Source organism: Scyliorhinus torazame, chromosome 17 (genome assembly GCF_047496885.1).
Source record: "Scyliorhinus torazame isolate Kashiwa2021f chromosome 17, sScyTor2.1, whole genome shotgun sequence".
NCBI lineage: Eukaryota > Metazoa > Chordata > Chondrichthyes > Carcharhiniformes > Scyliorhinidae > Scyliorhinus > Scyliorhinus torazame.
The window spans coordinates 83,570,436-83,640,422 of NC_092723.1; the positions used below are offsets into that span (position 1 = coordinate 83,570,436).

Below are 69,987 nucleotides of genomic sequence, written 5' to 3' on the forward strand. Positions count from 1 at the left end.
AGATTTGGCTGCAACAGGATAAACAGGGCCTCTTCCAGCATGCAGGTGGGGGAAGGGCAAGCTTAAAGCTGCAAACTGACCTGAGGGCCTTTATCAAAAGTGAATTCTAACAGCAGAGGGAACAACTGTGAAAAGATCTCACCAAGGCCACTGAAGAAGCGGGGACGAGGCTTCCGGTGGCGGCCATGGAGGAGTAGGTTGCCCATTCGGCAGCTCCCGTCTGGAACGAACTCTGAGACCTTTTTCAGGAGTTTCCACAGACATTTTGGGGCAGATTGGTGAAGCGAACACTGCCAAAAGGATTCCCTCTCGAGACTTTTGGGCTCTTTTCAGGGCCCCCAAGGGCGCTTTTTCGACGTTTCCCGGTGTGGGAAGGAGTTAATAATAGCTCCCCGTCAGTATATGGCTTTAACTAGGAGCGGGGTGACGAAAAAGGTGGTGGTGGACCAGAAGAAGGGAGGGAAGAAGGTCAAAATGGCGGTGGGCGGAGACCAGGCAGCGTCGAGGCAGTGGGCGGAGGAGCAACAAGAGGGTATCCAGCGCTGCCTCAGAGAGATTAAAACGGAACTGCTAGGGCCGATGAAGGCTTCTATTGATAAGCTGCTGGAGACACACAAAGCCCAGGGGGTGGCGATCCGAGAGGCTCAACAAAAGATCTCTGACAATGAGGACGAGATCTTAGTCCTGGCGGTAAAGGTGGAGGCGCACGAGGCGCTCCACAAGAAATGGCAGGAGCGGTTCGAGGAGATGGAGAATCGGTCGAGGCGGAAGAATCTGCGGATTCTGGGCCTCCCGAAGGGGCTAGAGGGGCCGGACGTGGGGGTCTATGTGGTCACCATGTTAAACTCGCTGATGGGAGCGGGGTCCTTCCAGGGGCCCCTGGAGCTGGAAGGGGCCCATAGAGTGTTGGCGAGGAGGCCCAAGGCTAACGAGCTTCCGCGGGCGGTGCTGGTGCGGTTCCATCGGTTCGTCGATCGGGAGTGTGTGCTCAGGTGGGCCAAGAAGGAGAGGAGCAGCAGGTGGGAGAACGCGGAGGTTCGGATATATCAGGACTAGAGTGCGGAGGTGGCGAAGAGGAGGGCCAGGTACAATCGAGCAAAGGTGGTGCTGCACAGGAAGGGGGTGAAGTTTGGCATGTTGCAGCCGGCGCGACTGTGGGTTACCTACAAGGACCAGCACCATTATTTTGAGTCTCCGGAGAAGGGGGGGGCCTTTGTTCAAGCCGAGAAGCTGGACACAGACTGAGGGTCGGGATGGGCGATTGGGGACTGCGGTGGATATGTTATGCCTATTTTTGGTTCGGCGGGGGGGCCTTTGCATTGTTTTGGGTTTCTTTTTCTCTGTGTTTTTCTCTTTCGGGTTGGGGAGGGTGGATGGGGCGGGTTGGGCACTGTTTTGGTTGGTGGCGGGGCCTGGTAGATGGAGAGCGTGGGATTTTGTCCCGCGCCGAAGACTGGGGGGGGGGGGGCGGGACCGGAGCGGGGAAGCGAGGATTGTTTCCCGCGCTTAGAACGGAATCGAGTTGCTGCTGCTAAGATCAAGGAGGAGCTGGAGCGAGTGGGGTGGGTCGAGACGGGGGTATACCGCTGTGGGGAACGGGCCGGGTGTGGGGCGTGGGCGGGTGGCTGGCCGAGGAGGGGTCATGGCTAGTCGGCGGGGAGGGGGGCGGGTAGCTCCCTAATCTGGCTGATAACCTGGAATGTAAGGGGACTGAATGGGCCGGTTAAGCGGGCCCACGTGTTCGCGCACCTGAAGGGGCTCAAGGCGGATGTGGTTATGCTCCAGGAGACACACCTGAAGGTGACAGACCAGGTAAGACTGAGCAAAGGGTGGGTAGGTCAGGTGTTTCACTCGGGGCTAGATGCCAAAAATCGAGGGGTGGCGATCTTGGTGGGAAAGAAGGTGTTATTCGAGGCGTCGAGCATTGTGGCAGATAATGGCAGTAGGTACATAATGGTAAGTGGTAAGTTGCAGGGAGAGAGGGTGGTACTGGTCAATGTGTATGCTCCGAACTGGGACGATGCGGGTTTTATGCGGCGTATGTTCGGTCGGATCCCAGACTTTGAAGTGGGGGGCCTGATAATGGGGGGAGACTTTTAACACGATGCTGGATCCTGCACTGGATCGCTCCAGGTCTAGGACGGGTAGGAAGCCGGCGGCGGCTAGAGTGTTGAAGGGATATATGGACCAAATGGGTGGGGTGGACCCTTGGAGATTTGCAAGGCCAGGGGCTAGGGAATTTTAATTCTTCTCACATGTCCATAAGGCTGATTCTCGAATCGACTTTTTCATTTTGAGAAGGGCGCTGATAGCGAGAGTAGAGGATACCGAGTATTCGGCAATAGACATTTCGGACCATGCCCCGCATTGGGTGGACTTGGAGATGGGGGAGGAGAGGGACCAGCGCCCGCTGTGGCGCTTGGAGGTGGGGCTGTTGGCGGACGAGGAGGTGAGCGAGCGGGTCCGAGGAAGTATAGAGAGGTACTTGGAGACCAACGACAACGGGGAGGTCCGAGTGGGGATGGTATGGGAGGCACTGAAGGCGGTGGTGAAGGGAGAGCTGATCTCCATCAGGGCCCACAAGGAGCGGAGGGAGCGGGGGGAGAGGGAGAGGCTGGTGGGGGAGATGCTGAGGGTAGACAGGAGGTATGCGGAAGAACCTGAGGAAGGATTGTTGAGGAAGAGGTGCAGCCTCCAGGCCGAATTCGACCTGGTCACCACCAGGAAGGCGGAGGTGCAGTGGAGGAAGGCCCAGGGGGCGGTCTACGAGTCTGGGGAAAAGGCAAGCTGGATGCTGGCGCATCAGCTTCGGAAGCGGGACGCAGCTAGGGAGATCGGGGGAGTTAAGGACAGGGGAGGGAGCGTGGTGCGGAGTGGGGTTGGCATCAATGGGGTCTTCAGGGACTTCTACGAGGAATTGTCCGGATCCGAGCCCCCACGGGAGGAGGGAGGGATGGGCCGTTTCCTGGACCAATTGAGGTTTCCAAAGGTGGAAGAGGGACTGGTGGCGGGACTGGGGGCCCCGATTGGGCTGGAGGAGCTGATCAAAGGGATAGGAAGCATGCAGGCGGGGAAGGCACTGGGGCCGGACGGTTTCCCGGTCGAGTTCTATAAAAAATATATGGACCTGTTGGGCCCGCTGTTAGTTAGGACCTTCAATGAGGCAAGGGAGGGGGGGGCTTTACCCCCGACGATGTCATGGGCACTGATCTCCTTGATCCTGAAGCGGGACAAGGATCCCCTGCAATGTGGGTCTTACAGACCGATTTCCTTGCTAAATGTAGATGCCAAGGTGCTGGCGAAGGTCTTAGCCACGAGGATTGAGGATTGTGTGCCGCAGATCATCCATGAAGACCAGACGGGGTTTGTGAAGGGGAGACAGTTGAACGCGAATGTGCGGAGTCTTTTGAACGTTATCATGATGCCAGCGAGGGAGGGGGAGGCGGAGATAGTGGTGGCGATGGACGCTGAGAAAGCCTTCGATAGGGTAGAGTGGGGGTACCTGTGGGAGGTGCTGAAGAGGTTCGGGTTTGGGGAGGGGTTTGTCAGGTGGGTTAGGCTGTTGTATGAGATCCCGTTGGCGAGTGTGGCCACAAATAGGAGGAGGTCCGAGTACTTTCGGTTGCACCGAGGGACGAGACAGGGGTGTCCCCTGTCCCCCCTGCTCTTCGCACTGGCGATTGAACCCCTGGCTATGGCACTGAGAGAGTCGAGGAACTGGAGGGGGTTGGTGCGTGGTGGGGGGGGGGAGCATAGGGTGTCGCTTTATGCGGACGACCTGCTGCTGTATGTGGCGGACCCGGTGGGAGGAATGCCAGAGGTAATGAGGACGCTTAGGGAGTTCAGGGACTTTTCGGGGTACAAGCTCAATATGGGGAAGAGCGAGCTGTTCGTAGTTCAGCGAGGGGACTAGGAGAGGGATTGGTGAGCTCCCACTAAAAAGGGCGGAGAGGAGTTTCAGATATTTGGGGGTCCAGGTGGCCAGGAGCTGGATAGGCTTAACATTACAAGGCTGGTGGAGCAAATGGAGGAGGAGTTCAAGAGGTGGGACGCGTTGCCGCTGTCCCTGGCGGGTAGGGTGCAGTCAATCAAAATGACGGTGCTCCCAAGGTTTTTGTTCCTGTTCCAGTGCCTCCCCGTGTTTATCCCGAAGGCTTGTTTCAGGCGGGTTAACAGGAGTATAATGGGGTTTGTGTGGGCGCGAGGGGCTCCGAGGGTGAGAAGGGTGTTCCTGGAGCGGAGTAGAGATAGGGGGGGGCTGGCGCTGCCCAACCTCTGTGGGTACTACTGGGCCGCCAATGCGACAATGGTGCGCAAGTGGGTGATGGAGGGGGAGGGGGCTGCATGGAAGAGGCTGGAGACGGCGTCCTGTGTGGGTACGAGTCTGGGGGCGCTGGCAACGGCGCCGCTGCCGCTCCCTCCAAGGAGGTATACTACGAGCCCGGTGGTGGTGGCGGCCCTCAAAATTTGGGGGGAAGTTAGGGCCTCGGCGTGGACCCCATTACGGGGGAAGCACCAGTTCGCCCCAGGAAGAACAGGTGGAGGTGGAAACCGTTCATTGATTTGAGGGCTTTGTTGTTGGTACCTGTACCGTTTTCGCCAGCCAGATACTCCATGTGCCCAGTGGTGGTGTCAGCTTTGAGGGTGCAGGGCAGTGGAGTCAGCATCTGGGGCTGGAGGGTGCCTCGGTGTGGGGACCGATCTGTAACACTCATAGGTTTGTGCTTTGGTGACTTGTTCGTGGGCAACACAACTTGGAGTGGTAAGGTTTTATCAGGAACAGTCAGCATCGCTTTGTCAGAGGGAGATCATGCATAACAAATTTGATTGAATTTTTTGAACATGTGACCAGGTGTGTAGAAGGGGTAGTGCAGCTAGAATCATAGAATTTACAGTGCAGAAGGAGGCCATTCAGCCGATCGAGTCTGTCTGACCCTTAGAAAGGGCACCCTACCTAAGCCCACACATTCACACTATCCCCTTAACCCCCACACCTCCACACTATCCCCGCAACCCCACCTAACCTTTTTTGGACACTAAGGGCAATTTAGCATAGTCAATCCACCCAACCTGCACATCTTCGGCCTGTGAGAAGAAACCCACATAGACACGGGAAGAACGTGCAGACTCCGCACAGGCAGTGACCCAAGCGGGAATCGAACCTGGAACCCAGAGCTAACCACTGTGCTACCTTGCCACCCGTTGATGTAGTTTATATGGATTTCAGCTAAACCTTTGACAAGGTCCCACATGTGAGGCTTATAAAGAAGGCAGATGCACATGGGCTACAGGGTAACTTGTTAAGGTGGATTCAAAATTGGCTTAGCTGTAGGAGACAGAGGGTGATGACAGATGGCTGCTTTAGTTTCTTCTTCCAAAAGGTACACAGAGAGACCTCTGTGATCAGCAACCTGAAGGAAGAAGATGGCTCAGTAAAATCATCACAGTCTGACATCCTGAGGATCAGCCAAACCTTTTATGCCGGTCTGCCTTCTCAACCTCGCCTGAGGTGTGGTGATCCTCAGGTTAAATCACCATCAGTCAGCTCTCGGTGTTGCTGTCTGTGGCGCTGGTCTGGGCCGCAGCAGTCACCCGAACCAAGATGCACCGTGTCTGAAGGGACACCGTGCACAAATCTCTGGATAAGGGAGAAACATACCCAACGCTGCCCTCACCCTGATGGCCACCTTTGTGTGCGGCTGCTTCAAGCTGTGCGTGGGCCCCGGGACACAAACACCTGCGGCTGAATTCTCCGATTTTGACGCCATTTCCAGAGGATCCGTGGTGTTTTTTGTGGGGAAAATCAGCACCACCCCAGCTCCGATCCTCCGACTGATGAGGGGCTAACAACCGCGGCATATAAACCGCCCAGCCTCCACGAATTAAACAGCCGGAGAATTGCCGGGTTCGTGGTCATGCATGCGCACGGTGCCGACCTTCAGCGGTCACGCCGTACAACATGGTGCCAGCCGTGAGTGGACCCGACCTGCCAGATAGTGCAGCCCTGGACACTCACTCCCCACCCCCTGGCCAGTCCCCCCAGCCATCGCCGAAGCGCCCCGGCCACAATCACGGCACCCGCTCGACTGTGGCGGCGCTGGACACAGACCGCAGGCGCCGCGCGGTGTTCCCGACCGCTGAGACCAGATGTCGGGAACATGGCCCATCGGGGGACGAGCATCGGGGGAGGGTCTTCAAGCTACGTCCTGAGACCGTCCCAAATGCGTGCGGTGCGCACCGCGATGATGCCGTTGTGGATGGAGCGGAGCTTCTGCAACTTGGGTAAAACAGGCACTGCCCCCGCTTCGGTCGTAAAAGTGAATTCTCCGGCGATCGCCAATTACGAAATCGGGTGTGGGGGGGGGGGGGGGCTCAGTCAGCAGGGCCTGGGTCTCACCCCATACAGGGGGCCGGGGGGGGGGGGGGGCTCAGTCACAATGGGCTGGGTCTCACCGCATACAGGGGGCCGGGGGGGAGCTCAGTCACCAGGGCCTGGGTCTCATCCCATACAGCGGGCCGGGGGAGCTCAGTCACCAGCGGCTGGGTCTCACCCCATACAGCGGGCCGGGGGAGCTCAGTCACCAGCGGCTGGGTCTCACCCCATACAGGGAGCCGGGGGGTTGGGGGGGGGGGGCGGCTCAGTTACCAGGGCCTGGGTCTCACCCCATACAGGGGTGAGGCTAGAAATAGGAAGATAGAGCAGACAAACACGTGGCTAAACAGCTGGTGTAGGAGGGAGGGTTTCGGTTATCTGGACCACTGGGAGCTCTTCCGGGGCAGGTGTGACCTGTATAAGATGGACGGGTTGCATCTAAACCGGAGAGGCATAAATATCCTGGCCGCGAGATTTGCTAGTGTCACACGGGAGGGTTTAAACTAGTATGGCAGGGGGGTGGGCACGGGAGCAATAGGTCAGAAGGTGAGAGCGTTGAGGGAGAACTAGGGAATATGGACAGTGTGGCTCTGAGGCAGAGCAGACGGGGAGAAGTTGCTGAACACAGCGGGTCTGGTGGCCTGAAGTGCATATGTTTTAATGCAAGGAGCATTACGGGTAAGGCAGATGAACTTAGAGCTTGGATTAGTACTTGGAACTATGATGTTGTTGCCATTACAGAGACCTGGTTGAGGGAAGGGCAGGATTGGCAGCTAAACGTTCCAGGATTTAGATGTTTCAGGCGGGATAGAGGGGGATGTAAAAGGGGAGGCGGAGTTGCGCTACTTGTTCAGGAGAGTATCACAGCTATACAGCGAGAGGACACCTCAGAGGGCAGTGAGGCTATATGGGTAGAGATCAGGAATAAGAAGGGTGCAGTCACAATGTTGGGGGTATACTACAGGCCTCCCAACAGCCAGCGGGAGATAGAGGAGCAGATAGGTAGACAGATTTTGGAAAAGAGTAAAAACAACAGGGTTGTGGTGATGGGAGACTTCAACTTCCCCAATATTGACTGGGACTCACTTAGTGCCAGGGGCTTAGACGGGGCAGAGTTTGTAAGGAGCATCCAGGAGGGCTTCTTAAAACAATATGTAAACAGTCCAACTAGGGAAGGGGCGGTACTGGACCTGGTATTGGGGAATGAGCCCGGCCAGGTGGTAGATGTTTCAGTAGGGGAGCATTTCGGTAACAGTGACCACAATTCAGTAAGTTTTAAAGTACTGGTGGACAAGGATAAGAGTGGTCCGAGGATGAATGTGCTAAATTGGGGGAAGGCTAATTATAACAATATTAGGCGGGACCTGAAGAACATAGATTGGGGGCGGATGTTTGAGGGCAAATCAACATCTGACATGTGGGAGGCTTTCAAGTGTCAGTTGAAAGGAATACAGGACAGGCATGTTCCTGTGAGGAAGAAAGATAAATACGGCAATTTTCGGGAACCTTGGATGACGAATGATATTGTAGGCCTCGTCAAAAAGAAAAAGGAGGCATTTGTCAGGGCTAAAAGGCTGGGAACAGACGAAGCCTGTGTGGCATATAAGGAAAGTAGGAAGGAACTTAAGCAAGGAGTCAGGAGGGCTAGAAGGGGTCATGAAAAGTCATTGGCAAATAGGGTTAAGGAAAATCCCAAGGCTTTTTACACTTACATAAAAAGCAAGAGGGTAGCCAGGGAAAGGGTTGGCCCACTGAAGGATAGGCAAGGGAATCTATGTGTGGAGCCAGAGGAAATGGGCGAGGTACTAAATGAATACTTTGCATCAGTATTCACCAAAGAGAAGGAATTGGTAGATGTTGAGTCTGGAGAAGGGGGTGTAGATAGCCTGGGTCACATTGTGATCCAAAAAGACGAGGTGTTGGGTGTCTTAAAAAATATTAAGGTAGATAAGTCCCCAGGGCCGGATGGGATCTACCCCAGAATACTGAAGGAGGCTGGAGAGGAAATTGCTGAGGCCTTGACAGAAATCTTTGGATCCTCGCTGTCTTCAGGGGATGTCCCGGAGGACTGGAGAATAGCCAATGTTGTTCCTCTGTTTAAGAAGGGTGGCAGGGATAATCCCGGGAACTACAGGCCGGTGAGCCTTACTTCAGTGGTAGGGAAATTACTGGAGAGAATTCTTCGAGACAGGATCTACTCCCATTTGGAAGCAAATGGACGTATTAGTGAGAGGCAGCACGGTTTTGTGAAGGGGAGGTCGTGTCTCACTAACTTGATCGAGTTTTTCGAGGAGGTCACTAAGATGATTGATGCAGGTAGGGCAGTAGATGTTGTCTATATGGACTTCAGTAAGGCCTTTGACAAGGTCCCTCATGGTAGACTAGTACAAAAGGTGAAGTCACACGGGATCAGGGGTGAACTGGCAAGGTGGATACAGAACTGGCTAGGCCATAGAAGGCAGAGGGTAGCAATGGAGGGATGCTTTTCTAATTGGAGGGCTGTGACCAGTGGTGTTCCACAGGGATCAGTGCTGGGACCTTTGCTCTTTGTAGTATATATAAATGATTTGGAGGAAAATGTAACTGGTCTGATTAGTAAGTTTGCAGACGACACAAAGGTTGGTGGAATTGCGGATAGCGATGAGGACTGTCTGAGGATACAGCAGGATTTAGATTGTCTGGAGACTTGGGCGGAGAGATGGCAGATGGAGTTTAACCTGGACAAATGTGAGGTAATGCATTTTGGAAGGGCTAATGCAGGTAGGGAATATACAGTGAATGGTAGAACCCTCAGGAGTATTGAAAGTCAAAGAGATCTAGGAGTACAGGTCCACAGATCACTGAAAGGGGCTACACAGGTGGAGAAGGTAGTCAAGAAGGCATACGGCATGCTTGCCTTCATTGGCCGGGGCATTGAGTATAAGAATTGGCAAGTCATGTTGCAGCTGTATAGAACCTTAGTTAGGCCACACTTGGAGTATAGTGTTCAATTCTGGTCGCCACACTACCAGAAGGATGTGGAGGCTTTAGAGAGGGTGCAGAAGAGATTTACCAGACTGTTGCCTGGTATGGAGGGCATAAGCTATGAGGAGCGATTGAATAAACTCGGTTTGTTCTCACTGGAACGAAGGAGGTTGAGGGGCGACCTGATAGAGGTATACAAAATTATGAGGGGCATAGACAGAGTGGATAGTCAGAGGCTTTTCCCCAGGGTAGAGGGGTCAATTACTAGGGGGCATAGGTTTAAGGTGAGAGGGGCAAAGTTTAGAGTAGATGTACGAGGCAAGTTTTTTACGCAGAGGGTAGTGGGTGCCTGGAACTCACTACCGGAGGAGGTAGTGGAGGCAGGGACGATAGGGACATTTAAGGGGCATCTTGACAAATATATGAATAGGATGGGAATAGAAGGATACGGACCCAGGAAGTGTAGAAGATTGTAGTTTAGTCGGGCAGTATGGTCGGCACGGGCTTGGAGGGCCGAAGGGCCTGTTCCTGTGCTGTACATTTCTTTGTTCTTTGTTGTTCTTTGTTCACCACGGTGTTGGACGCTCCAGATCTAGGACAGGAAAGAGGCCGGCTGCAGCCAAGGTGCTTAGGGGGTTTATGGACCAGATGGGGGGAGTGGATCCGTGGAGGTTTGACAGGCCGCAGGCCAGGGAATTTTCTTTTTTCTCCCACGTGCACAAAGCCTAGTCCCGGATAGATTTTTTTGTTCTGGGCAGGGCGTTGATCCCGAAAGTGGAGGGAACGGAGTATTCGGCCATCGCCATTTCAGATCACACCCCGCACTGGGTGGAACTGGAGCTGGGAGAGGAGAGGGACCAACGCCCGTTGTGGCGGTTGGATGTGGGACTGCTGGCAGATGAGGCGGTGTGCGGGAGGGTGAGGGGGTGCATTGAAACGTAGTTGGAGGCCAACGACAATGGGGAGGTGCAGGTGGGGGTAGAGTATGGGAGGCGCTGAAGGCAGTGGTCAGGGGAGAGTTAATTTCCATCAGGGCTCACAGGGAGAAGAGAGAGGGCAGGGAAAGGGAGGGGTTAGTGGGGGAGATTTTAAGGGCGGACAGGAGATATGCAGAGGCCCCTGAAGAGGGACTACTTAGGGAGAGGCGAAGTCTCCAGACGGAATTCGACCTGTTGACCACAGGGAAGGCAGAGGCACAGTGGAGGAAAGCTCAGGGGGCGACGTATGAGTATGGGGAGAAGGCGACCCGGATGCTGGCACACCAGTTCCATAAGAGGATGGCAGCGAGGGAGATAGGTGGAGTCAAGGATGGAAGGGGAGCTACGGTGCGGAGAGCGACAAAAGTAAACGAGGCATTCAAGGCCTTCTATGAGGAGCTGTGCAGATCCTAGCCCCCAGCGGGGGAAAAAGGGGATGCGATGATTCTTGGACCAACTGAGGTTCCTGAGGGTGGAGAAGCAGGAGGTGGCTGGTTTGGGGGCACCAATTGGGTTGGAGGAGCTGATTAAAGGTCAGGGGAGTATGCAGGCAGGGAAGGCCCCGGGACCGGATGGGTTCCCGGTTGAGTTCTATAAGAAGTACGTGGACCTGTTAGCCCCGTTGCTGGTGAGGACTTTTAATGAGGCAAGGGAGGGAGGGACCCTGCCCCCGACAATGTCGGAGGTGACGATCTCTTTGATCCTGAAGCGGGACAAGGACCCACTGCAATGTGGATCGTACAGGCCAGTCTCGCTCCTCAACGTGGATGCTAAGTTGCTGGCAAAAGTGCTGGCTACGAGGATCGAGGACTGTGTCCCGGGGGTGATTCACGAGGACCAGACGGGATTTGTAAAGGGCAGGCAGCTAAACACCAATGTGCGGCGGCTCCTAAACATGATAATGATGCCATCGCTGGAGGGAGAGGCGGAGATAGTGGTGGCTATGGACGCGGAGAAGGCCTTTGACCGTGTAGAGTGGGAGTACCTTTGGGAAGTGCTGCGGAGGTTTGGGTTCGGGGGAGGGTTTATTAGCTGGGTTTCGCTCCTATATAGAGCCCCGGTTGCGAGTGTGGTTACAAATCGGCGGAGGTCGGAGTATTTTCGGCTGTATCGAGGGACGAGGCAGGGGTGCCCCCTGTCCCCCCTGTTATTTGCATTAGCAATTGAACCTTTGGCCATGGCACTCAGGGAGTCTAGGAAATGGAGGGGGGTGGTCCGAGGGGGAGAGGAGCATCGAGTGTCGCTTTATGCAGACGACCTGTTGTTGTATGTGGCGGATCCAGTGGAGGGGATGGTGGAGGTCATGCAGACTCTAAGGGAGTTTGTGGATTTTTCGGGCTATAAGCTCAATGTAGGGAAGAGTGAGCTCTTTGTAGTACAGTCAGGAGACCAGGAAAGGGGATAGACGACCTACCGTTGAGGAGGGCGGAAAAGAGCTTTTGGTACTTGGGGATCCAAATAGCTCGGAGTTGGGGGGCCCTACATAAACTTAATTTGACGAGGCTGGTGGAGCAGATGGAGGAGGACTTCAAACGATGGGACATGTTGCCGCTCTCACTAGCGGGTAGAGTGCAGTTGGTCAAAATGGTGGTCCTCCCGAGGTTTCTTTTTGTGTTCCAGTGCCTTGCAATCGTGATCACCAAGGCCTTTTTTAAGAGGGTAGGCAGGAGCATTACAGGGTTTGTGTTGGCGAATAAGACCCCGCGGGTAAGGAGGGGGTTTCTGGAGCGCAGTAGGGCAGAATCTGGGTGGCTACTACTGGGCAGCCAATGTGGCGATGATCTGTAAGTGGGTGATGGAGGGAGAGGGGGCAGCATGGAAGAGGTTGGAGATGGCGTCCTGCAAAGGAACGAGCCTGGGGGCGCTGGTGACGGCACCGCTGCCGCTCTCGCCGACAAAGTATACCACGAGCCCGGTTGTGGCGGCAACGCTAAAGATCTGGGGCCAGTGGAGATGGCGCAGGGGTGCAATGGGAGCCTCGGTGTGGCCCCCGATCAGGGGTAACCATTGGTTTGTCCCAGGGAGGATGGACGGGGGGCTTCAGAGCTGGTATCGGGCAGGGATTAGAAGAATGGGGGACCTGTTTATTGATGGGACGTTTGCGAGCCTAGGGGCACTGGAGGAGATGTTTGGGCTACCCCCGGGAAATGCTTTCAGGTACATGCAAGTGAGGGCGTTTGTGAGGCGACAGGTGAGGGAATTCCCGTTGCTCCCGGCACAGGAGATTCAAGATAGGGTGATTTTGGGTGTATGGGTCGGAGAGGGCAAGGTGGAGGAGCTGAAGGGTAAATGGGAGGAGGAGCTGGGGGAGGAGATTGAGGAGGGGCTATGGGTTGATGCCCTAAGTAGGGTTAATTCCTCTTCTTCGTGTGCCAGGCTTAGCCTGATTCAATTTAAGGTTGTTCATAGAGCACATATGACGGGGGCGAGGCTTAGTAGGTTCTTTGGGGTAGAGGACAGATGTGGGAGGTGCTCAGGAAGTCCGGCGAACCATGTCCATATGTTTTGGTCATGCCCGGCACTGGAGGGGTTCTGGAGAGGAGTGGCGGGAGCAATATCTCAGGTGGTGAAAGTCCGGGTCAAGCCAAGCTGGGGGCTAGCAATATTTGGAGTAGTGGACGAACCGGGAGTGCAGGAGGCGAAAGAGGCCGGCATTCTGGCCTTTGCGTCCCTAGTAGCCCGGCGAAGGATCTTGCTAATGTGGAAGGAGGCGAAGCCCCCCAGCGTGGAGGCCTGGATAAATGATATGGCAGGGTTTATTAAGTTGGAGAGGATAAAGTTTGCCTTGAGAGGGTCTGCGCAGGGGTTCTACAGGCGGTGGCAACCATTCCTAGAATATCTCGTGGAGTGTCAGATGAAGGTCAGTCAGCAGCAGCAACTCAGGGGGGGAGGGGAGCGGGGGGGAAGGGGGGGATATCTTTCATGGGGGGGGGGGGGGGATGAGGGAGGGAGGGGGAAGGGGGTTTATTTGGGGGGCATTTGAGCAAGAAAATACATGAAAGAGCCGGAAAACTGACATGTACGGGAGGAATCCAATGTACAAAGCTCTGTATCAAATCAATTTACCATGTTCATGTCTTGCTATGTGAGCTTTCTTTCTTTTTGTTACGGGGGGTGGGGGGGTTTGTTTGTAAGGGTGGAAAATTTTGTGAAAAAATTCTTAATAAATATATTTTTTTTCAAAAAAGGTGTTTTCCTTCAAACATGTTTCCACGAGGGACAGGTGGTACGGCACGGTCCAACTACTTGGAGCGTTCCGCGGCAATGAGGCCAGGCCCATCCTTCGTAACACCGGGGACAGGTAGAACCTCAGTATGTAGTGACACTTGGTGTTTGCATACTGGGGGTCCACGCACAGCTTGATGCAGCTGGACACAAAGGTGGCCAACAGGATGAGGGAGGCGTTGGGTACGTTCCGCCCTCCCTTCTCCAGAGGTTTGTACATGGTGTCCCTTCGGACATGGTCCATCTTGGATCTCCAGATGAATTTGAAGATGGCCCTGGTGACTGCTGTGGCGTAGGGTCGGGTTATGGGCCAGACCAGCGCCACGTACAGTAGCACCGAGAGTGCCTCACACCTGATGACCAAGGTTTTGCCCGCAATGGAGAGGGAGCGTTGCTCCCACCAGCCCAGTTTCTGTCTTACCTTTGCTATGCGCTCCTCCCAGTTATTGGTGCACGCCCCAGCAGCTCCGAAACATATCCCCAGCACCTTCAGGTAATCTGACCTGACAGTGAAGGGGACAAAGGACCGGTCGGCCCAGTTCCCAAAGAACATGGCCTCGCTCTTGCCGCGATTTACCTTGGCTCCCGAGGCCAGTTCAAACTGGTCGCAGGTGGTTAAGAGCCTGCGTACAGACGCAGGATCCGAGCAGAAGACGGCAACGTCGTCCATGTACAGGGAGGCCTTGACTTGCATGCCTCCACTGCCTGGGATCGTCACTCCTCTTATACCCGGATCCTTCCTGATAGACTCGGCAAAATGTTCTATGCAGCACACAAAAAGGGCAGAGGAGAGAGGGCTGCCCTGCCTGACTCCGGATTTGATCTGGAACTTTTCTGATTCACACCCATTGATTGAGACTGCGCTATAGATGTTTGTGTAGAGCAGTTTGATCCAATTGCGAATTCCCTCCCCAAACCCCATTTTGGAGAGCACATCCATCATGTAGGTGTGCGATATTCTGTCAAAAGCCTTCTCCTGGTCAAGGCTGACGAGGCAAGTGTCCACCCCCCTGTCCTGCACGTAGGCGATCGTATCCCTGAGTAGTGCGAGGCTATCTGTGATCTTCCTGCCGGGTACAGCACAGGTCTGGTTAGGGTGGATCACCGACTCCAGAGCAGACCTGACCCGATTGGCGATGACCTTGGCTAGAATTTTGTACTCCACATTCAACAGTGAAATGGGTCGCCAATTTCGAATTTCTTCCCTTTCCCCCTTCTGCTTGTAGATGAGGGTGATGATGCCTTTCCTCATGGACTCTGACATGCTGCCTTCCAGAAGCATACTCTCGTACACTTCCAGCAGGTCTGGGCCCATCCAGTCCCACAGAGCCGAATACAACTCAACCGGTAAGCCGTCGCTTCCGGGAGTTTTACTCGTCTCGAAGGACTTGATGGCCTTTGTCAGCTCGTCCAGAGTTAGTGGTTTGTCCAGGTTTTCCAGCTCGCTGTCGCCTATGACCTCCGTGATAGTCGACAGGAAAGTCTGGGAAACAGTGCTGTCTGTTGGCTTCAGGTCATACAGTCCGGCATAAAAGGATTGGCTGATCCTCAGGATGTCAGACTGCGATGACTCTACAGAGCAATCTTCTTCCTTCAGGCTGCTGATCACAGAGGTCTCTCTGTGCACCTTTTGGAAGAAGAAGCGTGAGCACTTTTCGTCCTGCTCCACGGAGTGGACTCTGGAACGGAAGATAACCTTGGAGGCCTCCGAGGTGTAGAGCGAGACTTGCTGGCTCTTCACCTCTTGGAGATCCTCCTTGACATCCACCCCCATCGCCTGCAGCTGGAGCAAATTTTGCATACTTTTCTGGAGCCTGGACATGACCCCTCGTCTCTCTCTCACCTTTTGAACGCCCTTGAGGATGAAAAACCTCTTGATATTCCCCTTGATTGCTTCCCACCAGACATGTGAGGCCTCAAAGAGGGGTTTCACGGTTCTCCAACCTTTGTAATCCCTCCTGAGTTCCTCGAGGTTCTCAGGGGTCAGCAGTTTTACATTTAGCTTCCATGTCCCCCTGCCTACCCCATGGTCTTCCTGCAGGTGGCAGTCGGCCAGTAGGAGGCAGTGGTCAGAGAAGAACACCGGCCTTACGTCGGTGAACCTGACCGTGAAAGCTCGGGACACAAAAGAGAAGTCTATCCTGGAGCGGACGGACCCGCCTGGCCGTGACAGCAGGGTTGCTGCAGACGTCGAGCAGCTTGGCGTCTTTTACCGTTTCCATCAGGAGTCTGGACGTAGCGTCTAGTTTGGTGTCGGCTTTGCTGGATCGTCCAGCCGCATCGATGATGCAGTTGAAGTCACCACCCAGGATGACCGGCTTGGAGGTGGCCAACAGCAGTGGGAGTTGCTGAAGAACTGCCAGCCGCTCACTTTTTACGGCCGGGGCGTACACATTAATAAGTCTGAGAGGGGTGTTTTTGTATTTCACGTCTGCTACGAGGAGGCGCCCGCCCACCACCTCCTTAACGTCGGAGATGGTGAAGTTGCCTCCCCGCAGCAGAATACCCAGGCCGGAGGAGCGGCAGTCGTTTCCTCCTGACCAGATGGATGGCCCGTGGGACCACCAGCTCGACCAGCGCCTGTAGTTGCTGAGGTGCGGAATTCCGCACTCCTGCAGGAACAGTAGGTCAGCTTTTACATTTGCCAAATGGTTGAGTGTGGCTACACACCGCAAAGTATCTTTGATGCTTCGCACATTTATGGATGCAATTTTTAAACCCATTATAAAAAGATAGATTTACCAGTCTCAAGAGTCCAGAGTCTATACAGTTGGCTGGTCCAGCTGTTGAATGTTCCCCAGCATGCCGGTGGTGCTCGCAAACCTTAGCACAGTTGCAGGGCTGAGAAAACTGTTCTGGTCCGTACTGGCCCCGTGATTTGGATGCAGATGCATTGGGGGGGTGGTGTAGCCCTGGGGTTCGTCGTGGCAGTCAGTAGGTGTTGGGGTTGCAGGCCGGTCTTCACCTGGGTTGTTGCTGCTCGTTGCTATCGGGGGTTGGTCTGTGACCTTGTTTTCTTCCCGGTCGGTGGTCTGGGGGGTCTGTGCCTTCCGTTCCACGTTGGTGCTTTGCCTCTTTATCTGAGGCCGATTCTTGTCCTGTTTTCCCTCATCGGATGAGGTGTCGGCACTAAGTGCGCCGGCTGAGAGGTGTCGCTTTTTGCCGCTACCCCTCAGGGGGTTCTTCAGTTTGTTTTTTTGTTTCCTCTTTCGTTTGTCCCTGTTCACTGTTTCCCAGGGCTCTTTATTCTTTGTCCCATCCTCTTCCTCTTCCATTGAGTGTTCCTCATCAGATGGGGCTGGGGTTGGGTTGTCAGGAGGTGCTGGGGCCTCCTCTTTTTGTTGGGGGCCCTTCTGTTGCTTTTCCTCATTCTGAACCGTGGTGTCTTTTTCGGTGGAGGGTGTATGCACCTCCTCTCTAGTCGCCTTTTTGACTCCGCTGCTGATGATCTGTGCATATGTCGCCCCGCGTTTCGGGCAGGCCCTGTAAAGATGGCCGGCCTCCCCACACAGGTTGCAGCACTTGTCTTCCTTGCAGTCCTTAGTCATGTGTCCCTCCTGCCTGCAGTTCTTGCAGAAGGTCACACTGCAGTTTGCGGCAACATGCCCCGTTTTGCCACAGGTGTGGCATACTCGTGGCTGTCCCACGTAGTCGAGGTAGCCACGATTTACTCCAATAGCGAAATTGGAGGGGGGATGCAGGATGGCTCCGTTGCTGTCCGTTCTTAGGGTCACCTTGACCTGGTGCTCACTTGTCCAGATGCCGAAGGTGTCTTTCACTTGCACGCTGTCACTTTTCAGCTCAGCGTACCTGGCGAGGAACGTGAGCACATCAGACACAGGGACGTGGGGGTTGTACGTGTGCAGTGTAACAACCCGATTTCGCTGTGCCGGTAGCGTAAATTGAGGCTCCGCAGTCAGGATCGACAAGGGACTCTGGTTACCTTTTTCCTTGAGGACGTTCAAGAATTTGATGCACGCTGCGACGCTCTTGAAGGTGACATCAAAGAAACCATTCTTGGGGAAGTTTTGCAAGCAGAAGATCTCTGTTGCTTCAAACCCACAACACTCGAGCAGCACCCTCTTCACGAAGTGTTTCCGGTCCAAAGGTGACTCACCCTCCGTTTTCTTTACTGTGACTCGGACAGTGTTTCGCACTCCCCAGCCTGGTGGTCGGGATGCAGCTGCATCCATAGCTCGTACGTTGGGTGTGAAACTGTATCGGCGTTAGGCCTAAACCCGAGGCTTAGGCCAGCATGTAGATCCACCAATAGCAGCCAAGCTCCAAACGTTTCCTCTTTGACGACTTCAATCCCTCGGAGTTCTCCAATCCACGATCGACATGGAAATCCTCAGCTTCTCTCGATCAAATGAGTCTACACTTGATCTTAGCCAAAAGGCCGAGAAGCGGAGTAATCCACATTCAACAGTGAAATGATGTGGAGATGCCGGCGTTGGACTGGGGTGAGCACAGTACGAAGTCTTACAACACCAGGTTAAAGTCCAACAGGTTTGTTTCGATGTCACTAGCTTTCGGAGCGCTGCTCATTCCTCAGGTGAATGAAGAGGTATGCTCCAGAAACATATATATGGACAGATTCAAAGATGCCAGACAATGCTTGGAATGCGACCATTAGCAGGTGATTAAATCTTTACAGATCCAGAGATGGGGTAACCCCAGGTTTGAGAGGTGTGAATTGTGTCAAGCCAGGACAGTTGGTAGGATTTTGCAGTGAAATGGGTGGTAAATTTTGAATTTGTTTGCTTTCCCCCTTGTGCTTGTAAGATGAGGGTGATGATGCCTTTCGTCATCCTTCATCATACCGGGGCCAGGTAGAAGCTGAGTAGCAGCAGCCACTTGACGAAGCGTTTTGTTGTGTGATGAAAGAAATGTGAATAAAGTGTATATTTGTATGTGTTTGAGCTGTTTTTTGACTTTGAAATTCCCCATAAAGGGATGGTGTGCACCGTTCCTGGAGATACTGCAATACCAGGTCGATGCGTGGAGTGGACGGAGCAAGCCCCTATTCCATCTCCCTGCTCCAAAAATCAATTTAATATATGGTCCCCAGATAAGGGACGTATCAGATATTAAACTGATAAGAACAGATTTTTTTTTTTTTTTTTTTCAAAAAAATATACTTTATTCATAAAAATTTATCATGAGCATTACAGAAACATTTCAAATTGTCTTGACTGTACATTTCCGGCAGGGTTACATGTTGCCTTGACTTTCTTTCATTCACTTTTGATATTGTCGTACACATATCACTCTTTACATTACAATTCCTTCTTAAATATTTCCAGTGGCATGTTTGTTTTATACATTGGAGTGTTGGTTGCCCCGACCGAGGGGCTTTACACTGTTACCGGCCCCTCGGTGTACATTTGCTGGAAAGACTTTACACAGTGGTCTTTCCCCATTGCGCCTTGGCGGCAGCTGCCCCAAGCTTGAGTGCGTCCCTCAGCACCTAGTCCTGGACCTTGGAATGTGCCAGTCTGCAACACTCGGTCGAGGACAATTCTTTGCACTGGAAGATCAGCAAGTTTCGGGCAGACCAAAGAGCGTCTTTTACCGAGTTGATGACCTTCCAGCAGCAGTTGATATTTGTCTCGGTGTGTGTCCCTGGAAACAGTCCGTAGAGCACAGAGTCCTGTGTCACAGATCTGTTTGGGATAAACCTTGACAAATACCACTGCATCTCTCTCCAGACCTTCTTTGCAAAGGCACATTCCACAAGGAGGTGTGTGACCGTCTCATTTCCCCCACAGCCACTCCGAGGGCAGCGTGCATTGGTGCAGAGCCTTCGGGTGTGCATGAAGAATCTGACAGGGAGGGCCCTTCTCACCACCAGCCAAGCTAGGTCTTGGTGCTTGTTTGAAAGTTCTGGTGATGAGGCGTTCTGCCAGATGACTCTGGCAGTCTGCTCAGGGAACCATTCAACGTCCTCCACGGTCTCTTTTTCCCTGAGGGCCTCGAGGACATTACGTGCTGACCACTGCTTCATTGCCTTGTGGTCAAAGGTGTTTTCCTTCAAAAACTTTTCCACAAAGGACAGGTGGTACGGTACGGTCCAACTACTTGGAGCGTTCCGCGGCAATGAGGCCAGGCCCATCCTTCGCAACACCGGGGACAGGTAGAACCTCAGTATGTAGTGACACTTGGTGTTTGCAAACTGGGGGTCCACGCACAGCTTGATGCAGCTGGACACAAAGGTGGCCAACAGGATGAGGGAGGCGTTGGGTACGTTCCGCCCTCCCTTCTCCAGAGGTTTGTACATGGTGTCCCTTCGGACACGGTCCATCTTGGATCGCCAGATAAATTTGAAGATGGCCCGGGTGACTGCTGTGGCGTAAGGTCGGGTTATGGGCCAGACCTGCGCCACGTACAGTAGCACCGAGAGTACCTCACACCTGATGACCAGGGTTTTGCCCGCAATGGAGAGGGAGCGTTCCTCCCACCAGCCCAGTTTCTGTCTTACCTTTCCTATGCGCTCCTCCCAGTTTTTGGTGCACGCCCCAGCAGCTCCGAACCATATCCCCAGCACCTTCAGGTAATCTGACCTGACGGTGAAGGGGACAAAGGACCGGTCGGCCCAGTTCCCAAAGAACATGGCCTCGCTCTTGCCCCGGTTTACCTTGGCTCCCGAGGCCAGTTCAAACTGGTCGCAGGTGGTCAAGAGCCTGCGCACAGACGCAGGATCCGAGCAGAAGACGGCAACGTCGTCCATGTACAGGGAGGCCTTGACTTGCGTGCCTCCACTGCCTGGGATCGTCACTCCTCTTATACCCGGATCCCTCCTGATGGACTCGGCAAAAGGTTCTATGCAGCACACAAAAAGGGCAGAGGAGAGAGGGCAGCCCTGCCTGACTCCAGATCTGATCTGGAACTTTTCTGATTCCCACCCATTGATTGAGACTGCGCTATAGATGTTTGTGTAGAGCAGTTTGATCCAATTGCGAATTCCCTCCCCAAACCCCATTTTGGAGAGCACATCCATCATGTAGGTGTGCGATATTCTGTCAAAAGCCTTCTCCTGGTCAAGGCTGATGAGGCAAGTGTCCACCCCCCTGTCCTGCACGTAGGCGATCGTATCCCTGAGTAGCGCGAGGCTATCAGAGATCTTCCTGCCGGGTACAGCACAGGTCTGGTCAGGGTGGATCACCGACTCCAGAGCAGACCTGACCCGATTGGCGATGACCTTTGCTAGAATTTTGTAGTCCACATTCAACAGTGAAATGGGTCGCCAATTTCGAATTTCTTCCATTTCCCCCTTCTGCTTGTAGATGAGGGTGATGATGCCTTTCCTCATGGACTCTGACATGCTGCCTTCCAGAAGCATACTCTCGTACACTTCCAGCAGGTCTGGGCCCATCCAGTCCCACAGAGCCGAATACAACTCAACCGGTAAGCCGTCGCTTCCGGGAGTTTTACTCGTCTCAAAGGACTTGGCGGCCTTTGTCGGCTCGTCCAGAGTTAGTGGTTTGTCCAGGTTTTCCAGCTCGCTGTCGCCTATGACCTCCGTGATAGTCGACAGGAAGGTCTGGGAAACAGTGCTATCTGTTGGCTTCAGGTCATACAGTCTGGCATAAAAGGATTGGCTGATCCTCAGGATGTCAGACTGCGATGACTTTTCAGAGCCATCTTCTTCCTTCAGGCTGCTGATCACAGAGGTCTCTCTGTGCACCTTTTGGAAGAAGAAGCGTGAGCACTTTTCGTCCTGCTCCACGGAGCGGACTCTGGAACGGAAGATAACCTTGGAGGCCTCCGAGGTGTAGAGCGAGGCTTGCTGGCTCTTCACCTCTTGGAGATCCTCCTTGACATCCACCCCCATCGACTGCAGCTGGAGCAAATTATGCATACTTTTCTGGAGCCTGGACATGACCCCTCGTCTCTCTCTCACCTTTTGAACGCCCTTGAGGATGAAAAACCTCTTGATATTCCCCTTGATTGCTTCCCACCAGAGATGTGGGGCCTCAAAGAGGGGTTTCACGGTTCTCCAACCTTTGTAATCCCTCCTGAGTTCCTCGATGTTCTCAGTGGTCAGCAGTTTTACATTTAGCTTCCACGTCCCCCTGCCTACCCCCTGGCCTTCCTGCAGGTGGCAGTCGGCCAGTAGAAGGCAGTGGTCAGAGAAGAACACCGGCGTTACGTCGGTGGACCTGACCGTGAAAGCTCGGGACACAAAAAAGAAGTCTATCCTGGAGCGGACGGACCCGTCTGGCCGTGACCATGTGTATCTACGCTGCGCGCCGTCTGCAGGGTTGCTGCAGACGTCGAGCAGCTTGGCGTCTTTTACCGTTTCCATCAGGAGTCTGGACGTAGCGTCTAGTTTGCTGTCGGCTTTGCTGGATCGTCCAGCCGTATCGATGATGCAGTTGAAGTCACCACCCAGGATGACCGGCTTGGAGGTGGCCAACAGCAGTGGGAGTTGCTGAAGAACTGCCAGCCGCTCACTTTTTACGGCCGGGGCGTACACATTAATAAGTCTGAGAGGGGTGTTTTTGTATTTCACGTCTGCTACGAGGAGGCGCCCGCCCACCACCTCCTTAACGTCGGAGATGGTGAAGTTGCCTCCCCGCAGCAGAATACCCAGGCCGGAGGAGCGGCAGTCGTTTCCTCCTGACCAGATGGATGGCCCGTGGGACCACCAGCTCGACCAGCGCCTGTAGTTGCTGAGGTGCGGAATTCCGCACACCTGCAGGAACAGTAGGTCAGCTTTTACATTTGCCAAATAGTTGAGTGTGGCTACACACCGCGAAATATCTTTGATGCTTCGCACATTTATGGATGCAATTTTTAAACCCATTATAAAAAGATAGATTTACCCGTCTCAAGAGTCCAGAGTCTATACAGTTGGCTGTTCCAGCTGTTGAATGTTCCCCAGCATGCCGGTGGTGCTCGCAAACTTTAGCACAGTTGCAGGGCTGAGAAAACTGTTCTGGTCCGTACTGGCCCCGTGATTTTGATGCAGATGCATTGGGGGGGTGGTGTAGCCCTGGGGTTCGTCGTGGCAGTCAGTAGGTGTTGGGGTTGCAGGCCGGTCTTCACCTGGGTTGTTGCTGCTCGTTGCTATCGGGGGTTGGTCTGTGACCTTGTTTTCTTCCCGGTCGGTGGTCTGGGGGGTCTGTGCCTTCCGTTCCACGTTGGTGCTTTGCCTCTTTATCTGAGGCCGATTCTTGTCCTGTTTTCCCTCATCGGATGAGGTGTCGGCACTAAGTGCCCCGGCTGAGAGGTGTCGCTTTTTGCCACTACCCCTCAGGGGGTTCTTCAGTTTGTTTTTTTGTTTTCTCTTTCATTTGTACCTGTTCACGGTTTCCCAGGGCTCTTTATTCTTTGTCCCATCCTCTTCCTCTTCCATTGAGTGTTCCTCATCAGATGAGGCTGGGGTTGGTTTGTCAGGAGGTGCTGGGGTCTCCTCTTTTTGTTGGGGGCCCTCTGTTGCTTTTCCTCATTCTGAAGCGTGGTGTCTTTTTCGGTGGAGGGTGTATGCACCTCCTCTCTGGTCGCCTTTTTAACTCCGCTGCTGATGATTTGAGCGTATGTCGCCCCGCGTTTCGGGCAGGCCCTGTAAAGATGGCCGGCCTCCCCACACAGGTTGCAGCACTTGTCTTCCTTGCAGTCCTTAGTCATGTGTCCCTCCTGCCTGCAGTTTTTGCAGAAGGTCACACTGCAGTTTGCGGCAACATGCCCCGTTTTGCCACATGCGTGGCATACTCGTGGCTGTCCCACGTAGTAGAGGTAGCCACGATTTACTCCAATAGCGAAATTGGAGGGGGGATGCAGGATGGCTCCGTTGCTGTCCATTCTTAGGGTCACCTTGACCTGGTGCTCACTTGTCCAGATGCCGAAGGTGTCTTTCACTTGCACGCTGTCACTTTTCAGCTCAGCGTACCTGGCGAGGAACGTGAGCACATCAGACACAGGGACGTGGGGGTTGTACGTGTGCAGTGTAACAACCCGATTTCGCTGTGCCGGTAGCGTAAACAGAGGCTCCGCAGTCAGGATCGACAGGGGACTCTGGTTCCCTTTTTCCTTGAAGACGTTCAAGAATTTGATGCACGCTGCGACGCTCTTGAAGGTGACATCAAAGAAGCCATTCTTGGGGAAGTTTTGCAAGCAGAAGATCTCTGTTGCTTTAAACCCACAACACTCGAGCAGCACCCTCTTCACGAAGTGTTTCCGGTCCAAAGGTGACTCTCCCTCCGTTTTCTTTACTGTGACTCGGACAGTGTTTCGCACTCCCCAGCCTGGTGGTCGGGATGCAGCTGCATCCATAGCTCGTACGTTGGGTGTGAAACTGTATCGGCGTTAGGCCTAAACCCGAGGTTTAGGCCAGCATGTAGATCCACCAATAGCAGCCAAGCTCCAAACGTTTCCTCTTTGACGACTTCAATCCCTCCGAGTTCTCCAATCCACGATCGACATGGAAATCCTCAGCTTCTCTCGATCAAATGAGTCTACACTTGATCTTAGCCAAAAGGCCGAGAAGCGGAGTAATCCACATTCAACAGTGAAATGATGTGGAGATGCCGGCGTTGGACTGGGGTGAGCACAGTACGAAGTCTTACAACACCAGGTTAAAGTCCAACAGGTTTGTTTCGATGTCACTAGCTTTCGGAGCGCTGCTCCTTCCTCAGGTGAATGAAGAGGTATGCTCCAGAAACATATATATAGACAGATTCAAAGATGCCAGACAATGCTTGGAATGCGACCATTAGCAGGTGATTAAATCTTTACAGATCCAGAGATGGGGTAACCCCAGGTTTCATAGGTGTGAATTGTGTCAAGCCAGGACAGTTGGTAGGATTTTGCAGTGAAATGGGTGGTCAATTTTGAATTTGTTTGCTTTCCCCCTTGTGCTTGTAAGATGAGGCCTTTCGTCATCCTTCATCACACCCCGTAGAAGCTGAGTAGCAGCAGCCACTTGACGAAGCGTTTTGTTGTGTGATGAAAGAAATGTGAATAAAGTGTATATTTGTATGTGTTTGAGCTGTTTTTTGACTTTGAAATTCCCCATAAAGGGGTGGTGTGCACCGTTCCTGGAGATACTGCAATACCAGGTCGATGCGTGGAGTGGACGGAGCAAGCCCCTATTCCATCTCCCTGCTCCAAAAATCAATTTAATACATGGTCCCCAGATAAGGGACGTATCAGATATTAAACTGATAAGAACAGATTTTTTTTTTTTTTTTTTTTCAAAAAAATATACTTTATTCATAAAAATTTATCATGAGCATTACAGAAACATTTCAAATTGTCTTGACTGTACATTTCCGGCAGGGTTACATGTTGCCTTGACTTTCTTTCATTCACTTTTGATATTGTCGTACACATATCACTCTTTACATTACAATTCCTTCTTAAATATTTACAGTGGCATGTTTGTTTTATACATTGGAGTGTTGGTTGCCCCGACCGAGGGGCTTTACACTGTTACCGGCCCCTCGGTGTACATTTGCTGTAAAGACTTTACACAGTGGTCTTTCCCCATTGCGCCTTGGCGCCAGCTGCCCCAAGCTTGAGTGCGTCCCTCAGCACGTAGTCCTGGATCTTGGAATGTGCCAGTCTGCAACACTCGGTCGAGGACAATTCTTTGCACTGGAAGATCAGCAAGTTTCGGGCAGATCAAAGAGCGTCTTTTACCGAGTTGATGACCTTCCAGCAGCAGTTGATATTTGTCTCGGTGTGTGTCCCTGGAAACAGTCCGTAGAGCACAGAGTCCTGTGTCACAGATCTGTTTGGGATAAACCTTGACAAATACCACTGCATCTCTCTCCAGACCTTCTTTGCAAAGGCACATTCCACAAGGAGGTGTGTGACCGTCTCATTTCCCCCACAGCCACTCCGAGGGCAGCGTGCATTGGTGCAGAGCCTTCGGGTGTGCATGAAGAATCTGACAGGGAGGGCCCTTCTCACCACCAGCCAAGCTAGGTCTTGGTGCTTGTTTGAAAGTTCTGGTGATGAGGCGTTCTGCCAGATGACTCTGGCAGTCTGCTCAGGGAACCATCCAACGTCCTCCACGGTCTCTTTTTCCCTGAGGGCCTCGAGGACATTACGTGCTGACCACTGCTTCATTGCCTTGTGGTCAAAGGTGTTTTCCTTCAAAAACTTTTCCACAAAGGACAGGTGGTACGGTACGGTCCAACTACTTGGAGCGTTCCGCGGCAATGAGGCCAGGCCCATCCTTCGTAACACCGGGGACAGGTAGAACCTCAGTATGTAGTGACACTTGGTGTTTGCATACTGGGGGTCCACGCTCAGCTTGATGCAGCTGGACACAAAGGTGGCCAACAGGATGAGGGAGGCGTTGGGTACGTTCCGCCCTCCCTTCTCCAGAGGTTTGTACATGGTGTCCCTTCGGACACGGTCCATCTTGGATCGCCAGATAAATTTGAAGATGGCCCGGGTGACTGCTGTGGCGTAGGGTCGAGTTATGGGCCAGACCTGCGCCACGTACAGTAGCACCGAGAGTACCTCACACCTGATGACCAGGGTTTTGCCCGCAATGGAGAGGGAGCGTTGCTCCCACCAGCCCAGTTTCTGTCTTACCTTTCCTATGCGCTCCTCCCAGTTTTTGGTGCACGCCCCAGCAGCTCCGAACCATATCCCCAGCACCTTCAGGTAATCTGACCTGACAGTGAAGGGGACAAAGGACCGGTCGGCCCAGTTCCCAAAGAACATGGCCTCGCTCTTGCCACGGTTTACCTTGGCTCCAGAGGCCAGTTCAAACTGGTCGCAGGTGGTCAAGAGCCTGCGTACAGACGCAGGATCCGAGCAGAAGACGGCAATGTCGTCCATGTACAGGGAGGCCTTGACTTGCATGCCTCCACTGCCTGGGATCGTCACTCCTCTTATGCCCGGATCCCTCCTGATGGACTCGGCAAAAGGTTCTATGCAGCACACAAAAAGGGCAGAGGAGAGAGGGCAGCCCTGCCTGACTCCAGATCTGATCTGGAACTTTTCTGATTCCCACCCATTGATTGAGACTGCGCTATCGATGTTTGTGTAGAGCAGTTTGATCCAATTGCGAATTCCCTCCCCAAACCCCATTTTGGAGAGCACATCCATCATGTAGGTGTGCGATATTCTGTCAAAAGCCTTCTCCTGGTCAAGGCTGATGAGGCAAGTCTCCACCCCCCTGTCCTGCACGTAGGCGATCGTATCCCTGAGTAGCGCGAGGCTATCAGAGATCTTCCTGCCGGGTACAGCACAGGTCTGGTCAGGGTGGATCACCGACTCCAGAGCAGACCTGACCCGATTGGCGATGACCTTTGCTAGAATTTTGTAGTCCACATTCAACAGTGAAATGGGTCGCCAATTTCGAATTTCTTCCCTTTCCCCCTTCTGCTTGCAGATGAGGGTGATGATGCCTTTCCTCATGGACTCTGACATGCTGCCTTCCAGAAGCATACTCTCATACACTTCCAGCAGGTCTGGGCCCATCCAGTCCCACAGAGCCGAATACAACTCAACCGGTAAGCCGTCGCTTCCGGGAGTTTTACTCGTCTCGAAGGACTTGGCGGCCTTTGTCAGCTCGTCCAGAGTTAGTGGTTTGTCCAGGTTTTCCAGCTCGCTGTCGCCTATGACCTCCGTGATAGTCGACAGGAAGGTCTGGGAAACAGTGCTATCTGTTGGCTTCAGGTCGTACAGTCCGGCATAAAAGGATTGGCTGATCCTCAGGATGTCAGACTGCGATGACTTTTCAGAGCCATCTTCTTCCTTCAGGCTGCTGATCACAGAGGTCTCTCTGTGCACCTTTTGGAAGTAGAAGCGTGAGCACTTTTCGTCCTGCTCCACGGAGCGGACTCTGGAACGGAAGATAACCTTGGAGGCCTCCGAGGTGTAGAGCGAGGCTTGCTGGCTCTTCACCTCTTGGAGATCCTCCTTGACATCCACCCCCATCGACTGCAGCTGGAGCAAATTTTGCATACTTTTCTGGAGCCTGGACATGACCCCTCGTCTCTCTCTCACCTTTTGAACGCCCTTGAGGATGAAAAACCTCTTGATATTCCCCTTGATTGCTTCCCACCAGAGATGTGGGGCCTCAAAGAGGGGTTTCACGGTTCTGCAACCTTTGTAATCCCTCCTGAGTTCCTCGATGTTCTCAGGGGTCAGCAGTTTTACATTTAGCTTCCACGTCCCCCTGCCTACCCCCTGGGCTTCCTGCAGGTGGCAGTCGGCCAGTAGGAGGCAGTGGTCAGAGAAGAACACCGGCGTTACGTCGGTGGACCTGACCGTGAAAGCTCGGGACACAAAAAAGAAGTCTATCCTGGAGCGGACGGACCCGTCTGGCCGTGACCATGTGTATCTACGCTGCGCGCCGTCTGCAGGGTTGCTGCAGACGTCGAGCAGCTTGGCGTCTTTTACCGTTTCCATCAGGAGTCTGGACGTAGCGTCCAGTTTGCTGTCGGCTTTGCTGGATCGTCCAGCCGCATCGATGATGCAGTTGAAGTCACCACCCAGGATGACCGGCTTGGAGGTGGCCAACAGCAGTGGGAGTTGCTGAAGGACTGCCAGCCGCTCACTTTTTACGGCCGGGGCGTACACATTAATAAGTCTGAGAGGGGTGTTTTTGTATTTCACGTCTGCTACGAGGAGGCGCCCGCCCACCACCTCCTTAACGTCGGAGATGGTGAAGTTGCCTCCCCGCAGCAGAATACCCAGGCCGGAGGAGCGGCAGTCGTTTCCTCCTGACCAGATGGATGGCCCGTGGGACCACCAGCTCGACCAGCGCCTGTAGTTGCTGAGGTGCGGAATTCCGCACTCCTGCAGGAACAGTAGGTCAGCTTTTACATTTGCCAGATAGTTGAGTGTGGCTTCACACCGCGAAGTATCTTTGATGCTTCGCACATTTATGGATGCAATTTTTAAACCCATTATAAAAAGATAGATTTACCAGTCTCAAGAGTCCAGAGTCTATACAGTTGGCTGTTCCAGCTGTTGAATGTTCCCCAGCATGCCGGTGGTGCTCGCAAACTTTAGCACAGTTGCAGGGCTGAGAAAACTGTTCTGGTCCGTACTGGCCCCGTGATTTTGATGCAGATGCATTGGGGTGGTGGTGTAGCCCTGGGGTTCGTCGTGGCAGTCAGTAGGTGTTGGGGTTGCAGGCCGGTCTTCACCTGGGTTGTTGCTGCTCGTTGCTATCGGGGGTTGGTCTGTGACCTTGTTTTCTTCCCGGTCGGTGGTCTGGGGGGTCTGTGCCATCCGTTCCACGTCGGTGCTTTGCCTCTTTATTTGCGGCCGATTCTTGTCCTGTTTTCCCTCATCGGATGAGGTGTCGGCACTAAGTGCGCCGGCTGAGAGGTGTCGCTTTTTGCCACTACCCCTCAAGGGGTTCTTCAGTTTGTTTTTTTGTTTCCTCTTTCGTTTGTCCCTGTTCACGGTTTCCCAGGGCTCTTTATTCTTTGTCCCATCCTCTTCCTCTTCCATTGAGTGTTCCTCATCAGATGGGGCTGGGGTTGGGTTGTCAGGAGGTGCTGGGGCCTCCTCTTTTTGTTGGGGGCCCTTCTGTTGCTTTTCCTCATTCTGAACCGTGGTGTCTTTTTCGGTGGAGGGTGTATGCACCTCCTCTCTGGTCGCCTTTTTGACTCCGCTGCTGATGATCTGTGCTTATGTCGCCCCGCGTTTCGGGCAGGCCCTGTAAAGATGGCCGGCCTCCCCACACAGGTTGCAGCACTTGTCTTCCTTGCAGTCCTTAGTCATGTGTCCCTCCTGCCTGCAGTTCTTGCAGAAGGTCACACTGCAGTTTGCAGCAACATGCCCCGTTTTGCCACAGGTGTGGCATACTCGTGGCTGTCCCACGTAGTAGAGGTAGCCACGATTTACTCCAATAGCGAAATTGGAGGGGGGATGCAGGATGGCTCCGTTGCTGTCCGTTCTTAGGGTCACCTTGACCTGGTGCTCACTTGTCCAGATGCCGAAGGTGTCTTTCACTTGCACGCTGTCACTTTTTAGCTCAGCGTACCTGGCGAGGAACGTGAGCACATCAGACACAGGGACGTGGGGGTTGTACGTGTGCAGTGTAACAACCCGATTTCGCTGTGCCGGTAGCGTAAACAGAGGCTCCGCAGTCAGGATCGACAAGGGACTCTGGTTACCTTTTTCCTTGAAGACGTTCAAGAATTTGATGCACGCTGCGACGCTCTTGAAGGTGACATCAAAGAAACCATTCTTGGGGAAGTTTTGCAAGCAGAAGATCTCTGTTGCTATAAACCCACAACACTCGAGCAGCACCCTCTTCACGAAGTGTTTCCGGTCCAAAGGTGACTCTCCTTCCGTTTTCCTCACTGTGACTCGGACAGTGTTTCGCACTCCCCAGCCTGGTGGTCGGGATGCAGCTGCATCCATAGCTCGTACGTTGGGTGTGAAACTGTATCGGCGTTCGGCCTAAACCCGAGGTTTAAGCCAGCATGTAGATCCACCAATAGCAGCCAAGCTCCAAACGTTTCCTCTTTGTCGACTTCAATCCCTCCGAGTTCTCCAATCCACGATTGACATCGAAATCCTCAGCTTCCCTCGATCAAGTGAGACTACACTTGATCTTAGCCAAAAGGCCGAGAAGCGGAGTAATCCACATTCAACAGTGAAATGATGTGGAGATGCCGGCGTTGGACTGGGGTGAGCACAGTCCGAAGTCTTACAACACCAGGTTAAAGTCCAACAGGTTTGTTTCGATGTCACTAGCTTTCGGAGCGCTGCTTCTTCCTCAGGTGAATGAAGAGGTATGCTCCAGAAACATATATATAGACATATTCAAAGATGCCAGACAATGCTTGGAATGCAACCATTAGCAGGTGATTAAATCTTTACAGATCCAGAGATGGGGTAACCCCAGGTTTCATAGGTGTGAATTGTGTCAAGCCAGGACAGTTGGTAGGATTTTGCAGTGAAATGGGTGGTCAATTTTGAATTTGTTTGCTTTCCCCCTTGTGCTTGTAAGATGAGGCCTTTCGTCATCCTTCATCACACCCCGTAGAAGCTGAGTAGCAGCAGCCACTTGACGAAGCGTTTTGTTGTGTGATGAAAGAAATGTGAATAAAGTGTATATTTGTATGTGTTTGAGCTGTTTTTTGACTTTGAAATTCCCCATAAAGGGGTGGTGTGCACCGTTCCTGGAGATACTGCAATACCAGGTCGATGCGTGGAGTGGACGGAGCAAGCCCCTATTCCATCTCCCTGCTCCAAAAATCAATTTAATATATGGTCCCCAGATAAGGGACGTATCAGATATTAAACTGATAAGAACAGATTTTTTTTTTTTTTTTTTCCAAAAAAATATACTTTATTCATAAAAATTTATCATGAGCATTACAGAAACATTTCAAATTGTCTTGACTGTACATTTCCGGCAGGGTTACATGTTGCCTTGACTTTCTTTCATTCAATTTTGATATTGTCATACACATATCACTCTTTACATTACAATTCCTTCTTAAATATTTACAGTGGCATGTTTGTTTTATACATTGGAGTGTTGGTTGCCCAGACCGAGGGGCTTTACACTGTTACGCGCCCCTCGGTGTACATTTGCTGGAAAGACTTTACACAGTGGTCTTTCCCCATTGCGCCTTGGCGGCAGCTGCCCCAAGCTTGAGTGCGTCCCTCAGCACGTAGTCCTGGACCTTGGAATGAGCCAGTCTGCAACACTCGGTCGAGGACAATTCTTTGCACTGGAAGATCAGCAAGTTTCGGGCAGACCAAAGAGCGTCTTTTACCGAGTTGATGACCTTCCAGCAGCAGTTGATATTTGTCTCGGTGTGTGTCCCTGGAAACAGTCCGTAGAGCACAGAGTCCTGTGTCACAGATCTGTTTGGGATAAACCTTGACAAATACCACTGCATCTCTCTCCAGACCTTCTTTGCAAAGGCACATTCCACAAGGAGGTGTGTGACCGTCTCATTTCCCCCACAGCCACTCCGAGGGCAGCGTGCATTGGTGCAGAGCCTTCGGGTGTGCATGAAGAATCTGACAGGGAGGGCCCTTCTCACCACCAGCCAAGCTAGGTCTTGGTGCTTGTTTGAAAGTTCTGGTGATGAGGCGTTCTGCCAGATGACTCTCGCAGTCTGCTCAGGGAACCATCCAACGTCCTCCACGGTCTCCTTTTCCCTGAGGGCCTCGAGGACATTACGTGCTGACCACTGCTTCATTGCCTTGTGGTCAAAGGTGTTTTCCTTCAAAAACTTTTCCACAAAGGACAGGTGGTACGGTACGGTCCAACTACTTGGAGCGTTCCGCGGCAATGAGGCCAGGCCCATCCTTCGCAACACCGGGGACAGGTAGAACCTCAGTATGTAGTGACACTTGGTGTTTGCATACTGGGGGTCCACGCACAGCTTGATGCAGCTGGACACAAAGGTGGCCAACAGGATGAGGGAGGCGTTGGGTACGTTCCGCCCTCCCTTCTCCAGAGGTTTGTACATGGTGTCCCTTCGGACACGGTCCATCTTGGATCGCCAGATAAATTTGAAGATGGCCCGGGTGACTGCTGTGGCGTAGGGTCGGGTTATGGGCCAGACCTGCGCCACGTACAGTAGCACCGAGAGTACCTCACACCTGATGACCAGGGTTTTGCCCGCAATGGAGAGGGAGCGTTGCTCCCACCAGCCCAGTTTCTGTCTTACCTTTCCTATGCGCTCCTCCCAGTTTTTGGTGCACGCCCCAGCAGCTCCGAACCATATCCCCAGCACCTTCAGGTAATCTGACCTGACAGTGAAGGGGACAAAGGACCGGTCGGCCCAGTTCCCAAAGAACATGGCCTCGCTCTTGCCCCGGTTTACCTTGGCTCCAGAGGCCAGTTCAAACTGGTCGCAGGTGGTCAAGAGCCTGCGTACAGACGCAGGATCCGAGCAGAAGACGGCAACGTCGTCCATGTACAGGGAGGCCTTGACTTGCATGCCTCCACTGCCTGGGATCGTCACTCCTCTTATACCCGGATCCCTCCTGATGGACTCGGCAAAAGGTTCTATGCAGCACACAAAAAGGGCAGAGGAGAGAGGGCAGCCCTGCCTGACTCCAGATCTGATCTGGAACTTTTCTGATTCCCACCCATTGATTGAGACTGCGCTATAGATGTTTGTGTAGAGCAGTTTGATCCAATTGCGAATTCCCTCCCCAAACCCCATTTTGGAGAGCACATCCATCATGTAGGTGTGCGATATTCTGTCAAAAGCCTTCTCCTGGTCAAGGCTGATGAGGCAAGTGTCCACCCCCCTGTCCTGCACGTAGGCGATCGTATCCCTGAGTAGCGCGAGGCTATCAGAGATCTTCCTGCCGGGTACAGCACAGGTCTGGTCAGGGTGGATCACCGACTCCAGAGCAGACCTGACCCGATTGGCGATGACCTTTGCTAGAATTTTGTAGTCCACATTCAACAGTGAAATGGGTCGCCAATTTCGAATTTCTTCCCTTTCCCCCTTCTGTTTGTAGACGAGGGTGATGATGCCTTTCCTCATGGACTCTGACATGCTGCCTTCCAGAAGCATACTCTCGTACACTTCCAGCAGGTCTGGGCCCATCCAGTCCCACAGAGCCGAATACAACTCAACCGGTAAGCCGTCGCTTCCGGGGGTTTTACTCGTCTCGAAGGACTTGGCGGCCTTTGTCAGCTCGTCCAGAGTTAGTGGTTTGTCCAGGTTTTCCAGCTCGCTGTCGCCTATGACCTCCGTGATAGTCGACAGGAAGGTCTGGGAAACAGTGCTATCTGTTGGCTTCAGGTCATACAGTCCGGCATAAAAGGATTGGCTGATCCTCAGGATGTCAGACTGCGATGACTTTTCAGAGCCATCTTCTTCCTTCAGGCTGCTGATCACAGAGGTCTCTCTGTGCACCTTTTGGAAGAAGAAGCGTGAGCACTTTTCGTCCTGCTCCACGGAGCGGACTCTGGAACGGAAGATAACCTTGGAGGCCTCCGAGGTGTAGAGCGAGGCTTGCTGGCTCTTCACCTCTTGGAGATCCTCCTTGACATCCACCCCCATCGACTGCAGCTGGAGCAAATTTTGCATACTTTTCTGGAGCCTGGACATGACCCCTCGTCTCTCTCTTACCTTTTGAACGCCCTTGAGGATGAAAAACCTCTTGATATTCCCCTTGATTGCTTCCCACCAGAGATGTGGGGCCTCAAAGAGGGGTTTCACGGTTCTCCAACCTTTGTAATCCCTCCTGAGTTCCTCGATGTTCTCAGGGGTCAGCAGTTTTACATTTAGCTTCCATGTCCCCCTGCCTACCCCCTGGTCTTCCTGCAGGTGGCAGTCGGCCAGTAGGAGGCAGTGGTCAGAGAAGAACACCGGCGTTACGTCGGTGGACCTGACCGTGAAAGCTCGGGACACAAAAAAGAAGTCTATCCTGGAGCGGACGGACCCGTCTGGCCGTGACCATGTGTATCTACGCTGCGCGCCGTCTGCAGGGTTGCTGCAGACGTCGAGCAGCTTGGCGTCTTTTACCGTTTCCATCAGGAGTCTGGACGTAGCGTCCAGTTTGCTGTCGGCTTTGCTGGATCGTCCAGCCGCATCGATGATGCAGTTGAAGTCACCACCCAGGATGACCGGCTTGGAGGTGGCCAACAGCAGTGGGAGTTGCTGAAGGACTGCCAGCCGCTCACTTTTTACGGCCGGGGCGTACACATTTATAAGTCTGAGAGGGGTGTTTTTGTATTTCACGTCTGCTACGAGGAGGCGCCCGCCCACCACCTCCTTAACGTCGGAGATGGTGAAGTTGCCTCCCCGCAGCAGAATACCCAGGCCGGAGGAGCGGCAGTCGTTTCCTCCTGACCAGATGGATGGCCCGTGGGACCACCAGCTCGACCAGCGCCTGTAGTTGCTGAGGTGCGGGATTCCGCACTCCTGCAGGAACAGTAGGTCAGCTTTTACATTTGCCAAATAGTTGAGTGTGGCTACACACCGCGAAGTATCTTTGATGCTTCGCACATTTATGGATGCAATTTTTAAACCCATTATTAAAAGGTAGATTTACCAGTCTCAAGAGTCCAGAGTCTATACAGTTGGCTGTTCCAGCTGTTGGATGTTCCCCAGCATGCCGGTGGTGCTCGCAAACTTTAGCACAGTTGCAGGGCTGAGAAAGCTGTTCTGGTCCGTACTGGCCCCGTGATTTTGATGCAGATGCATTGGGGGGGTGATGTAGCCCTGGCGTTCGTCATGGCAGTCAGTAGGTGTTGGGGTTGCAGGCCGGTCTTCACCTGGGTTGTTGCTGCTCGTTACTATCGGGGGTTGGTCTGTGACCTTGTTTCCTTCCCGGTCGGTGGTCTGGGGGGTCTGTGCCTTCCGTTCCACGTTGGTGCTTTGCCTCTTTATTTGAGGCCGATTCTTGTCCTGTTTTCCCTCATCGGCTGAGGTGTCGGCGCTAAGTGCGCCGGCTGAGAGGTGTCGCTTTTTGCCACTACCCCTCGGGGGGTTCTTCAGTTTGTTTTTTTGTTTCCGCTTTCGTTTGTCCCTGTTCACTGTTTCCCAGGGCTCTTTATTCTTTGTCCCATCCTCTTCCTCTTCCATTGAGTGTTCCTCATCAGATGGGGCTGGGGTTGGGTTGTCAGGAGGTGCTGGGGCCTCTTCTTTTTGTTGGGGGCCCTTTTGTTGCTTTTCCTCATTCTGAGCCGTGGTATCTTTTTCGGTGGAGGGTGTATGCACCTCCTCTCTGGTCGCCTTTTTAACTCCGCTGCTGATGATTTCAGCGTATGTCGCCCCGCGTTTCGGGCAGGCCCTGTAAAGATGGCCGGCCTCCCCACACAGGTTGCAGCACTTGTCTTCTTTGCAGTCCTTAGTCATGTGTCCCTCCTGCCTGCAGTTCTTGCAGAAGGTCACACTGCAGTTTGCGGCAACATGCCCCGTTTTGCCACAGGTGTGGCATACTCGTGGCTGTCCCACGTAGTAGAGGTAGCCACGATTTACTCCAATAGCGAAATTGGAGGGGGGATGCAGGATGGCTCCGTTGCTGTCCGTTCTTAGGGTCACCTTGACCTGGTGCTCACTTGTCCAGATGCCGAAGGTGTCTTTCACTTGCACGCTGTCACTTTTCAGCTCAGCGTACCTGGCGAGGAACGTGAGCACATCAGACACAGGGACGTGGGGGTTGTACGTGTGCAGTGTAACAACCCGATTTCGCTGTGCCGGTAGCGTAAACAGAGGCTCCGCAGTTAGGATCGACAAGGGACTCTGGTTACCTTTTTCCTTGAAGACGTTCAAGAATTTGATGCACGCTGCGACGCTCTTGAAGGTGACATCAAAGAAACCATTCTTGGGGAAGTTTTGCAAGCAGAAGATCTCTGTTGCTTTAAACCCACAACACTCGAGCAGCACCCTCTTCACGAAGTGTTTCCGGTCCAAAGGTGACTCTCCCTCCGTTTTCTTCACTGTTTCGCACTCCCCAGCCTGGTGGTCGGGATGCAGCTGCATCCATAGCTCGTACGTTGGGTGTGAAACTGTATCGGCGTTAGGCCTAAACCCGAGGCCAAGCTCCAAACGTTTCCTCTTTTGACGACTTCAATCCCTCCGAGTTCTCCAATCCACGATCGACATGGAAATCCTCAGCTTCTCTCGATCAAATGAGACTACACTTGATCTTAGCCAAAAGGCCGAGAAGCGGAGTAATCCACATTCAACAGTGAAATGATGTGGAGATGCCGGCGTTGGACTGGGGTGAGCACAGTACGAAGTCTTACAACACCAGGTTAAAGTCCAACAGGTTTGTTTCGATGTCACTAGCTTTCGGAGCGCTGCTCCTTCCTCAGGTGAATGAAGAGGTATGCTCCAGAAACATATATATGGACAGATTCAAAGATGCCAGACAATGCTTGGAATGCGACCATTAGCAGGTGATTAAATCTTTACAGATCCAGAGATGGGGTAACCCCAGGTTTGAGAGGTGTGAATTGTGTCAAGCCAGGACAGTTGGTAGGATTTTGCAGTGAAATGGGTGGTCAATTTTGAATTTGTTTGCTTTCCCCCTTGTGCTTGTAAGATGAGGCCTTTCGTCATCCTTCATCACACCCCGTAGAAGCTGAGTAGCAGCAGCCACTTGACGAAGCGTTTTGTTGTGTGATGAAAGAAATGTGAATAAAGTGTATATTTGTATGTGTTTGAGCTGTTTTTTGACTTTGAAATTCCCCATAAAGGGGTGGTGTGCACCGTTCCTGGAGATACTGCAATACCAGGTCGATGCGTGGAGTGGACGGAGCAAGCTCCTATTCCATCTCCCTGCTCCAAAAATCAATTTAATATATGGTCCCCAGATAAGGGACGTATCAGATATTAAACTGATAAGAACAAATTTTTTTTTTTTTTTTTTTTTCTCAAAAAAATATACTTTATTCATAAAAATTTATCATGAGCATTACAGAAACATTTTAAATTGTCTTGACTGTACATTTCCGGCAGGGTTACATGTTGCCTTGACTTTCTTCCATTCAATTTTGATATTGTCATACACATATCACTCTTAACATTACAATTCCTTCTTAAATATTTACAGTGGCATGTTTGTTTTATACATTGGAGTGTTGGTTGCCCAGACCGACGGGCTTTACACTGTTACCGGCCCCTCGGTGTACATTTGCTGGAAAGACTTTACACAGTGGTCTTTCCCCATTGCGCCTTGGCGGCAGCTGCCCCAAGCTTGAGTGCGTCCCTCAGCACGTAGTCCTGGACCTTGGAATGTGCCAGTCTGCAACACTCGGTCGAGGACAATTCTTTGCACTGGAAGATCAGCAAGTTTCGGGCAGACCAAAGAGCGTCTTTTACCGAGTTGATGACCTTCCAGCAGCAGTTGATATTTGTCTCGGTGTGTGTCCCTGGAAACAGTCCGTAGAGCACAGAATCCTGTGTCACAGATCTGTTTGGGATAAACCTTGACAAATACCACTGCATCTCTCTCCAGACCTTCTTTGCAAAGGCACATTCCACAAGGAGGTGTGTGACCGTCTCATTTCCCCCACAGCCACTCCGAGGGCAGCGTGCATTGGTGCAGAGCCTTCGGGTGTGCATGAAGAATCTGACAGGGAGGGCCCTTCTCACCACCAGCCAAGCTAGGTCTTGGTGCTTGTTTGAAAGTTCTGGTGATGAGGCGTTCTGCCAGATGACTCTGGCAGTCTGCTCAGGGAACCATCCAACGTCCTCCACGGTCTCTTTTTCCCTGAGGGCCTCGAGGACATTACGTGCTGACCACTGCTTCATTGCCTTGTGGTCAAAGGTGTTTTCCTTCAAAAACTTTTCCACAAAGGACAGGTGGTACGGTACGGTCCAACTACTTGGAGCGTTCCGCGGCAATGAGGCCAGGCCCATCCTTCGCAACACCGGGGACAGGTAGAACCTCAGTATGTAGTGACACTTGGTGTTTGCATACTGGGGGTCCACGCACAGCTTGATGCAGCTGGACACAAAGGTGGCCAGCAGGATGAGGGAGGCGTTGGGTACGTTCCGCCCTCCCTTCTCCAGAGGTTTGTACATGGTGTCCCTTCGGACACGGTCCATCTTGGATCGCCAGATAAATTTGAAGATGGCCCGGGTGACTGCTGTGGCGTAGGGTCGGGTTATGGGCCAGACCTGCGCCACGTACAGTAGCACCGAGAGTACCTCACACCTGATGACCAGGGTTTTGCCCGCAATGGAGAGGGAGCGTTGCTCCCACCAGCCCAGTTTCTGTCTTACCTTTCCTATGCGCTCCTCCCAGTTTTTGGTGCACGCCCCAGCAGCTCCGAACCATATCCCCAGCACCTTCAGGTAATCTGACCTGACAGTGAAGGGGACAAAGGACCGGTCGGCCCAGTTCCCAAAGAACATGGCCTCGCTCTTGCCCCGGTTTACCTTGGCTCCAGAGGCCAGTTCAAACTGGTCGCAGGTGGTCAAGAGCCTGCGTACAGACGCAGGATCCGAGCAGAAGACGGCAACGTCGTCCATGTACAGGGAGGCCTTGACTTGCATGCCTCCACTGCCTGGGATCGTCACTCCTCTTATACCCGGATCCCTCCTGATGGACTCGGCAAAAGGTTCTATGCAGCACACAAAAAGGGCAGAGGAGAGAGGGCAGCCCTGCCTGACTCCAGATCTGATCTGGAACTTTTCTGATTCCCACCCATTGATTGAGACTGCGCTATAGATGTTTGTGTAGAGCAGTTTGATCCAATTGCGAATTCCCTCCCCAAACCCCATTTTGGAGAGCACATCCATCATGTAGGTGTGCGATATTCTGTCAAAAGCCTTCTCCTGGTCAAGGCTGATGAGGCAAGTGTCCACCCCCCTGTCCTGCACGTAGGCGATCGTATCCCTGAGTAGCGCGAGGCTATCAGAGATCTTCCTGCCGGGTACAGCACAGGTCTGGTCAGGGTGGATCACCGACTCCAGAGCAGACCTGACCCGATTGGCGATGACCTTTGCTAGAATTTTGTAGTCCACATTCAACAGTGAAATGGGTCGCCAATTTCGAATTTCTCCCCTTTCCCCCTTCTGCTTGTAGATGAGGGTGATGATGCCTTTCCTCATGGACTCTGACATGCTGCCTTCCAGAAGCATACTCTCGTACACTTCCAGCAGGTCTGGGCCGATCCAGTCCCACAGAGCCGAATACAACTCAACCGGTAAGCCGTCGCTTCCGGGAGTTTTACTCGTCTCGAAGGACTTGGCGGCCTTTGTCAGCTCGTCCAGAGTTAGTGGTTTGTCCAGGTTTTCCAGCTCGCTGTCGCCTATGACCTCCGTGATAGTCGACAGGAAGGTCTGGGAAACAGTGCTATCTGTTGGCTTCAGGTCATACAGTCCGGCATAAAAGGATTGGCTGATCCTCAGGATGTCAGACTGCGATGACTTTTCAGAGCCATCTTCTTCCTTCAGGCTGCTGATCACAGAGGTCTCTCTGTGCACCTTTTGGAAGAAGAAGCGTGAGCACTTTTCGTCCTGCTCCACGGAGCGGACTCTGGAACGGAAGATAACCTTGGAGGCCTCCGAGGTGTAGAGCGAGGCTTGCTGGCTCTTCACCTCTTGGAGATCCTCCTTGACATCCACCCCCATCGACTGCAGCTGGAGCAAATTTTGCATACTTTTCTGGAGCCTGGACATGACCCCTCGTCTCTCTCTCACCTTTTGAACGCCCTTGAGGATGAAAAACCTCTTGATATTCCCCTTGATTGCTTCCCACCAGAGATGTGGGGCCTCAAAGAGGGGTTTCACGGTTCTCCAACCTTTGTAATCCCTCCTGAGTTCCTCGATGTTCTCAGGGGTCAGCAGTTTTACATTTAGCTTCCATGTCCCCCTGCCTACCCCCTGGTCTTCCTGCAGGTGGCAGTCGGCCAGTAGGAGGCAGTGGTCAGAGAAGAACACCGGCGTTACGTCGGTGGACCTGACCGTGAAAGCTCGGGACACAAAAAAGAAATCTATCCTGGAGCGGACGGACCCGTCTGGCCGTGACCATGTGTATCTACGCTGCGCGCCGTCTGCAGGGTTGCTGCAGACGTCGAGCAGCTTGGCGTCTTTTACCGTTTCCATCAGGAGTCTGGACGTAGCGTCTAGTTTGCTGTCGGCTTTGCTGGATCGTCCAGCCGCATCGATGATGCAGTTGAAGTCACCACCCAGGATGACCGGCTTGGAGGTGGCCAACAGCAGTGGGAGTTGCTGAAGGACTGCCAGCCGCTCACTTTTTCCGGCCGGGGCGTACACATTTATAAGTCTGAGAGGGGTGTTTTTGTATTTCACGTCTGCTACGAGGAGGCGCCCGCCCACCACCTCCTTAACGTCGGAGATGGTGAAGTTGCCTCCCCGCAGCAGAATACCCAGGCCGGAGGAGCGGCAGTCGTTTCCTCCTGACCAGATGGATGGCCCGTGGGACCACCAGCTCGACCAGCGCCTGTAGTTGCTGAGGTGCGGGATTCCGCACTCCTGCAGGAACAGTAGGTCAGCTTTTACATTTGCCAAATAGTTGAGTGTGGCTACACACCGCGAAGTATCTTTGATGCTTCGCACATTTATGGATGCAATTTTTAAACCCATTATTAAAAGGTAGATTTACCAGTCTCAAGAGTCCAGAGTCTATACAGTTGGCTGTTCCAGCTGTTGGATGTTCTCCAGCATGCCGGTGGTGCTCGCAAACTTTAGCACAGTTGCAGGGCTGAGAAAGCTGTTCTGGTCCGTACTGGCCCCGTGATTTTGATGCAGATGCATTGGGGGGGTGATGTAGCCCTGGCGTTCGTCATGGCAGTCAGTAGGTGTTGGGGTTGCAGGCCGGTCTTCACCTGGGTTGTTGCTGCTCGTTACTATCGGGGGTTGGTCTGTGACCTTGTTTCCTTCCCGGTCGGTGGTCTGGGGGTCTGTGCCTTCCGTTCCACGTTGGTGCTTTGCCTCTTTATTTGAGGCCGATTCTTGTCCTGTTTTCCCTCATCGGATGAGGTGTCGGCGCTAAGTGCGCCGGCTGAGAGGTGTCGCTTTTTGCCACTACCCCTCGGGGGGTTCTTCAGTTTGTTTTTTTGTTTCCGCTTTCGTTTGTCCCTGTTCACTGTTTCCCAGGGCTCTTTATTCTTTGTCCCATCCTCTTCCTCTTCCATTGAGTGTTCCTCATCAGATGGGGCTGGGGTTGGGTTGTCAGGAGGTGCTGGGGCCTCTTCTTTTTGTTGGGGGCCCTTTTGTTGCTTTTCCTCATTCTGAGCCGTGGTATCTTTTTCGGTGGAGGGTGTATGCACCTCCTCTCTGGTCGCCTTTTTAACTCCGCTGCTGATGATTTCAGCGTATGTCGCCCCGCGTTTCGGGCAGGCCCTGTAAAGATGGCCGGCCTCCCCACACAGGTTGCAGCACTTGTCTTCTTTGCAGTCCTTAGTCATGTGTCCCTCCTGCCTGCAGTTCTTGCAGAAGGTCACACTGCAGTTTGCGGCAACATGCCCCGTTTTGCCACAGGTGTGGCATACTCGTGGCTGTCCCACGTAGTAGAGGTAGCCACGATTTACTCCAATAGCGAAATTGGAGGGGGGATGCAGGATGGCTCCGTTGCTGTCCGTTCTTAGGGTCACCTTGACCTGGTGCTCACTTGTCCAGATGCCGAAGGTGTCTTTCACTTGCACGCTGTCACTTTTCAGCTCAGCGTACCTGGCGAGGAACGTGAGCACATCAGACACAGGGACGTGGGGGTTGTACGTGTGCAGTGTAACAACCCGATTTCGCTGTGCCGGTAGCGTAAACAGAGGCTCCGCAGTTAGGATCGACAAGGGACTCTGGTTACCTTTTTCCTTGAAGACGTTCAAGAATTTGATGCACGCTGCGACGCTCTTGAAGGTGACATCAAAGAAACCATTCTTGGGGAAGTTTTGCAAGCAGAAGATCTCTGTTGCTTTAAACCCACAACACTCGAGCAGCACCCTCTTCACGAAGTGTTTCCGGTCCAAAGGTGACTCTCCCTCCGTTTTCTTCACTGTTTCGCACTCCCCAGCCTGGTGGTCGGGATGCAGCTGCATCCATAGCTCGTACGTTGGGTGTGAAACTGTATCGGCGTTAGGCCTAAACCCGAGGCCAAGCTCCAAACGTTTCCTCTTTTGACGACTTCAATCCCTCCGAGTTCTCCAATCCACGATCGACATGGAAATCCTCAGCTTCTCTCGATCAAATGAGACTACACTTGATCTTAGCCAAAAGGCCGAGAAGCGGAGTAATCCACATTCAACAGTGAAATGATGTGGAGATGCCGGCGTTGGACTGGGGTGAGCACAGTACGAAGTCTTACAACACCAGGTTAAAGTCCAACACAACACCAGGTTAAAGTCCAACAGGTTTGTTTCGATGCCACTAGCTTTCGGAGCGCTGCTCCTTCCTCAGGTGAATGAAGAGGTATGCTCCAGAAACATATATATGGACAGATTCAAAGATGCCAGACAATGCTTGGAATGCGACCATTAGCAGGTGATTAAATCTTTACAGATCCAGAGATGGGGTAACCCCAGGTTTGAGAGGTGTGAATTGTGTCAAGCCAGGACAGTTGGTAGGATTTTGCAGTGAAATGGGTGGTCAATTTTGAATTTGTTTGCTTTCCCCCTTGTGCTTGTAAGATGAGGCCTTTCGTCATCCTTCATCACACCCCGTAGAAGCTGAGTAGCAGCAGCCACTTGACGAAGCGTTTTGTTGTGTGATGAAAGAAATGTGAATAAAGTGTATATTTGTATGTGTTTGAGCTGTTTTTTGACTTTGAAATTCCCCATAAAGGGGTGGTGTGCACCGTTCCTGGAGATACTGCAATACCGGGTCGATGCGTGGAGTGGACGGAGCAAGCTCCTATTCCATCTCCCTGCTCCAAAAATCAATTTAATATATGGTCCCCAGATAAGGGACGTATCAGATATTAAACTGATAAGAACAGATTTTTTTTTTTTTTTTTCCAAAAAATATACTTTATTCATAAAAATTTATCATGAGCATTACAGAAACATTTCAAATTGTCTTGATGTACATTTCCGGCAGGGTTACATGTTGCCTTGACTTTCTTCCATTCAATTTTGATATTGTCATACACATATCACTCTTTACATTACAATTCCTTCTTAAATATTTACATTGTCATGTTTGTTTTATACATTGGAGTGTTGGTTGCCCAGACCGAGGGGCTTTACACTGTTACGCGCCCCTCGGTGTACATTTGCTGGAAAGACTTTACACCGTGGTCTTTCCCCATTGCGCCTTGGCGGCAGCTGCCCCAAGCTTGAGTGCGTCCCTCAGCACGTAGTCCTGGACCTTGGAATGTGCCAGTCTGCAACACTCGGTCGAGGACAATTCTTTGCACTGGAAGATCAGCAAGTTTCGGGCAGACCAAAGAGCGTCTTTTACCGAGTTGATGACCTTCCAGCAGCAGTTGATATTTGTCTCGGTGTGTGTCCCTGGAAACAGTCCGTAGAGCACAGAGTCCTGTGTCACAGATCTGTTTGGGATAAACCTTGACAAATACCACTGCATCTCTCTCCAGACCTTCTTTGCAAAGGCACATTCCACAAGGAGGTGTGTGACCGTCTCATTTCCCCCACAGCCACTCCGAGGGCAGCGTGCATTGGTGCAGAGCCTTCGGGTGTGCATGAAGAATCTGACAGGGAGGGCCCTTCTCACCACCAGCCAAGCTAGGTCTTGGTGCTTGTTTGAAAGTTCTGGTGATGAGGCGTTCTGCCAGATGACTCTGGCAGTCTGCTCAGGGAACCGTCCAACGTCCTCCACGGTCTCCTTTTCCCTGAGGGCCTCGAGGACATTACGTGCTGACCTCTGCTTCATTGCCTTGTGGTCAAAGGTGTTTTTCTTCAAAAACTTTTCCACGAAGGACAGGTGGTACGGTACGGTCCAACTACTTGGAGCGTTCCGCGGCAATGAGGCCAGGCCCATCCTTCGCAACACCGGGGACAGGTAGAACCTCAGTATGTAGTGACACTTGGTGTTTGCATACTGGGGGTCCACGCACAGCTTGATGCAGCTGGACACAAAGGTGGCCAACAGGATGAGGGAGGCGTTGGGTACGTTCCGCCCTCCCTTCTCCACAGGTTTGTACATGGTGTCCCTTCGGACACGGTCCATCTTGGATCGCCAGATAAATTTGAAGATGGCCCGGGTGACTGCTGTGGCGTAGGGTTGGGTTATGGGCCAGACCTGCGCCACGTACAGTAGCACCGAGAGTACCTCACACCTGATGACCAGGGTTTTGCCCGCAATGGAGAGGGAGCGTTGCTCCCAGCAGCCCAGTTTCTGTCTTACCTTTCCTATGCGTTCCTCCCAGTTTTTGGTGCACGCCCCCGCAGCTCCGAACCATATCCCCAGCACCTTCAGGTAATCTGACCTGACGGTGAAGGGGACAAAGGACCGGTCGGCCCAGTTCCCAAAGAACATGGCCTCGCTCTTGCCCCGGTTTACCTTGGCTCCAGAGGCCAGTTCAAACTGGTCGCAGGTGGTCAAGAGCCTGCGTACAGACGCAGGATCTGAGCAGAAGACGGCAACGTCGTCCATGTACAGGGAGGCCTTGACTTGCATGCCTCCACTGCCTGGGATCGTCACTCCTCTTATCCCCGGATCCCTCCTGATGGACTCGGCAAAAGGTTCTATGCAGCACACAAAAAGGGCAGAGGAGAGAGGGCAGCCCTGCCTGACTCCAGATCTGATCTGGAACTTTTCTGATTCCCACCCATTGATTGAGACTGCGCTATAGATGTTTGTGTAGAGCAGTTTGATCCAATTGCGAATTCCCTCCCCAAACCCCATTTTGGAGAGCACATCCATCATGTAGGTGTGCGATATTCTGTCAAAAGCCTTCTCCTGGTCAAGGCTGATGAGGCAAGTGTCCACCCCCCTGTCCTGCACGTAGGCGATCGTATCCCTGAGTAGCGCGAGGCTATCAGAGATCTTCCTGCCGGGTACAGCACAGGTCTGGTCAGGGTGGATCACCGACTCCAGAGCAGACCTGACCCGATTGGCGATGACCTTTGCTAGAATTTTGTAGTCCACATTCAACAGTGAAATGGGTCGCCAATTTCGAATTTCTTCCCTTTCCCCCTTCTGCTTGTAGATGAGGGTGATGATGCCTTTCCTCATGGACTCTGACATGCTGCCTTCCAGAAGCATACTCTCGTACACTTCCAGCAGGTCTGGGCCCATCCAGTCCCACAGAGCCGAATACAACTCAACCGGTAAGCCGTCGCTTCCGGGAGTTTTACTCGTCTCGAAGGACTTGGCGGCCTTTGTCAGCTCGTCCAGAGTTAGTGGTTTGTCCAGGTTTTCCAGCTCGCTGTCGCCTAAGACCTCCGTGATAGTCGACAGGAAGGTCTGGGAAACAGTGCTATCTGTTGGCTTCAGGTCATACAGTCCGGCATAAAAGGATTGGCTGATCCTCAGGATGTCAGACTGCGATGACTTTACAGAGCCATCTTCTTCCTTCAGGCTGCTGATCACAGAGGTCTCTCTGTGCACCTTTTGGAAGAAGAAGCGTGAGCACTTTTCGTCCTGCTCCACGGAGCGGACTCTGGAACGGAAGATAACCTTGGAGGCCTCCGAGGTGTAGAGCGAGGCTTGCTGGCTCTTCACCTCTTGGAGATCCTCCTTGACATCCACCCCCATCGACTGCAGCTGGAGCAAATTTTGCATACTTTTCTGGAGCCTGGACATGACCCCTCGTCTCTCTCTCACCTTCTGAACGCCCTTGAGGATGAAAAACCTCTTGATATTCCCCTTGATTGCTTCCTACCAGAGATGTGGGGCCTCAAAGAGGGGTTTCACGGTTCTCCAACCTTTGTAATCCCTCCTGAGTTCCTCGATGTTCTCAGGGGTCAGCAGTTTTACATTTAGCTTCCACGTCCCCCTGCCTACCCCCTGGTCTTCCTGCAGGTGGCAGTCGGCCAGTAGGAGGCAGTGGTCAGAGAAGAACACCGGCGTTACGTCGGTGGACCTGACCGTGAAAGCTCGGGACACAAAAAAGAAGTCTATCCTGGAGCGGACGGACCCGTCTGGCCGTGACCATGTGTATCTACGCTGCGCGCCGTCTGCAGGGTTGCTGCAGACGTCGAGCAGCTTGGCGTCTTTTACCGTTTCCATCAGGAGTCTGGACGTAGCGTCTAGTTTGCTGTCGGCTTTGCTGGATCGTCCAGCCGCATCGATGATGCAGTTGAAGTCACCACCCAGGATGACCGGCTTGGAGGTGGCCAACAGCAGTGGGAGTTGCTGAAGAACTGCCAGCCGCTCACTTTTTACGGCCGGGGCGTACACATTAATAAGTCTGAGAGGGGTGTTTTTGTATTTCATGTCTGCTACGAGGAGGCGCCCGCCCACCACCTCCTTAACGTCGGAGATGGTGAAGTTGCCTCCCCGCAGCAGAATACCCAGGCCGGAGGAGTGGCAGTCGTTTCCTCCTGACCAGATGGATGGCCCGTGGGACCACCAGCTCGACCAGCGCCTGTAGTTGCTGAGGTGCGGAATTCCGCACTCCTGCAGGAACAGTAGGTCAGCTTTTACATTTGCCAAATAGTTGAGTGTGGCTACACACCGCGAAGTATCTTTGATGCTTCGCACATTTATGGATGCAATTTTTAAACCCATTATAAAAAGGATAGATTTACCAGTCTCAAGAGTCCAGAGTCTATACAGTTGGCTGTTCCAGCTGTTCGATGTTCCCCAGCATGCCGGTGGTGCTTGCAAACTTTAGCACAGTTGCAGGGCTGAGAAAGCTGTTCTGGTCCGTACTGGCCCCGTGATTTTGATGCAGATGCATTGGGGGGGTGATGTAGCCCTGGCGTTCGTCATGGCAGTCAGTAGGTGTTGGGGTTGCAGGCCGGTCTTCACCTGGGTTGTTGCTGCTCGTTGCTAGCGGGGGTTGGTCTGTGACCTTGTTTTCTTCCCGGTCGGTGGTCTGGGGGGTCTGTGCCTTCCGTTCCACGTTGGTGCTTTGCCTCTTTATTTGAGGCCGATTCTTGTCCTGTTTTCCCTCATCGGATGAGGTGTCGGCGCTAAGTGCGCCGGCTGAGAGATGTCGCTTTTTGCCACTACCCCTCGGGGGGTTCTTCAGTTTGTTTTTTTGTTTCCGCTTTCGTTTGTCCCTGTTCACTGTTTCCCAGGGCTCTTTATTCTTTGTCCCATCCTCTTCCTCTTCCATTGAGTGTTCCTCATCAGATGGGGCTGGGGTTGGGTTGTCAGGAGGTGCTGGGGCCTCCTTTTTTTGTTGGGGGCCCTTTTGTTGCTTTTCCTCATTCTGAGCCGTGGTGTCTTTTTCGGTGGAGGGTGTATGCACCTCCTCTCTGGTCGCCTTTTTAACTCCGCTGCTGATGATTTCAGCGTATGTTGCCCCGCGTTTCGGGCAGGCCCTGTAAAGATGGCCGGCCTCCCCACACAGGTTGCAGCACTTGTCTTTTTTGCAGTCCTTATTCATGTGTCCCTCCTGCCTGCAGTTCTTGCAGAAGGTCACACTGCAGTTTGCGGCAACATGCCCCGTTTTGCCACAGGTGTGGCATACTCGTGGCTGTCCCACGTAGTAGAGGTAGCCACGATTTACTCCAATAGCGAAATTGGAGGGGGGATGCAGGATGGCTCCGTTGCTGTCCGTTCTTAGGGTCACCTTGACCTGGTGCTCACTTGTCCAGATGCCGAAGGTGTCTTTCACTTGCACGCTGTCACTTTTCAGCTCAGCGTACCTGGCGAGGAACGTGAGCACATCAGATACAGGGACGTGGGGGTTGTACGTGTGCAGTGTAACAACCCGATTTCGCTGTGCCGGTAGCGTAAACAGAGGTTCCGCAGTCAGGATCGACAAGGGACTCTGGTTACCTTTTTCCTTGAAGACGTTCAAGAATTTGATGCACGCTGCGACGCTCTTGAAGGTGACATCAAAGAAACCATTCTTGGGGAAGTTTTGCAAGCAGAAGATCTCTGTTGCTTTAAACCCACAGCACTCGAGCAGCACCTTCTTCACGAAGTGTTTCCGGTCCAAAGGTGACTCTCCATCCGTTTTCTTCACTGTGACTCGGACAGTGTTTCGCACGCCCCAGCCTGGTGGTCGGGATGCAGCTGCATCCATAGCTCGTACGTTGGGTGTGAAACTGTATCGGCGTTAGGCCTAAACCCGAGGTTTAGGCCAGCATGTAGATCCACCAATAGCAGCCAAGCTCCAAACGTTTCTTCTTTGACGACTTCAATCCCTCCGAGTTCTCCAATCCACGATCGTCATCGAAATCCTCAGCTTCCCTCGATCAAATGAGACTACACTTGATCTTAGCCAAAAGGCCGAGAAGCGGAGTAATCCACATTCAACAGTGAAATGATGTGGAGATGCCGGCGTTGGACTGGGGTGAGCACAGTACGAAGTCTTACAACACCAGGTTAAAGTCCAACAGGTTTGTTTCGATGTCACTAGCTTTCGGAGCGCTGCTCCTTCCTCAGGTGAATGAAGAGGTATGCTCCAGAAACATATATATAGACAGATTCAAAGATGCCAGACAATGCTTGGAATGCGAGCATTAGCAGGTTATTAAATCTTTACAGATCCAGAGATGGGGTAACCCCAGGTTTGAGAGGTGTGAATTGTGTCAAGCCAGGACAGTTGGTAGGATTTTGCAGTGAAATGGGTGGTCAATTTTGAATTTGTTTGCTTTCCCCCTTGTGCTTGTAAGATGAGGCCTTTCGTCATCCTTCATCACACCCCGTAGAAGCTGAGTAGCAGCAGCCACTTGACGAAGCGTTTTGTTGTGTGATGAAAGAAATGTGAATAAAGTGTATATTTGTATGTGTTTGAGCTGTTTTTTGACTTTGAAATTCCCCATAAAGGGGTGGTGTGCAGCTGTATAGAACCTTAGTTAGGCCACACTTGGAGTATAGTGTTCAATTCTGGTCGCCACACTACCAGAAGGATGTGGAGGCTTTAGAGAGGGTGCAGAAGAGATTTACCAGAATGTTGCCTGGTATGGAGGGCATAAGCTATGAGGAGCGATTGAATAAACTCGGTTTGTTCTCTCTGGAACGAAGGAGGTTGAGGGGCGACCTGATAGAGGTCTACAAAATTATGAGGGGCATAGACAGAGTGGATAGTCAGAGGCTTTTCCCCAGGGTAGAGGGGTCAATTACTAGGGGGCATAGGTTTAAGGTGAGAGGGGCAAGGTTTAGAGTAGATGTACGAGGCAAGTTTTTTACGCAGAGGGTAGTGGGTGCCTGGAACTCGCTACCGGAGGAGGTAGTGGAAGCAGGGACGATAGGGACATTTAAGGGGCATCTTGACAAATATATGAATAGGATGGGAATAGAAGGATACGGACCCAGGAAGTGTAGAAGATTGTAGTTTAGTCGGGCAGTATGGTCGGCGCGGGCTTGGAGGGCCGCAGGGCCTGTTCCTGTGCTGTACATTTCTTTGTTCTTTGTTCTTTGTTCCTGGAGATACTGCAATACCAGGTCGATGCGTGGAGTGGACGGAGCAAGCCCCTATTCCATCTCCCTGCTCCAAAAATCAATTTAATATATGGTCCCCAGATAAGGGACGTATCAGATATTAAACTGATAAGAACAGATTTTTTTTTTTCAAAAAAATATACTTTATTCATAAAAATTTATCATGAGCATTACAGAAACATTTCAAATTGTCTTGACTGTACATTTCCGGCAGGGTTACATGTTGCCTTGACTTTCTTTCATTCGATTTTGATATTGTCATACACATATCACTCTTTACATTACAATTCCTTCTTAAATATTTACATTGTCATGTTTGTTTTATACATTGGAGTGTTGGTTGCCCAGACCGAGGGGCTTTACACTGTTACGCGCCCCTCGGTGTACATTTGCTGGAAAGACTTTACACAGTGGTCTTTCCCCATTGCGCCTTGGCGGCAGCTGCCCCAAGCTTGAGTGCGTCCCTCAGCACGTAGTCCTGGACCTTGGAATGTGCCAGTCTGCAACACTCGGTCGAGGACAATTCTTTGCACTGGAAGATCAGCAAGTTTCGGGCAGACCAAAGAGCGTCTTTTACCGAGTTGATGACCTTCCAGCAGCAGTTGATATTTGTCTCGGTGTGTGTCCCTGGAAACAGTCCGTAGAGCACAGAGTCCTGTGTCACAGATCTGTTTGGGATAAACCTTGACAAATACCACTGCATCTCTCTCCAGACCTTCTTTGCAAAGGCACATTCCACAAGGAGGTGTGTGACCGTCTCATTTCCCCCACAGCCACTCCGAGGGCAGCGTGCATTGCTGCAGAGCCTTCGGGTGTGCATGAAGAATCTGACAGGGAGGGCCCTTCTCACCACCAGCCAAGCTAGGTCTTGGTGCTTGTTTGAAAGTTCTGGTGATGAGGCGTTCTGCCAGATGACTCTGGCAGTCTGCTCAGGGAACCATCCAACGTCCTCCACGGTCTCCTTTTCCCTGAGGGCCTCGAGGACATTACGTGCTGACCACTGCTTCATTGCCTTGTGGTCAAAGGTGTTTTCCTTCAAAAACTTTTCCACAAAGGACAGGTGGTACGGTACGGTCCAACTACTTGGAGCGTTCCGCGGCAATGAGGCCAGGCCCATCCTTCGCAACACCGGGGACAGGTAGAACCTCAGTATGTAGTGACACTTGGTGTTTGCATACTGGGGATCCACGCACAGCTTGATGCAGCTGGACACAAAGGTGGCCAACAGGATGAGGGAGGCGTTGGGTACGTTCCGCCCTCCCTTCTCCAGAGGTTTGTACATGGTGTCCCTTCGGACACGGTCCATCTTGGATCGCCAGATAAATTTGAAGATGGCCCGGGTGACTGCTGTGGCGCAGGGTCGGGTTATGGGCCAGACCTGCGCCACGTACAGTAGCACCGAGAGTACCTCACACCTGATGACCAGGGTTTTGCCCGCAATGGAGAGGGAGCGTTGCTCCCACCAGCCCAGTTTCTGTCTTACCTTTCCTATGCGCTCCTCCCAGTTTTTGGTGCACGCCCCAGCAGCTCCGAACCATATCCCCAGCACCTTCAGGTAATCTGACCTGACAGTGAAGGGGACAAAGGACCGGTCGGCCCAGTTCCCAAAGAACATGGCCTCGCTCTTGCCCCGGTTTACCTTGGCTCCAGAGGCCAGTTCAAACTGGTCGCAGGTGGTCAAGAGCCTGCGCACAGACGCAGGATCCGAGCAGAAGACGGCCACGTCGTCCATGTACAGGGAGGCCTTGACTTGCATGCCTCCACTGCCTGGGATCGTCACTCCTCTTATGCCCGGATCCCTCCTGATGGACTCGGCAAAAGGTTCTATGCAGCACACAAAAAGGGCAGAGGAGAGAGGGCAGCCCTGCCTGACTCCAGATTTGATCTGGAACTTTTCTGATTCCCACCCATTGATTGAGACTGCGCTATAGATGTTTGTGTAGAGCAGTTTGATCCAATTGCGAATTCCCTCCCCAAACCCCATTTTGGAGAGCACATCCATCATGTAGGTGTGTGATATTCTGTCAAAAGCCTTCTCCTGGTCAAGGCTGATGAGGCAAGTGTCCACCCCCCTGTCCTGCACGTAGGCGATCGTATCCCTGAGTAGCGCGAGGCTATCAGAGATCTTCCTGCCGGGTACAGCACAGGTCTGGTCAGGGTGGATCACCGACTCCAGAGCAGACCTGACCCGATTGGCGATGACCTTTGCTAGAATTTTGTAGTCCACATTCAACAGTGAAATGGGTCGCCAATTTCGAATTTCTTCCCTTTCCCCCTTCTGCTTGTAGATGAGGGTGATGATGCCTTTCCTCATGGACTCTGACATGCTGCCTTCCAGAAGCATACTCTCGTACACTTCCAGCAGGTCTGGGCCCATCCAGTCCCACAGAGCCGAATACAACTCAACCGGTAAGCCGTCGCTTCCGGGAGTTTTACTCGTCTCGAAGGACTTGGCGGCCTTTGTCAGCTCGTCCAGAGTTAGTGGTTTGTCCAGGTTTTCCAGCTCGCTGTCGCCTATGACCTCCGTGATAGTCGACAGGAAGGTCTGGGAAACAGTGCTATCTGTTGGCTTCAGGTCATACAGTCCGGCATAAAAGGATTGGCTGATCCTCAGGATGTCAGACTGCGATGACTTTTCAGAGCCATCTTCTTCCTTCAGGCTGCTGATCACAGAGGTGTCTCTGTGCACCTTTTGGAAGAAGAAGCGTGAGCACTTTTCGTCCTGCTCCACGGAGCGGACTCTGGAACGGAAGATAACCTTGGAGGCCTCCGAGGTGTAGAGCGAGGCTTGCTGGCTCTTCACCTCTTGGAGATCCTCCTTGACATCCACCCCCATCGACTGCAGCTGGAGCAAATTTTGCATACTTTTCTGGAGCCTGGACATGACCCCTCGTCTCTCTCTCACCTTTTGAACGCCCTTGAGGATGAAAAACCTCTTGATATTCCCCTTGATTGCTTCCCACCAGAGATGTGGGGCCTCAAAGAGGGGTTTCACGGTTCTCCAACCTTTGTAATCCCTCCTGAGTTCCTCGATGTTCTCAGGGGTCAGCAGTTTTACATTTAGCTTCCACGTCCCCCTGCCTACCCCCTGGTCTTCCTGCAGGTGGCAGTCGGCCAGTAGGAGGCAGTGGTCAGAGAAGAACACCGGCGTTACGTCGGTGGACCTGACCGTGAAAGCTCGGGACACAAAAAAGAAGTCTATCCTGGAGCGGACGGACCCGTCTGGCCGTGACCACGTGTATCTACGCTGCGCGCCGTCTGCAGGGTTGCTGCAGACGTCGAGCAGCTTGGCGTCTTTTACCGTTTCCATCAGGAGTCTGGACGTAGCGTCTAGTTTGCTGTCGGCTTTGCTGGATCGTCCAGCCGCATCGATGATGCAGTTGAAGTCACCACCCAGGATGACCGGCTTGGAGGTGGCCAACAGCAGTGGGAGTTGCTGAAGAACTGCCAGCCGCTCACTTTTTACGGCCGGGGCGTACACATTAATAAGTCTGAGAGGGGTGTTTTTGTATTTCACGTCTGCTACGAGGAGGCGCCCGCCCACCACCTCCTTAACGTCGGAGATGGTGAAGTTGCCTCCCCGCAGCAGAATACCCAGGCCGTTGGAGTGGCAGTCGTTTCCTCCTGACCAGATGGATGGCCCGTGGGACCACCAGCTCGACCAGCGCCTGTAGTTGCTGAGGTGCGGAATTCCGCACTCCTGCAGGAACAGTAGGTCAGCTTTTACATTTGCCAAATAGTTGAGTGTGGCTACACACCGCGAAGTATCTTTGATGCTTCGCACATTTATGGATGCAATTTTTAAACCCATTATAAAAAGGATAGATTTACCAGTCTCAAGAGTCCAGAGTCTATACAGTTGGCTGTTCCAGCTGTTCGATGTTCCCCAGCATGCCGGTGGTGCTTGCAAACTTTAGCACAGTTGCAGGGCTGAGAAAGCTGTTCTGGTCCGTACTGGCCCCGTGATTTTGATGCAGATGCATTGGGGGGGTGATGTAGCCCTGGCGTTCGTCATGGCAGTCAGTAGGTGTTGGGGTTGCAGGCCGGTCTTCACCTGGGTTGTTGCTGCTCGTTGCTAGCGGGGGTTGGTCTGTGACCTTGTTTCCTTCCCGGTCGGTGGTCTGGGGGGTCTGTGCCTTCCGTTCCACGTTGGTGCTTTGCCTCTTTATTTGAGGCCGATTCTTGTCCTGTTTTCCCTCATCGGATGAGGTGTCGGCGCTAAGTGCGCCGGCTGAGAGATGTCGCTTTTTGCCACTACCCCTCGGGGGGTTCTTCAGTTTGTTTTTTTGTTTCCGCTTTCGTTTGTCCCTGTTCACTGTTTCCCAGGGCTCTTTATTCTTTGTCCCATCCTCTTCCTCTTCCATTGAGTGTTCCTCATCAGATGGGGCTGGGGTTGGGTTGTCAGGAGGTGCTGGGGCCTCCTTTTTTTGTTGGGGGCCCTTTTGTTGCTTTTCCTCATTCTGAGCCGTGGTGTCTTTTTCGGTGGAGGGTGTATGCACCTCCTCTCTGGTCGCCTTTTTAACTCCGCTGCTGATGATTTCAGCGTATGTTGCCCCGCGTTTCGGGCAGGCCCTGTAAAGATGGCCGGCCTCCCCACACAGGTTGCAGCACTTGTCTTTTTTGCAGTCCTTATTCATGTGTCCCTCCTGCCTGCAGTTCTTGCAGAAGGTCACACTGCAGTTTGCGGCAACATGCCCCGTTTTGCCACAGGTGTGGCATACTCGTGGCTGTCCCACGTAGTAGAGGTAGCCACGATTTACTCCAATAGCGAAATTGGAGGGGGGATGCAGGATGGCTCCGTTGCTGTCCGTTCTTAGGGTCACCTTGACCTGGTGCTCACTTGTCCAGATGCCGAAGGTGTCTTTCACTTGCACGCTGTCACTTTTCAGCTCAGCGTACCTGGCGAGGAACGTGAGCACATCAGATACAGGGATGTGGGGGTTGTACGTGTGCAGTGTAACAACCCGATTTCGCTGTGCCGGTAGCGTAAACAGAGGTTCCGCAGTCAGGATCGACAAGGGACTCTGGTTACCTTTTTCCTTGAAGACGTTCAAGAATTTGATGCACGCTGCGACGCTCTTGAAGGTGACATCAAAGAAACCATTCTTGGGGAAGTTTTGCAAGCAGAAGATCTCTGTTGCTTTAAACCCACAGCACTCGAGCAGCACCTTCTTCACGAAGTGTTTCCAGTCCAAAGGTGACTCTCCATCCGTTTTCTTCACTGTGACTCGGACAGTGTTTCGCACGCCCCAGCCTGGTGGTCGGGATGCAGCTGCATCCATAGCTCGTACGTTGGGTGTGAAACTGTATCGGCGTTAGGCCTAAACCCGAGGTTTAGGCCAGCATGTAGATCCACCAATAGCAGCCAAGCTCCAAACGTTTCTTCTTTGACGACTTCAATCCCTCCGAGTTCTCCAATCCACGATCGTCATCGAAATCCTCAGCTTCCCTCGATCAAATGAGACTACACTTGATCTTAGCCAAAAGGCCGAGAAGCGGAGTAATCCACATTCAACAGTGAAATGATGTGGAGATGCCGGCGTTGGACTGGGGTGAGCACAGTACGAAGTCTTACAACACCAGGTTAAAGTCCAACAGGTTTGTTTCGATGTCACTAGCTTTCGGAGCGCTGCTCCTTCCTCAGGTGAATGAAGAGGTATGCTCCAGAAACATATATATAGACAGATTCAAAGATGCCAGACAATGCTTGGAATGCGAGCATTAGCAGGTTATTAAATCTTTACAGATCCAGAGATGGGGTAACCCCAGGTTTGAGAGGTGTGAATTGTGTCAAGCCAGGACAGTTGGTAGGATTTTGCAGTGAAATGGGTGGTCAATTTTGAATTTGTTTGCTTTCCCCCTTGTGCTTGTAAGATGAGGCCTTTCGTCATCCTTCATCACACCCCGTAGAAGCTGAGTAGCAGCAGCCACTTGACGAAGCGTTTTGTTGTGTGATGAAAGAAATGTGAATAAAGTGTATATTTGTATGTGTTTGAGCTGTTTTTTGACTTTGAAATTCCCCATAAAGGGGTGGTGTGCACCGTTCCTGGAGATACTGCAATACCAGGTCGATGCGTGGAGTGGACGGAGCAAGCCCCTATTCCATCTCCCTGCTCCAAAAATCAATTTAATATATGGTCCCCAGATAAGGGACGTATCAGATATTAAACTGATAAGAACAGATTTTTTTTTTTCAAAAAAATATACTTTATTCATAAAAATTTATCATGAGCATTACAGAAACATTTCAAATTGTCTTGACTGTACATTTCCGGCAGGGTTACATGTTGCCTTGACTTTCTTTCATTCAATTTTGATATTGTCATACACATATCACTCTTTACATTACAATTCCTTCTTAAATATTTACATTGTCATGTTTGTTTTATACATTGGAGTGTTGGTTGCCCAGACCGAGGGGCTTTACACTGTTACGCGCCCCTCGGTGTACATTTGCTGGAAAGACTTTACACAGTGGTCTTTCCCCATTGCGCCTTGGCGGCAGCTGCCCCAAGCTTGAGTGCGTCCCTCAGCACGTAGTCCTGGACCTTGGAATGTGCCAGTCTGCAACACTCGGTCGAGGACAATTCTTTGCACTGGAAGATCAGCAAGTTTCGGGCAGACCAAAGAGCGTCTTTTACCGAGTTGATGACCTTCCAGCAGCAGTTGATATTTGTCTCGGTGTGTGTCCCTGGAAACAGTCCGTAGAGCACAGAGTCCTGTGTCACAGATCTGTTTGGGATAAACCTTGACAAATACCACTGCATCTCTCTCCAGACCTTCTTTGCAAAGGCACATTCCACAAGGAGGTGTGTGACCGTCTCATTTCCCCCACAGCCACTCCGAGGGCAGCGTGCATTGCTGCAGAGCCTTCGGGTGTGCATGAAGAATCTGACAGGGAGGGCCCTTCTCACCACCAGCCAAGCTAGGTCTTGGTGCTTGTTTGAAAGTTCTGGTGATGAGGCGTTCTGCCAGATGACTCTGGCAGTCTGCTCAGGGAACCATCCAACGTCCTCCACGGTCTCCTTTTCCCTGAGGGCCTCGAGGACATTACGTGCTGACCACTGCTTCATTGCCTTGTGGTCAAAGGTGTTTTCCTTCAAAAACTTTTCCACAAAGGACAGGTGGTACGGTACGGTCCAACTACTTGGAGCGTTCCGCGGCAATGAGGCCAGGCCCATCCTTCGCAACACCGGGGACAGGTAGAACCTCAGTATGTAGTGACACTTGGTGTTTGCATACTGGGGATCCACGCACAGCTTGATGCAGCTGGACACAAAGGTGGCCAACAGGATGAGGGAGGCGTTGGGTACGTTCCGCCCTCCCTTCTCCAGAGGTTTGTACATGGTGTCCCTTCGGACACGGTCCATCTTGGATCGCCAGATAAATTTGAAGATGGCCCGGGTGACTGCTGTGGCGCAGGGTCGGGTTATGGGCCAGACCTGCGCCACGTACAGTAGCACCGAGAGTACCTCACACCTGATGACCAGGGTTTTGCCCGCAATGGAGAGGGAGCGTTGCTCCCACCAGCCCAGTTTCTGTCTTACCTTTCCTATGCGCTCCTCCCAGTTTTTGGTGCACGCCCCAGCAGCTCCGAACCATATCCCCAGCACCTTCAGGTAATCTGACCTGACAGTGAAGGGGACAAAGGACCGGTCGGCCCAGTTCCCAAAGAACATGGCCTCGCTCTTGCCCCGGTTTACCTTGGCTCCAGAGGCCAGTTCAAACTGGTCGCAGGTGGTCAAGAGCCTGCGCACAGACGCAGGATCCGAGCAGAAGACGGCCACGTCGTCCATGTACAGGGAGGCCTTGACTTGCATGCCTCCACTGCCTGGGATCGTCACTCCTCTTATGCCCGGATCCCTCCTGATGGACTCGGCAAAAGGTTCTATGCAGCACACAAAAAGGGCAGAGGAGAGAGGGCAGCCCTGCCTGACTCCAGATTTGATCTGGAACTTTTCTGATTCCCACCCATTGATTGAGACTGCGCTATAGATGTTTGTGTAGAGCAGTTTGATCCAATTGCGAATTCCCTCCCCAAACCCCATTTTGGAGAGCACATCCATCATGTAGGTGTGTGATATTCTGTCAAAAGCCTTCTCCTGGTCAAGGCTGATGAGGCAAGTGTCCACCCCCCTGTCCTGCACGTAGGCGATCGTATCCCTGAGTAGCGCGAGGCTATCAGAGATCTTCCTGCCGGGTACAGCACAGGTCTGGTCAGGGTGGATCACCGACTCCAGAGCAGACCTGACCCGATTGGCGATGACCTTTGCTAGAATTTTGTAGTCCACATTCAACAGTGAAATGGGTCGCCAATTTCGAATTTCTTCCCTTTCCCCCTTCTGCTTGTAGATGAGGGTGATGATGCCTTTCCTCATGGACTCTGACATGCTGCCTTCCAGAAGCATACTCTCGTACACTTCCAGCAGGTCTGGGCCCATCCAGTCCCACAGAGCCGAATACAACTCAACCGGTAAGCCGTCGCTTCCGGGAGTTTTACTCGTCTCGAAGGACTTGGCGGCCTTTGTCAGCTCGTCCAGAGTTAGTGGTTTGTCCAGGTTTTCCAGCTCGCTGTCGCCTATGACCTCCGTGATAGTCGACAGGAAGGTCTGGGAAACAGTGCTATCTGTTGGCTTCAGGTCATACAGTCCGGCATAAAAGGATTGGCTGATCCTCAGGATGTCAGACTGCGATGACTTTTCAGAGCCATCTTCTTCCTTCAGGCTGCTGATCACAGAGGTGTCTCTGTGCACCTTTTGGAAGAAGAAGCGTGAGCACTTTTCGTCCTGCTCCACGGAGCGGACTCTGGAACGGAAGATAACCTTGGAGGCCTCCGAGGTGTAGAGCGAGGCTTGCTGGCTCTTCACCTCTTGGAGATCCTCCTTGACATCCACCCCCATCGACTGCAGCTGGAGCAAATTTTGCATACTTTTCTGGAGCCTGGACATGACCCCTCGTCTCTCTCTCACCTTTTGAACGCCCTTGAGGATGAAAAACCTCTTGATATTCCCCTTGATTGCTTCCCACCAGAGATGTGGGGCCTCAAAGAGGGGTTTCACGGTTCTCCAACCTTTGTAATCCCTCCTGAGTTCCTCGATGTTCTCAGGGGTCAGCAGTTTTACATTTAGCTTCCACGTCCCCCTGCCTACCCCCTGGTCTTCCTGCAGGTGGCAGTCGGCCAGTAGGAGGCAGTGGTCAGAGAAGAACACCGGCGTTACGTCGGTGGACCTGACCGTGAAAGCTCGGGACACAAAAAAGAAGTCTATCCTGGAGCGGACGGACCCGTCTGGCCGTGACCACGTGTATCTACGCTGCGCGCCGTCTGCAGGGTTGCTGCAGACGTCGAGCAGCTTGGCGTCTTTTACCGTTTCCATCAGGAGTCTGGACGTAGCGTCTAGTTTGCTGTCGGCTTTGCTGGATCGTCCAGCCGCATCGATGATGCAGTTGAAGTCACCACCCAGGATGACCGGCTTGGAGGTGGCCAACAGCAGTGGGAGTTGCTGAAGAACTGCCAGCCGCTCACTTTTTACGGCCGGGGCGTACACATTAATAAGTCTGAGAGGGGTGTTTTTGTATTTCACGTCTGCTACGAGGAGGCGCCCGCCCACCACCTCCTTAACGTCGGAGATGGTGAAGTTGCCTCCCCGCAGCAGAATACCCAGGCCGGAGGAGCGGCAGTCGTTTCCTCCTGACCAGATGGATGGCCCGTGGGACCACCAGCTCGACCAGCGCCTGTAGTTGCTGAGGTGCGGAATTCCGCACTCCTGCAGGAACAGTAGGTCAGCTTTTACATTTGCCAAATAGTTGAGTGTGGCTACACACCGCGAAGTATCTTTGATGCTTCGCACATTTATGGATGCAATTTTTAAACCCATTATAAAAAAGATAGATTTACCAGTCTCAAGAGTCCAGAGTCTATACAGTTGGCTGTTCCAGCTGTTCGATGTTCCCCAGCATGCCGGTGGTGCTCGCAAACTTTAGCACAGATGCAGGGCTGAGAAAGCTGTTCTGGTGCGTACTGGCCCCGTGATTTTGATGCAGATGCATTGGGGGGGTGATGTAGCCCTGGCGTTCATCATGGCAGTCAGTAGGTGTTGGGGTTGCAGGCCGGTCTTCACCTGGGTTGTTGCTGCTCGTTACTATCGGGGGTTGGTCTGTGACCTTGTTTCCTTCCCGGTCGGTGGTCTGGGGGGTCTGTGCCTTCCGTTCCACGTTGGTGCTTTGCCTCTTTATTTGAGGCCGATTCTTGTCCTGTTTTCCCTCATCGGATGAGGTGTCGGCGCTAAGTGCGCCGGCTGAGAGGTGTCTCTTTTTGCCACTACCCCTCGGGGGGTTCTTCAGTTTGTTTTTTTGTTTCCTCTTACGTTTGTCCCTGTTCACGGTTTCCCAGGGCTCTTTATTCTTTGTCCCATCCTCTTCCTCTTCCATTGAGTGTTCCTCATCAGATGGGGCTGGGGCTGGGTTGTCAGGAGGTGCTGGGGCCTCCTCTTTTTGTTGGGGGCCCTTTTGTTGCTTTTCCTCATTCTGAGCCGTGGTGTCTTTTTCGGTGGAGCGTGTATGCACCTCCTCTCTGGTCGCCTTTTTAACTCCGCTGCTGATGATTTCAGCGTATGTTGCCCCGCGTTTCGGGCAGGCCCTGTAAAGATGGCCGGCCTCCCCACACAGGTTGCAGCACTTGTCTTTTTTGCAGTCCTTATTCATGTGTCCCTCCTGCCTGCAGTTCTTGCAGAAGGTCACACTGCAGTTTGCGGCAACATGCCCCGTTTTGCCACAGGTGTGGCATACTCGTGGCTGTCCCACGTAGTAGAGGTAGCCACGATTTACTCCAATAGCGAAATTGGAGGGGGGATGCAGGATGGCTCCGTTGCTGTCCGTTCTTAGGGTCACCTTGACCTGGTGCTCACTTGTCCAGATGCCGAAGGTGTCTTTCACTTGCACGCTGTCACTTTTCAGCTCAGCGTACCTGGCGAGGAACGTGAGCACATCAGATACAGGGACGTGGGGGTTGTACGTGTGCAGTGTAACAACCCGATTTCGCTGTGCCGGTAGCGTAAACAGAGGTTCCGCAGTCAGGATCGACAAGGGACTCTGGTTACCTTTTTCCTTGAAGACGTTCAAGAATTTGATGCACGCTGCGACGCTCTTGAAGGTGACATCAAAGAAACCATTCTTGGGGAAGTTTTGCAAGCAGAAGATCTCTGTGGCTTTAAACCCACAGCACTCGAGCAGCACCTTCTTCACGAAGTGTTTCCGGTCCAAAGGTGACTCTCCATCCGTTTTCTTCACTGTGACTCGGACAGTGTTTCGCACGCCCCAGCCTGGTGGTCGGGATGCAGCTGCATCCATAGCTCGTACGTTGGGTGTGAAACTGTATCGGCGTTAGGCCTAAACCCGAGGTTTAGGCCAGCATGTAGATCCACCAATAGCAGCCAAGCTCCAAACGTTTCTTCTTTGACGACTTCAATCCCTCCGAGTTCTCCAATCCACGATCGTCATCGAAATCCTCAGCTTCCCTCGATCAAATGAGACTACACTTGATCTTAGCCAAAAGGCCGAGAAGCGGAGTAATCCACATTCAACAGTGAAATGATGTGGAGATGCCGGCGTTGGACTGGGGTGAGCACAGTACGAAGTCTTACAACACCAGGTTAAAGTCCAACAGGTTTGTTTCAATGTCACTAGCTTTCGGAGCGCTGCTCCTTCCTCAGGTGAATGAAGAGGTATGCTCCAGAAACATATATATAGACAGATTCAAAGATGCCAGACAATGCTTGGAATGCGAGCATTAGCAGGTGATTAAATCTTTACAGATCCAGAGATGGGGTAACCCCAGGTTTGAGAGGTGTGAATTGTGTCAAGCCAGGACAGTTGGTAGGATTTTGCAGTGAAATGGGTGGTCAATTTTGAATTTGTTTGCTTTCCCCCTTGTGCTTGTAAGATGAGGCCTTTCGTCATCCTTCATCACACCCCGTAGAAGCTGAGTAGCAGCAGCCACTTGACGAAGCGTTTTGTTGTGTGATGAAAGAAATGTGAATAAAGTGTATATTTGTATGTGTTTGAGCTGTTTTTTGACTTTGAAATTCCCCATAAAGGGGTGGTGTGCACCGTTCCTGGAGATACTGCAATACCAGGTCGATGCGTGGAGTGGACGGAGCAAGCCCCTATTCCCTCTCCCTGCTCCAAAAATCAATTTAATATATGGTCCCCAGATAAGGGACGTATCAGATATTAAACTGATAAGAACAGATTTTTTTTTTTTTTTTTCAAAAAAATATACTTTATTCATAAAAATTTATCATGAGCATTACATAAACATTTCAAATTGTCTTGACTGTACATTTCCGGCAGGGTTACATGTTGCCTTGACTTTCTTTCATTCAATTTTGATATTGTCATACACATATCACTCTTTACATTACAATTCCTTCTTAAATATTTACATTGTCATGTTTGTTTAATACATTGGAGTGTTGGTTGCCCAGACCGAGGGGCTTTACACTGTTACGCGCCCCTCGGTGTACATTTGCTGGAAAGACTTTACACAGTGGTCTTTCCCCATTGCGCCTTGGCGGCAGCTGCCCCAAGCTTGAGTGCGTCCCTCAGCACGTAGTCCTGGACCTTGGAATGTGCCAGTCTGCAACACTCGGTCGAGGACAATTCTTTGCACTGGAAGATCAGCAAGTTTCGGGCAGACCAAAGAGGGTCTTTTACCGAGTTGATGACCTTCCAGCAGCAGTTGATATTTGTCTCGGTGTGTGTCCCTGGAAACAGTCCGTAGAGCACAGAGTCCTGTGTCACAGATCTGTTTGGGATAAACCTTGACAAATACCACTGCATCTCTCTCCAGACCTTCTTTGCAAAGGCACATTCCACAAGGAGGTGTGTGACCGTCTCATTTCCCCCACAGCCACTCCGAGGGCAGCGTGCATTGGTGCAGAGCCTTCGGGTGTGCATGAAGAATCTGACAGGGAGGGCCTTTCTCACCACCAGCCAAGCTAGGTCTTGGTGCTTGTTTGAAAGTTCTGGTGATGAGGCGTTCTGCCAGATGACTCTGGCAGTCTGCTCAGGGAACCATCCAACGTCCTCCACGGTCTCCTTTTCCCTGAGGGCCTCGAGGACATTACGTGCTGACCACTGCTTCATTGCCTTGTGGTCAAAGGTGTTTTCCTTCAAAAACTTTTCCACAAAGGACAGGTGGTACGGTACGGTCCAACTACTTGGAGCGTTCCGCGGCAATGAGGCCAGGCCCATCCTTCGCAACACCGGGGACAGGTAGAACCTCAGTATGTAGTGACACTTGGTGTTTGCATACTGGGGGTCCACGCACAGCTTGATGCAGCTGGACACAAAGGTGGCCAACAGGATGAGGGAGGCGTTGGGTACGTTCCGCCCTCCCTTCTCCAGAGGTTTGTACATGGTGTCCCTTCGGACACGGTCCATCTTGGATCGCCAGATAAATTTGAAGATGGCCCGGGTGACTGCTGTGGCGTAGGGTCGGGTTATGGGCCAGACCTGCGCCACGTACAGTAGCACCGAGAGTACCTCACACCTGATGACCAGGGTTTTGCCCGCAATGGAGAGGGAGCGTTGCTCCCACCAGCCCAGTTTCTGTCTTACCTTTCCTATGCGCTCCTCCCAGTTTTTGGTGCACGCCCCAGCAGCTCCGAACCATATCCCCAGCACCTTCAGGTAATCTGACCTGACGGTGAAGGGGACAAAGGACCGGTCGGCCCAGTTCCCAAAGAACATGGCCTCGCTCTTGCCACGGTTTACCTTGGCTCCAGAGGCCAGTTCAAACTGGTCGCAGGTGGTTAAGAGCCTGCGTACAGACGCAGGATCCGAGCAGAAGACGGCAACGTCGTCCATGTACAGGGAGGCCTTGACTTGCATGCCTCCACTGCCTGGGATCGTCACTCCTCTTATACCCGGATCCCTCCTGATGGACTCGGCAAAAGGTTCTATGCAGCACACAAAAAGGGCAGAGGAGAGAGGGCAGCCCTGCCTGACTCCAGATCTGATCTGGAACTTTTCTGATTCCCACCCATTGATTGAGACTGCGCTATAGATGTTTGTGTAGAGCAGTTTGATCCAATTGCGAATTCCCTCCCCAAACCCCATTTTGGAGAGCACATCCATCATGTAGGTGTGCGATATTCTGTCAAAAGCCTTCTCCTGGTCAAGGCTGATGAGGCAAGTGTCCACCCCCCTGTCCTGCACGTAGGCGATCGTATCCCTGAGTAGCGCGAGGCTATCAGAGATCTTCCTGCCGGGTACAGCACAGGTCTGGTCAGGGTGGATCACCGACTCCAGAGCAGACCTGACCCGATTGGCGATGACCTTTGCTAGAATTTTGTAGTCCACATTCAACAGTGAAATGGGTCGCCAATTTCGAATTTCTTCCCTTTCCCCCTTCTGTTTGTAGATGAGGGTGATGATGCCTTTCCTCATGGACTCTGACATGCTGCCTTCCAGAAGCATACTCTCGTACACTTCCAGCAGGTCTGGGCCCATCCAGTCCCACAGAGCCGAATACAACTCAACCGGTAAGCCGTCGCTTCCGGGAGTTTTACTCGTCTCGAAGGACTTGGCGGCCTTTGTCAGCTCGTCCAGAGTTAGTGGTTTGTCCAGGTTTTCCAGCTCGCTGTCGCCTATGACCTCCGTGATAGTCGACAGGAAGGTCTGGGAAACAGTGCTATCTGTTGGCTTCAGGTCATACAGTCCGGCATAAAAGGATTGGCTGATCCTCAGGATGTCAGACTGCGATGACTTTTCAGAGCCATCTTCTTCCTTCAGGCTGCTGATCACAGAGGTCTCTCTGTGCACCTTTTGGAAGAAGAAGCGTGAGCACTTTTCGTCCTGCTCCACGGAGCGGACTCTGGAACGGAAGATAACCTTGGAGGCCTCCGAGGTGTAGAGCGAGGCTTGCTGGCTCTTCACCTCTTGGAGATCCTCCTTGACATCCACCCCCATCGACTGCAGCTGGAGCAAATTTTGCATACTTTTCTGGAGCCTGGACATGACCCCTCGTCTCTCTCTCACCTTTTGAACGCCCTTGAGGATGAAAAACCTCTTGATATTCCCCTTGATTGCTTCCCACCAGAGATGTGGGGCCTCAAAGAGGGGTTTCACGGTTCTCCAACCTTTGTAATCCCTCCTGAGTTCCTCGATGTTCTCAGGGGTCAGCAGTTTTACATTTAGCTTCCACGTCCCCCTGCCTACCCCCTGGTCTTCCTGCAGGTGGCAGTCGGCCAGTAGGAGGCAGTGGTCAGAGAAGAACACCGGCGTTACGTCGGTGGACCTGACCGTGAAAGCTCGGGACACAAAAAAGAAGTCTATCCTGGAGCGGACGGACCCGTCTGGCCGTGACCATGTGTATCTACGCTGCGCGCCGTCTGCAGGGTTGCTGCAGACGTCGAGCAGCTTGGCGTCTTTTACCGTTTCCATCAGGAGTCTGGACGTAGCGTCTAGTTTGCTGTCGGCTTTGCTGGATCGTCCAGCCGCATCGATGATGCAGTTGAAGTCACCACCCAGGATGACCGGCTTGGAGGTGGCCAACAGCAGTGGGAGTTGCTGAAGAACTGCCAGCCGCTCACTTTTTACGGCCGGGGCGTACACATTAATAAGTCTGAGAGGGGTGTTTTTGTATTTCACGTCTGCTACGAGGAGGCGCCCGCCCACCACCTCCTTAACGTCGGAGATGGTGAAGATGCCTCCCCGCAGCAGAATACCCAGGCCGGAGGAGCGGCAGTCGTTTCCTCCTGACCAGATGGATGGCCCGTGGGACCACCAGCTCGACCAGCGCCTGTAGTTGCTGAGGAGCGTAATTCCGCACTCCTGCAGGAACAGTAGGTCAGCTTTTACATTTGCCAAATAGTTGAGTGTGGCTACACACCGCGAAGTATCTTTGATGCTTCGCACATTTATGGATGCAATTTTTAAACCCATTATAAAAAGATAGATTTACCAGTCTCAAGAGTCCAGAGTCTATACAGTTGGCTGTTCCAGCTGTTGAATGTTCCCCAGCATGCCGGTGGTGCTCGCAAACTTTAGCACAGTTGCAGGGCTGAGAAAGCTGTTCTGGTCCGTACTGGCCCCGTGATTTTGATGCAGATGCATTGGGGGGGTGATGTAGCCCTGGGGTTCGTCATGGCAGTCAGTAGGTGTTGGGGTTGCAGGCCGGTCTTCACCTGGGTTGTTGCTGCTCGTTACTATCGGGGGTTGGTCTGTGACCTTGTTTCCTTCCCGGTCGGTGGTCTGGGGGGTCTGTGCCTTCCGTTCCACGTTGGTGCTTTGCCTCTTTATTTGAGGCCGATTCTTGTCCTGTTTTCCCTCATCGGATGAGGTGTCGGCGCTAAGTGCGCCGGCTGAGAGGTGTCGCTTTTTGCCACTACCCCTCGGGGGGTTCTTCAGTTTGTTTTTTTGTTTCCGCTTTCGTTTGTCCCTGTTCACTGTTTCCCAGGGCTCTTTATTCTTTGTCCCATCCTCTTCCTCTTCCATTGAGTGTTCCTCATCAGATGGGGCTGGGGTTGGGTTGTCAGGAGGTGCTGGGGCCTCTTCTTTTTGTTGGGGGCCCTTTTGTTGCTTTTCCTCATTCTGAGCCGTGGTGTCTTTTTCGGTGGAGGGTGTATGCACCTCCTCTCTGGTCGCCTTTTTAACTCCGCTGCTGATGATTTCAGCGTATGTCGCCCCGCGTTTCGGGCAGGCCCTGTAAAGATGGCCGGCCTCCCCACACAGGTTGCAGCACTTGTCTTCTTTGCAGTCCTTAGTCATGTGTCCCTCCTGCCTGCAGTTCTTGCAGAAGGTCACACTGCAGTTTGCGGCAACATGCCCCGTTTTGCCACAGGTGTGGCATACACGTGGCTGTCCCACGTAGTAGAGGTAGCCACGATTTACTCCAATAGCGAAATTGGAGGGGGGATGCAGGATGGCTCCGTTGCTGTCCGTTCTTAGGGTCACCTTGACCTGGTGCTCACTTGTCCAGATGCCGAAGGTGTCTTTCACTTGCACGCTGTCACTTTTCAGCTCAGCGTACCTGGCGAGGAACGTGAGCACATCAGATACAGGGACGTGGGGGTTGTACGTGTGCAGTGTAACAACCCGATTTCGCTGTGCCGGTAGCGTAAACAGAGGTTCCGCAGTCAGGATCGACAAGGGACTCTGGTTACCTTTTTCCTTGAAGACGTTCAAGAATTTGATGCACGCTGCGACGCTCTTGAAGGTGACATCAAAGAAACCATTCTTGGGGAAGTTTTGCAAGCAGAAGATCTCTGTTGCTTTAAACCCACAGCACTCGAGCAGCACCTTCTTCACGAAGTGTTTCCGGTCCAAAGGTGACTCTCCATCCGTTTTCTTCACTGTGACTCGGACAGTGTTTCGCACGCCCCAGCCTGGTGGTCGGGATGCAGCTGCATCCATAGCTCGTACGTTGGGTGTGAAACTGTATCGGCGTTAGGCCTAAACCCGAGGTTTAGGCCAGCATGTAGATCCACCAATAGCAGCCAAGCTCCAAACGTTTCCTCTTTGACGACTTCAATCCCTCCGAGTTCTCCAATCCACGATCGACATGGAAATCCTCAGCTTCCCTCGATCAAGTGAGACTACACTTGATCTTAGCCAAAAGGCCGAGAAGCGGAGTAATCCACATTCAACAGTGAAATGATGTGGAGATGCCGGCGTTGGACTGGGGTGAGCACAGTACGAAGTCTTACAACACCAGGTTAAAGTCCAACAGGTTTGTTTCGATGTCACTAGCTTTCGGAGCGCTGCTCCTTCCTCAGGTGAATGAAGAGGTATGCTCCAGAAACATATATATAGACAGATTCAAAGATGCCAGACAATACTTGGAATGCGACCATTAGCAGGTGATTAAATCTTTACAGATCCAGAGATGGGGTAACGCCAGGTTTCATAGGTGTGAATTGTGTCAAGCCAGGACAGTTGGTAGGATTTTGCAGTGAAATGGGTGGTCAATTTTGAATTTGTTTGCTTTCCCCCTTGTGCTTGTAAGATGAGGCCTTTCGTCATCCTTCATCACACCCCGTAGAAGCTGAGTAGCAGCAGCCACTTGACGAAGCGTTTTGTTGTGTGAGGAAAGAAATGTGAATAAAGTGTATATTTGTATGTGTTTGAGCTGTTTTTTGACTTTGAAATTCCCCATAAAGGGGTGGTGTGCACCGTTCCTGGAGATACTGCAATACCAGGTCGATGCGTGGAGTGGACGGAGCAAGCCCCTATTCCATCTCCCTGCTCCAAAAATCAATTTAATATATGGTCCCCAGATAAGGGACGTATCAGATATTAAACTGATAAGAACAGATTTTTTTTTTTTTTTTTTTTTTTTTTTCAAAAAAATATACTTTATTCATAAAAATTTATCATGAGCATTACAGAAACATTTCAAATTGTCTTGACTGTACATTTCCGGCAGGGTTACATGTTGCCTTGACTTTCTTTCATTCAATTTTGATATTGTCATACACATATCACTCTTTACATTACAATTCCTTCTTAAATATTTACATTGTCATGTTTGTTTTATACATTGGAGTGTTGGTTGCCCAGACCGAGGGGCTTTACACTGTTACGCTCCCCTCGGTGTACATTTGCTGGAAAGACTTTACACAGTGGTCTTTCCCCATTGCGCCTTGGCGGCAGCTGCCCCAAGCTTGAGTGCGTCCCTCAGCACGTAGTCCTGGACCTTGGAATGTGCCAGTCTGCAACACTCGGTCGAGGACAATTCTTTGCACTGGAAGATCAGCAAGTTTCGGGCAGACCAAAGAGCGTCTTTTACCGAGTTGATGACCTTCCAGCAGCAGTTGATATTTGTCTCGGTGTGTGTCCCTGGAAACAGTCCGTAGAGCACAGAGTCCTGTGTCACAGATCTGTTTGGGATAAACCTTGACAAATACCACTGCATCTCTCTCCAGACCTTCTTTGCAAAGGCACATTCCACAAGGAGGTGTGTGACCGTCTCATTTCCCCCACAGCCACTCCGAGGGCAGCGTGCATTGGTGCAGAGCCTTCGGGTGTGCATGAAGAATCTGACAGGGAGGGCCCTTCTCACCACCAGCCAAGCTAGGTCTTGGTGCTTGTTTGAAAGTTCTGGTGATGAGGCGTTCTGCCAGATGACTCTGGCAGTCTGCTCAGGGAACCATCCGACGTCCTCCACGGTCTCCTTTTCCCTGAGGGCCTCGAGGACATTACGTGCTGACCACTGCTTCATTGCCTTGTGGTCAAAGGTGTTTTCCTTCAAAAACTTTTCCACAAAGGACAGGTGGTACGGTACGGTCCAACTACTTGGAGCGTTCCGCGGCAATGAGGCCAGGCCCATCCTTCGCAACACCGGGGACAGGTAGAACCTCAGTATGTAGTGACACTTGGTGTTTGCATACTGGGGATCCACGCACAGCTTGATGCAGCTGGACACAAAGGTGGCCAACAGGATGAGGGAGGCGTTGGGTACGTTCCGCCCTCCCTTCTCCAGAGGTTTGTACATGGTGTCCCTTCGGACACGGTCCATCTTGGATCGCCAGATAAATTTGAAGATGGCCCGGGTGACTGCTGTGGCGTAGGGTCGGGTTATGGGCCAGACCTGCGCCACGTACAGTAGCACCGAGAGTACCTCACACCTGATGACCAGGGTTTTGCCCGCAATGGAGAGGGAGCGTTGCTCCCACCAGCCCAGTTTCTGTCTTACCTTTCCTATGCGCTCCTCCCAGTTTTTGGTGCACGCCCCAGCAGCTCCGAACCATATCCCCAGCACCTTCAGGTAATCTGACCTGACAGTGAAGGGGACAAAGGACCGGTCGGCCCAGTTCCCAAAGAACATGGCCTCGCTCTTGCCCCGGTTTACCTTGGCTCCAGAGGCCAGTTCAAACTGGTCGCAGGTGGTTAAGAGCCTGCGTACAGACGCAGGATCCGAGCAGAAGACGGCAACGTCGTCCATGTACAGGGAGGCCTTGACTTGCATGCCTCCACTGCCTGGGATCGTCACTCCTCTTATACCCGGATCCCTCCTGATGGACTCGGCAAAAGGTTCTATGCAGCACACAAAAAGGGCAGAGGAGAGAGGGCAGCCCTGCCTGACTCCAGATCTGATCTGGAACTTTTCTGATTCCCACCCATTGATTGAGACTGCGCTATAGATGTTTGTGTAGAGCAGTTTGATCCAATTGCGAATTCCCTCCCCAAACCCCATTTTGGAGAGCACATCCATCATGTAGGTGTGCGATATTCTGTCAAAAGCCTTCTCCTGGTCAAGGCTGATGAGGCAAGTGTCCACCCCCCTGTCCTGCACGTAGGCGATCGTATCCCTGAGTAGCGCGAGGCTATCAGAGATCTTCCTGCCGGGTACAGCACAGGTCTGGTCAGGGTGGATCACCGACTCCAGAGCAGACCTGACCCGATTGGCGATGACCTTTGCTAGAATTTTGTAGTCCACATTCAACAGTGAAATGGGTCGCCAATTTCGAATTTCTTCCCTTTCCCCCTTCTGTTTGTAGATGAGGGTGATGATGCCTTTCCTCATGGACTCTGACATGCTGCCCTCCAGAAGCATACTCTCGTACACTTCCAGCAGGTCTGGGCCCAT

At 52.4% G+C, this 69,987-nt stretch overlaps 5 non-coding genes and 4 pseudogenes across 5 annotated transcripts; all 9 read right to left on the reverse strand.

Annotated features, from left to right (window-relative positions):
- Positions 1-18,495: 18,495 nt before the first annotated feature.
- On the reverse strand, positions 18,496-18,678 carry LOC140394668 (U2 spliceosomal RNA). The gene has a single exon (XR_011935962.1). It is a non-coding gene; the product is annotated as a U2 spliceosomal RNA (small nuclear RNA).
- Positions 18,679-24,565: 5,887 nt separating this feature from the next.
- Positions 24,566-24,749, reverse strand: LOC140394585 (U2 spliceosomal RNA). The gene has a single exon (XR_011935906.1). It is a non-coding gene; the product is annotated as a U2 spliceosomal RNA (small nuclear RNA).
- Positions 24,750-30,637: 5,888 nt separating this feature from the next.
- LOC140394685 (U2 spliceosomal RNA) lies at positions 30,638-30,820 on the reverse strand. Its single transcript, XR_011935968.1, has one exon. It is a non-coding gene; the product is annotated as a U2 spliceosomal RNA (small nuclear RNA).
- Positions 30,821-36,663: 5,843 nt separating this feature from the next.
- On the reverse strand, positions 36,664-36,850 carry LOC140394601 (U2 spliceosomal RNA). The gene has a single exon (XR_011935918.1). It is a non-coding gene; the product is annotated as a U2 spliceosomal RNA (small nuclear RNA).
- A 5,865-nt stretch (positions 36,851-42,715) lies between these two features.
- Positions 42,716-42,896, reverse strand: LOC140394600 (U2 spliceosomal RNA; annotated as a pseudogene).
- Positions 42,897-49,363: 6,467 nt separating this feature from the next.
- On the reverse strand, positions 49,364-49,538 carry LOC140394618 (U2 spliceosomal RNA; annotated as a pseudogene).
- A 5,889-nt stretch (positions 49,539-55,427) lies between these two features.
- LOC140394684 (U2 spliceosomal RNA) lies at positions 55,428-55,602 on the reverse strand (annotated as a pseudogene).
- Positions 55,603-61,491: 5,889 nt separating this feature from the next.
- LOC140394659 (U2 spliceosomal RNA) lies at positions 61,492-61,672 on the reverse strand (annotated as a pseudogene).
- A 5,888-nt stretch (positions 61,673-67,560) lies between these two features.
- On the reverse strand, positions 67,561-67,751 carry LOC140394579 (U2 spliceosomal RNA). Its single transcript, XR_011935902.1, has one exon. It is a non-coding gene; the product is annotated as a U2 spliceosomal RNA (small nuclear RNA).
- Positions 67,752-69,987: the final 2,236 nt, after the last annotated feature.